This window comes from Bacillus rossius, chromosome 14, assembly GCF_032445375.1.
Source record: "Bacillus rossius redtenbacheri isolate Brsri chromosome 14, Brsri_v3, whole genome shotgun sequence".
Classification (NCBI taxonomy): Eukaryota; Metazoa; Arthropoda; class Insecta; order Phasmatodea; family Bacillidae; genus Bacillus; species Bacillus rossius.
In genome coordinates, this window is record NC_086341.1 from 8,803,158 (window position 1) to 8,875,246 (window position 72,089).

At 39.5% G+C, this 72,089-nt stretch overlaps 3 protein-coding genes across 5 annotated transcripts in view; 1 reads left to right on the plus strand and 2 right to left on the minus strand.

Annotated features, from left to right (window-relative positions):
* The first annotated feature begins 1,436 nt into the window (after positions 1 to 1,436).
* Positions 1,437 to 28,831, plus strand: LOC134538913 (methyl farnesoate epoxidase-like). Its single transcript, XM_063380525.1, has 8 exons — positions 1,437 to 1,541; positions 5,485 to 5,739; positions 8,545 to 8,948; positions 12,797 to 12,908; positions 14,992 to 15,331; positions 18,822 to 18,939; positions 24,937 to 25,078; positions 27,422 to 28,831. The coding sequence occupies exons 1-8, from the start codon at positions 1,451 to 1,453 to the stop codon at positions 27,619 to 27,621; spliced, it is 1,662 nt and encodes a 553-aa protein (XP_063236595.1). The 5' UTR covers positions 1,437 to 1,450; the 3' UTR covers positions 27,622 to 28,831.
* A 6,441-nt stretch (positions 28,832 to 35,272) lies between these two features.
* Positions 35,273 to 60,628, minus strand: LOC134538919 (methyl farnesoate epoxidase-like). Of its 2 annotated transcripts, XM_063380531.1 has the most exons (9): positions 60,445 to 60,628; positions 54,872 to 55,123; positions 46,006 to 46,146; positions 43,278 to 43,549; positions 42,094 to 42,208; positions 39,752 to 39,932; positions 38,581 to 38,698; positions 37,088 to 37,229; positions 35,273 to 35,763 (listed from the first exon to the last, which is right to left on the minus strand). In XM_063380531.1, the coding sequence occupies exons 1-9, from the start codon at positions 60,521 to 60,523 to the stop codon at positions 35,582 to 35,584; spliced, it is 1,482 nt and encodes a 493-aa protein (XP_063236601.1). In that variant the 5' UTR covers positions 60,524 to 60,628; the 3' UTR covers positions 35,273 to 35,581. The 2 variants fall into 2 exon arrangements, with proteins under 2 accessions (XP_063236601.1, XP_063236602.1); XM_063380532.1 differs by lacking the exon at positions 54,872 to 55,123 and having other exon boundaries at positions 35,482 to 35,763; positions 60,445 to 60,571.
* A 7,725-nt stretch (positions 60,629 to 68,353) lies between these two features.
* LOC134539107 (nuclear hormone receptor FTZ-F1) overlaps positions 68,354 to 72,089 on the minus strand; it is a 360,344-nt gene continuing 356,608 nt past the window's right edge. For both annotated transcript variants that reach the window (XM_063380840.1, XM_063380841.1), the window contains one exon: positions 68,354 to 70,268. The gene's annotated coding sequence lies outside the window, so the exon portion shown is untranslated. The remainder of the gene's footprint in view (positions 70,269 to 72,089) is intronic.

Genomic DNA, 72,089 nt, shown 5'->3' on the forward strand with positions numbered 1-72,089 from the left:
GAATAATTTTTATTGAATTATCACTATTTTGTATGGATACAAAGAAGGAGTGAAATGAAATATACAATTTAATTGATAAATTTACTTTTATTTGCACTCATTAATTCAAATATGGTTATTACTTTAACGAAGAGATTATTTTAACTATAACTTTTATACATGTTTGCTATTTAACTTCTTCCAATCTGTGTTATTCTGTTAAGGATAGGACGATGATAGGAAAAGTAGGAAACGAATGGGAGTGTTTCAAGTTTAATGTGCCTCAAAAAAGTCAAATCGATGGATGTTCCAGTTAGTGGAAGAGAGATAGATGCGGCGCAAGCGTACAATGAGCGTAACGGGACAATGTGCGTTACGGGACACTTTTTGTGCGTGCAGCCGACGTTCATCGATTTATTAGACGTTGTCACGTCAAAACTTAATATTGCCAAAATTTTAATACTGATCACATTTTATTATTTTGAACAGGCTTTTACAATTTCAATGCACGCAGCATAGCACTACTTCAATTAGCGCTTACATAATTTCTCTACAATCATTTATCACGAGTATTTTTTATTAAAAATAAATACGTAAAAAAATCACGCAACAAATTAATACTGAAAGCGTGTTTCATACTTATATAACACCTTACTATGATAAATTATATGACATTATAAATACTACAGTTAACTTTTTACGGCCAACAATAAGTACACAAAAATCTATGATATAAGTATCCTCAAAGTTTATGTACTCCTTCACAACACGCTAATACATCAGTTATTGTTTTACAAATTCAAACGTATGGACATTAAGGTAAAACAATAAAACAAATTAGTACAAATATTGCCTTCGGAGACAAAAAAAAAGGATATATGCTAATCATTTAGATACATATATACACACGTGGCGTGAGTTATTTTCAACTCAAATAAAAACATTAAAAAATAAAAAATAAAAACACTAGCTCGTTTGGCGTTTCGGAACGATAAGTTCAGGACATTCGAATTATTCCTGCGTGCAAGTTTAGACTTCCGAGACAAACCTACAGCGTTGCCATTCCCGCTCGTTGACGGGGTTAAACGAAAATACGTTAAGAAATTTTTTATTTTAAACGTACCATATTTTTGTGCATTTGTACCATAGTTTTGTGCTGGTGTACTATAGGTTTATACCGGCGTACCATAATGTCGGTCGGGTGTACCATAGTTATGTGTCCATGTGCCATAGTTTTGTGCTGGTGACCATAGGTTTATGCCGGCGTACCATAATGTCGTTCGGGTGTACCATAGTTTTGTGTCCGAGTGCCATAGTTTTGTGCCGATGTACCATATTTGTCCCGGTGTGCCATAGTTAAGGAGCGGTGTACCATAGCTTCGCGCCGGCGTGCCATAGTTTTCCCGCGGCTGCACCATTGTTGTGGAGACCCGGTGGCGCCGCTGTTACGCCCGACGACCGCCGCCCAGACATGGACGTGTTCTCGCTGGCGGCGTGCGGCGTCTGTGTGCTGGTCCTCTTGTACGTGTCCTGTCCGAGACGACCGACCAACTTCCCTCCAGGTGCGTGTCCCGTTCCAGGTCATTGTTTCATATTTACGTTCCACGTTCCACGTTCCGCGCTGTTTTAAACCTGCACACTTTCCTCAGGGCCTGAAACTTTCATTAAATGAAAAAAATATATATATATAGAGGCCGGATTTATGGGAGGGCAACCGGGGGCGAAAGCCCCGGGGCCTCCACAAACGGAGGGGCCCCCACAAATCCTTTGATATTCTTTTTCCGCTGTTTTACCTTTACCTACAGTACTTTGTACATACATGATTATATTATTGTTAAATATTAACAGAAATATTCATTAACACTGAAATTTAATCTCATATAATTCTTGTCTCCGATTATATTTACGTATTTTTTTTTTTTAAATACTAAGAGAATCTACTTGATTTCAAAATAAAATATTTATTGGAAAACTCGACTTAAAAAAAAGTGTTCATTTTGTTTGGAAAATAATTTGGGGCCAGGGGGCCTCCGCTCCTCTGTTGCCCCGAGGCCTCCAGACCTCTAAATCCGGCCCTGTATATAGCGCATACGTTTTGCATTATTAGAAGACAAAAAGTAGCCTCTTTTAAAGTTTTTGTGCAGTATGGATGCGGAAAATAAAAATGAAATATAAAACTGAAACGTTTTTGTGTTTAGAGCCAATTTTTACTGGCTGCTATATGAAAAAAAAAAACTTTTTTTAAATTTTATCTGCCCTTCTAAAACATCAGATTTTTATGATTTTAAAAAATTTAATTAAATTTTTCTGGAGGTTTTTTTAAAACCATACCACGCAGTAGCCTCCATCATTGCCTTAAAAAAAATTGGTTGTCTGTAAAGTCAATTTACGAATGATAGTTTAACGTGACAACGTCATAACAAATCATTGATGAAATGATTGCATACTTTTATGAATAAAATTGAATCATTATTATTTTAATAATAACAGATAAATACTTGAAATTATTCTAGTATTCAGATTTTTTAAATGCAAGAATAATTAACTTTTATTGCCGAAATTGTTGTTGTAATAAACAATGAAAACCACATGAACTTTTCACTTCACTTCATAAACAGTCTATGAAACAGTTCACGTGTAGATGACTTGTAATTAATTTTAAAAACTGGCGTTTAGCTATAAAGTTTAAATATAATTATGAACAAGTTTTCATATAAATAATCTGTTATCAAATATCTATCATCAATTATATGAATAACCATAATTTTTTAGTCAATTATAACATAACCTATTATTACTGCAATCGCCAACAGCGTAACGGAACAATGATCGTAACGGGACACAGAGTAACGCAACAATGAACGTAACGGGACACAGAGTAACGCAACAATGAACGTAACGGGACACATCGTAAAGGAACAATGAGCGTAACGGGACACAGCGTAATAGAACAATGTGCGTAATGGGACACTTTTTCGTGCGTGCAGCCGGCGTTCATCGATTTATAAGACGTCACGTCAAAAAAATTCAGTAATAAAAAAATAATAAAATTGGTTGTCCTTATCCGTAATGCACAAAAATGTTCAGAATTCAAATTTGCCAGCTAATTATGCAAAAATTATGCGCTATATACACATACATTTTTTTTGACGAGACAACGTCTAATAAATCTATGAACGCCGGCTGCACGCACGAAAAAGGATGACTCATTGTCCCGTTACTCTGTGTCCCGTTACGCTCATTGTACGCTTGCGCCGCATCTATCTCTCTTCCACTCGATTGGAAAACCATCGATTTGACTTTTTCGAGGCACATTAAACTTGAAACACTCCCATTCGTTTCCTACTTTTCCTATCATCGTCCTATCCTTAATAGAATAACACAGATTGGAAGAAGTTAAATAGCAAACATGTATAAAAGTTATAGTAAAAATAATCTGTTCGTTAAAGTCATAAAAATATTTGAATTAATGAGTGCAAATAAAAATAAATTTATCGATTAAATTGTAGATTTCATTTCACTCATTCTTTGTATCCATACAAAATAGTGATAATTCAATAAAAATGATTCAATTTTATTCATAAAAGTATGCAATAATTTCATCAATGTTTAGTTATGACGTTGTCACGTTAAACTATCGTCCTTAAACCGACTTTACAGACAACCAATTTTTTTTTTTCATTTTGTTGAAATTCAAACACTCAAAAAGTTTAAAAGTTCAACAGTGTTAAAGATAAATCTAAAATAATTACTTGGATCGGACAAATGCCACTTTTTATTTAATGCAGTTCTTTGGAAATATGTCATTGCAGTTTTGCACTGTTTGTCATTGAAAAATTTCAAGAATGCAAACTAAAAATATCATAGAAAGCTTACCGTCAGAACTGTTAATTTTTTTATGACTAATATCCTTCCAGTGCTGTCTGATATTTAAACTTTTTTTAGATGTGCTGATTTAGGATAGTTGTCGTGGGTTTAGGTTTTAATTTTTTTTCCTTTTCGTTACTCAGGAGATTTTTTTTCCTATGACAAACCGTGCAAAAATGCAATGGCGTATGTCCAAAGAATTGTGTTAAATCTAAATTCCCCCTTTGCAAGAATCATTTAAAGAATGTGTGGTACACACACTATGATAGTTGTAGTGACAAGCACTATCGCAGCAGCCAGTAGCGTAGCCAGGATTTGTGTATTTGCGAGGGGGGGGGGGGTGTTAAGAAGCATGGTCCCCCCCCCCCTTATTAAAGCTTTGGGCCCGGGAAAAAAATTTGGATTTTAAGGTGTAAAATAGTGCTATTTGAGCAGTTTTCGGTACTTAATTTTAAATATTGTAATGGTAAAAATGTTATTAATTTTTTAATAAAAAATTGTTTGAGTGATGAATTAAGAAATTAATTAAAGCTATTTTAATCAATCCAAGTGCCTTGTCCACGTCCCACTTAAAATCATAAAACATGCTCGAAGCTCGACAATACAAAAAAAAAGGAATAAAAATGGCCTATTCCTGCAAAAAATTAGCTTTAGCTTGAAGAGTTACCCAGTCACCACCTGCTTACAATTACCGCGCTGGTTAAATACAATAGGTGTAAGATATTTGAAAACGTGGGACCCGTCACGACAGGTGTAGGGGAAGGGAAAGAGAATCGGTAGGGCTTGCTTACTCTTCCCCTCCAGTGCAGTGGCCGGTGATAGCAGGCTATTAGCTAACCTGCTTTCAGATAAGAAGAAAATAATGGCTACGCCCCTGCGCAGCACATAACTAGCACAACAAAGTGACTACGACGAAAGTTAACCTTAACACAATGCTTATGTTTAATTCGGTTGTTCAAGTTTTAGCCTTAGAAATATTAATGTTGCAGCAGTTTTATTGTTTGGTTATAAGTATTAAAAGAATATAATCCATGATAAACAGGAATTGCAGAATCAAATGCAGATTTTTTTCCTTCTTTTTTCGGAAATTGGACCGTGATGTGTATAGCTCAACTCGAAAAAGAAATTTTTTTTTTCTGCACAATTAAATTAGCTTCTCAAAGGACGTTCAGAGCCTCTTGATTGGCCGGAAACATATCACGGTTTTTAGTAACAACATTTCAACTGTGAAAAAAAAAATCATGATGATTATGGCCGTGTGGTGTATTTGGTAGGTATGGGGGGACACCGGTGGGTGTTTGGGGGAGCCAGGGAACCACGGCGGCCATCTTGGATTACGTCACTTTCGGCGGCCATCTTGTATTTTACCTTGGCCTTTGACCCCGGCGGCCATCTTTTAACACTCGCCATTTTGTTTTCTAGAACATCCTGCCATTTTTTTTCTAGAACGCTCCACCATTTTGAATTATGACGTCACGTCCGCCATCTTGAAAATCTTTACTATCCCATTTTAATGGAAAAAAATTGTAAGTAAGAATAACTACAATTTTTTTGGGATCAAATGTACTGAAGATCTCCCCACATGGTCCCCCTGTCCGACGGGTACAGCGGAAGAGGTTATGTCCGCCCGGCCGGCAGGTCCCCGCTGGCTGCCCCTGGTCGGCAGCCTGCCCCAGCTGCGGCGACTCTCGCGGCGGCTGGGCCACATGCACCTGGCGCTGCTGAAGCTGTCCGAGCTCCACGACAGCCCCGTCGTGGGGCTGAAGCTGGGCGGGCGCGCCGTCGTGTGCGTGGGCTCCTGGGACCTCGTGAAGCGCGTGCTGACCGGGGACGAGTTCGCCGGCCGGCCCGACTCCTTCTTCAGCCGCCTGCGCTCCATGGGCACGCGCCGAGGTGACCCTGTCCCCCCCCCCCCCCACGTCCGAAACCTTACCACATAACCTCCAAAAACGTTACCTTTACCGTCTTTCAAGTATGCTTCCATTAAATGTTGTTAACGTACGTTCCAACGTATTTTCAAACAACCGAAGATATTTTAAATAAATATCAGAGCGAAAATTAATTGTCTGTCCGTACGTCCAAAACCTTACCACATAACCTCCAAAAACGTTACCTTCACCGTATTTCAAGTATGCTTCCATTAAATGTTATTAACGTACGTTCCAACGTCTTTTCTAACAACTGAAGATATTTTAAATGAATATCAGAGCGAAAATAAATTGTCCGTCCGTCCGTCCAAACCCTTACCACATAACCTCCAAAAAATTACCTTTACTGTCTTTCAAGTATGCTTCCATATAATGTTATTAACGTACGTTCCAACATATTTTCAAACAACGGAACATATTTTAAATAAATATCAGAGCGAAAATAAATTGACTGTCCATCCGTCCAAAACCTTACCACATAACCTCCAAAAACGTTACCTTTACTGTCTTTCAAGTATGCTTCCATTAAAAGTTATTAACGTACGTTTCAACGTATTTTTTTAACAACTGAAAATATTTTTAACAAATATTACAGCGAAAATAAATTGAATGGAATAATTTATTAAGTGCTTTAACTGTCATGATCGTCAATATAACGTAGCGCATTAAAGATTTACGGTCTGTTGGCAGCATTTAAAATGGAGGAAAAAAAAGTTTTTGACGGACGTGCGGATCATTGTTGAGTCCAACTTTATCTACACAACAAAAATGATGTTACGATTTATAATGTGAGGAAAACTGGGTTCGTAATGTTTTATTGCTTGCGGTTTTATTGATTACTAAATTTACATTAATATTAATAAAATTGTGCTTAAAAATGTCCGATCATAAATCACTCGCACTTAAAAAATGTTTATTCGCAAGTCACTCAATGTCTGTTCAAGTTCCGCAGTTCGCAATCTCCTCGCTGGAGCTAGGCTCGACAGTGGTTCGCCCCTGTCCACACACAGTCTCGCTCCACTCAGTCGCACTCTCACGGTCCAGTCCAACTCCGCGTCGTGCCACTCTCGAGGGGGTCTCTAGCACTCTTCGCCGATGTCGCACTTCCCTTCACTCGCGGAACTCTCTGGACTTTCGGAACTCACACGGAACTGCCGCAGCCACTACATTTTTTTTTTGTGAAAAAATAATCCTCCTAATATTTTGTTGGTAAACATAATTGTTTTGTCTCTACAAAACCATTCATTAGAGACATTAAAATTTTTTTTGCGAATATGCCATTCATTGGTAACTAAAATATCGTTTCTTGTTAAAAAAAAAAAAAAAAAAAGAATATTTTGTTGGGTCCCCAATTGACAAGAAAAAACAGCACCATTCCTGCCTTACCCGCACTGTAAGGTTCGTCTTACGACTCGGGCCTGAGGACTAAGTTGTTAATAGTTATGGAGCCCAAAATTTGTTTATTAATACTTAAAAACATATCGTAATACACTGTAAGTAATTATAATTATTAATTTTCAGAGATGAAATTTTAGAGAATATAATTTTAATGAGAATATGATACTGAATCCATTTGTGTTATATTTTCTTAGAACTAGTATTTATTTATTTATTTATATGTTACTGTATTCACTTATCAATGTTTTGCGTTAAAGACTGCTGGCATAACCGTGTCTACAATTTACATTTGATTTGTTTCCTTATTTATTTTCTATGTGTGTGTTGTTTGTATTTGAATTTGTTTTTATCTGTAAATTGGCAGTCTGTTTTTGACTATGACTATTGACCTGCGTTTAATAAATGTATAAATAAATACAATTATAATCTCAGAGGTCCCACTCCCTTGAGTATGCATGCATTAACAGGCTTGTTTATTATTGGGAGATGTTAAGTCACCTACTCTTTGACTAAGAATTTTTTGAAACCAGACAGCGACTGTGGAATAGTAATGAGCAAAGTAATAAATTAGTAGTCCCAACATACATACACCTATTTTCAGGCATTAATTATTTGAAACAATAGTGCAGTTAGTGGTTAATATTTAAAATGCAATTTAAATATGTATTTCAAGTAGTAACAATTTTAAATTTAGCAATTTTAGAAAAAGCGCACTGACAAGTGTCTGGCGATTTTCGATTCTGGTGCCGATTACGATATCGACCCGCAGATGAACTACACAGTTACCTATTATTAAATAATAGTAACATTCAAGCAGTATCAAGATGTGCCAGAACTTCAAACCTCTCCATTCTTGCCATAATTTTAGAAAGAAGGAATTTATGAACGGTACTCAATGTCCCCTTTGCTTGAATGCGACAGGCTTGTATCTACGGAGGCTGCAAGGAAAAAAAAAAGCGAATCCATTTTCCGCATCGGAAATGTTCCGATAAGAGGCAAATCACTATTAAAAGAATTTTTTTAATAAGATCTAAATTATTGAAATCGGTATGGTGATTTTTATCGCGGTCGGAAATGCGTTTGAGTGATCGGATTTGGTATCGGAATCGTAATTGGTATCGGAATCATAATTTGTATAGGAATAGTAATTGGTATCGGAATCGTAATTAAAATCGCAATTGAAAATGTTATCGGAATCGTAATTGGTATCGGAGTCTTAATTGGTATCGGAACTGTAATTTGTATCGGAATCGGAATTATGATCGGATTTGTATCGGAATCTTAATCGGTAGCGGAATCGTAATTGGTATCGGAATTGGTAAATGAATGGGATTTTGTATGAGTACACTGATAGACTGCACTATGCGGGCAGGGATCACGTTCACTGATGGCCCGCTGTGGCGGGAGCAGCGCCACTTCGTGTCGCGCCAGCTGCGGCAGCTGGGGCTGGGCAAGCGGCCCATGGAGCGAGCCGTGTTGGAGGAGCTGGCGCAGCTGACGGCCGCCCTGGGCGCCGAGCAGGGCCCCGTGAGCCTGGCGCCGCACCTCTCCACGGCCGTGCTGAACGTGCTGCTGACCCTGGTGGCGGGCGCGCGCTTCAGCCACGGCGACCCACGGCTGCTCGGCGTGCTGGCGCTGATGGAGCGGCGCGCACGCTGCCTGGACGCCGCGGGCGGGGTGCTGAGCCACGCCCCCTGGCTGCGGCACTTCCTGCCGGGCCTCACTGGCTACTCCCTGCTGCTGCAGCTCAACGCCGAGCTGTCTCGCGTGCTCACGGTAACCTTCGCCGCCACTCGTGCATCCACAACATTCCACCGAAATAAAACACCGAAATAAAAGATGGCAGACATAATTCAAAATGGCGGAATCAGTTTAATAACCCTCTTTTCGTTCCCAGCTGCCACAAGTCTCATTCACTCGTACATCCACAAAAATTACACCGAAATAAACACTGAATTTAATATGGCGGACATAATTCAAAATGGCAGACATAATTCAAAATGGCAGACATAATTAAAAATGGCAGACATAATTCAAAATGGCAGACATAATTAAAAATGGTGGAATCAGTTTTTCATAAAGGTTTTATTAAAGTTAAATTAAGTAAACTTTTTCTCGATTTTGTTGTTGTTAATAATTGAACAAGCATTTCAAGCCCCATATTTCATGCAAACATGTTGCTAGCAGTGGTGGTCCTTAAATTTGTGCAGGATGGTTAAGTGTGGCTTATGTTCAGAAACGTATTTGATGTCTGAACACCAAACTCTCGGTATATGGTGCTTGGTGAATGAAACGGAAGTCGCATGGAACTGAAATGTGTAACCACGGTACCTACTATCGTTTGTGGTGGATGGCACGAACAAAAAAAACACAAATTACAAATTTAATTAATTTAATAAATATGGGCAGTATTTTAACAAAATTCCTTGTCGAAACTGAGGTCCAAAGGTCCAGTTTAATATTTTTTAAAGTCTTTTTCGCTTTTATCGGAGCCGTTTCATTATATAGTTTAACTTCGCTCTGCAAATCAAACATTTCGATAGTCAACATAGCTGCTCAGGCAGCGAATTCTAGTGGCGGGTGCAGAAACTACGTGTGATTCACGCCACAAAATGTAGTTGAAAACACAATTTTAGTATATTTATCACGCTCTGCATTATTATAAAGAATTCCATGTTAAATTTCACGTCCGGTTTCGTATTATAAGTTTATTATGTGCCGGAAATTAGGTATTTCGGCATGTTTTTTTTTAATTTTTTTATAATTTTAAATTATTTTTGGAAATTTTATTTTCCATATAATTTGGTTACAAAAAGGTGATTTACACTTTGTTTGGCTGGTGTACTCTACTTAGTTAAAATTTGCTGCAGTGGCCCGCGGCACCATTTCTCAGGGGCCAATCTGATCTTTTGCAAGTCTAAAGACATCGTTAGCAGCCCGGATGACATTTCTCCCGCTTGCAGTCACGTCCGTGGTCTGTAATATTAATTCCCTACATGACTAAATTTGCATAGAGCAGCTTCTGGCTTGCAAGCTCTATTTCTTAGAGGCCCGCTGAGCCCAGCGAGTCGGCACGACCGAGTATCTCGTGGACCATTTTTCCCAGCCTCGTTGCGTTTTTTGTCCACCCTCACCCCCAGTCCCCCCCCCCCTCCTTTTGGTTCTCAGAATTTAGCCCAGAATCATTTCCATGACGTGAACTCGCCAGGCAGTGGCCTACTTCAAGGACGATTTGCCACAGAAAAAATATGTGCAAATATGGACCCCACACGACATCTAGTGGCAGAAATAGTAACTTCTGCACTTTTCGCCATCGAGTGGAGCTAACGCCCGCGACACCTGGTGGCGAAATTGCTAACCTCCCATTGATCTTGTCTATTTATATTAAGTGAAACCTTTAATAATCTAATTAGGGCCGGCTCGTATTTTTAACATATCTGAGAGCTTTTTTTAATAATGTAATTGAAATTATATTTTAACACATTTTAATACCTCTTATATATTTGTCTCTCATTCAACTGTTATAAGTTTCATCATTTAAATAAATATAGAGTAATTATATTCAGACGGAATCACACCTTGTTTCTGTTCATTCCTCAAGTCCTTGTGAAACTAAAAGGTCCACTGTTACAGCAGTGTGTAATGTCAATGGTAGTATTTATGTATTTAATTTTATTTACCTACACTGCCTCAAAGTAACTAAAATGGTAGCAGAGCATGGTTTAATTCGCATATATGCGACATTTATGTCTATGGGCATATCTTGGTGATTATGAAAAAAAACACCTAATTTTAATTTTTCGTTAGTTTTGGTCTATCGGTAACCTTATTGTATAAAGAACTGTAAGCTGTCTCTGATGCACATATTTTTCTTTGAAGAATAAAATTAAATTTTAGTCCGTATTAGAGGCGTAGCCGTAACTCAGCGCGTGGCCCTGAGTCCAGCGGGGCGCACCCCCTCCCTGCCATCACGGCTGATAGCGGAGCTTATCACGAAGTATGTGCCTGCGCGCTTGGGCAACCTCTCCCTCCCCCGTCCCCTTCGACTGTTCCACAAGGGCGGTCATTCACCGTCGAAGTCTCTTCGGCACACAAACAGTAGTACGTTTGAGAAGGCCAGCGTCGTCCCTTCGTGACTCTTGTTCCACCTCATGAGGAGGGCGACTATCTTATCTCCCATTATCTTTCACCTTGGTGTAGTCTGTCGGTTCGCGCCATGCAATTAGAAGTACGTCGAGCATACCCGGGTGCCAACAGGCGGCTGTTTATTCTTTTCACATAATAATAATACTAATTTTTATGTCACAAGACACACACTATTAATACACTATACTGCATTAAATTGAGCAGCAGAATTTTGTTTGAATTTAGTAAACTTAAAATATAATCTATTATACAACTTACATGTAGTATAAAATTAAATACTTTTTATTAAGCTCGTGATAAGCTACTTACATATTCTAAGCATATTAGATTCAAACTTAAATACATATATTTATAATACATAAGAAACAAATTTAAAAAGGGTCCATACACTACTTATTATAAATGGTACCTATACTTTAAAGTAAGATACACGAATACCCTAATTCATTCGTAAGGTTCACAAGTAACGTGAATATACTTAATTATATATTTTATATGTGTTACCACACACTACTAATATTGTCATCCATCCATGTGACTAGCTTTTGTTTAGACTTGTTTTTGTTTGCTCATTCCCAGGGTTAAATATTCACACATCACTGGCGAGTACTGAAAGACTCACTTTTTTTTTTAATTTCCTCTATCCCCTCCCTCAAGACATGTTATCCTATATGAGTCGTGATCAGAAAAGGTTAAGTTGTTTGGGGGGAGGTTCCCTCATAACCTCAAACACAGTGCATCCACCGCTGCGGCAGACTTTCAGCGACTTGCATCAGTCATTATCCATTAATCATCCATCAGTAGGCCTAGTCATCCTTTGGCCTTCCACTTTAGTGGAATTTCCAGTTCATCCTTCTCAAATTCAATTTGAACCTTCCATTCTGATTAAGAGACGCTAAGATGCCTGTACTAGTTTATAACCCGGTCTGTAGCCTCGAAAATTTCACTGAACTTTGTTTCTACAGACAGCGGCGATCTATGAGGAGCGACGGGAGCAATCACTCTCCTCTCTTTTCCATAACCCCCATCACTAAAAATAACTGGAGATATAAAAAAAATATATTTTTTTCAAGACGTCAGAAATATGTTAAATAACTTAAGGGGCTATTCCTTTTCAAAATTTCTGACTCCCCATTTAACCGGGAGGTTTTCTTACCTACCCCCCCCCCCCCCCCAAAAAAAAAACACTGGTCATTCGCTTCCCCACTTCTCCCCACCCCACCAATATTGGAAACTGGGTGCCCACCTGACTACAGGCGTTGTCATGCTGAAACGACTTGAACAAAATGGCTGCCCTACAGGAAACTCCTTTTTCAATTTGAACTCTTATGTGTGTATCACATCGCCACTTTATCTATACTTAATGACCAAGGACCTCATTTTTTTTATTTCTAACGAAAATAGTGCCAGACTTGTGCAGTTAGGTTGCGCCACGTTAAGATGCGTGTGTATGTATGTGTGTACCTTTGTTTTTCTAGGATATTATTGATGCCCATAAACTAACTTACAACCAAGACGAAACCAGAGATCTCATCGATGCTTTCATCGGCGAAATGAGGAAGAACGGAGACACGCCATCCACGTTCACAGGTAGATAATGCTTGCAAGCAGGCCTGGATCTCCCGGGGAAAAGAGTGGCCTAAGTCGACAAAGTCTGCATGTTCGCTTGCCTCCTCTAAGCTGCACACACAGTAGAATTTTCATGCGGTTTTTTTCACCATTATTTAGATCATTTCTTCCGGAAGTATCATGTGCATAAAACATTCATATTAGATTTTAAAAAAATAGTATAGAAATATTGATGTTACGTAATCAAGTAGTAAAACAAAAGATGCTTTTAGGGCGCTTACGTGGCTAACTCATGACTGATACGTCCAATTAATGTACTACGAAGATTGTTCTTACTGTAGACTTAACCAGTTATTGAATGTTTGGAGTCATGTTCAATGTAAGTGAGCTCAAGGGTCTGTAAATTTGCGAAGATGGCCGTGAATTACGAAAATCCCTGGATGATTTGTAATTAGCGTTCTTCGTAAATTTAAGGTGAAAAATTTCAACATTGTGTGGATTGCAACGTTTCTCCGCACGTCGATATATGCAAGTGAAAATTTCCAAGAGTGTACGAGGGAACAACTTTTAGCGTGGGCATACCTTGTTGCAGTCTTAAGCTGGAGTCTCAATGCCTCGACAGACACGACACGACACGACACGACACGACACGACACGACACGACACGACACTACACGTCACGACAAACCCGACACACTCAGCAGCCAATGAAATACAAGGTCACAGTGACGTCAGCACGACGAAATACGCGTAGATCCTATTTCTAATTCCACAGTGTTGTGCCTACTTGGAAAATCTTTATGTTAAAAAAAAAAATCCTTTTTATGTCTGGACACACTTTCACATTTGTAGTGCGCCTGCAACTGTTTATTACGTTTATTTTTCAATTTTTTAGCATAGCAAACAGTGGAATAATTTTCTGCCCCTCATCTTGCATCCAAAAATAAGTTCATCTCACTTAGTTCACGAGACGACAGTATGTTACATTGTTATGCACTTCAACTATCAACAGGAAAATTAAAAAAATCCTATAGGGCCTACACATGTTTTTTTTTAATGTAGCGCATTATTTGGGCTCATTTGGCATGGGATCTACTTGCTTACAGCCATAATTAGAGTTGGTAGTGGTAATGCCGTCGTGGTATTGTGACCCTGTGAGTCTGTCGTGTCGGAACATGCTACAGGTAATGCTAGAAGAAGAAGAAGTAAACTTAGGTTCACCCGGCGTTATCCAAGTTAGTTGGGTAAAGTTTGAATGATCACTCGAATAAATTTGAATTCGTCGTCCACCCAACGCTGGCTGGGTGATGTTAGGCGTCGCGTCGATTTTGAGCCAAAAATTATCAGTGAAACTTAAAGTCAGCGTTGTACACGGGCGAGTGTGTTCCGGTAACTGTTGGGACTTTGACCGGACAGACTCGGCTAATGATGGGCAGCTTGAACCGGTGGGACCAGGTTCACTTGTCCTTCTGGACAGACTCCAAGGGTTCTCCAGGCAGATGCGGGGTCGACGTTGTGAGCGACGACGCAGCTCCGGTTACTAGCCCGGACAGCTGGCAGAGGTTTGGACAGGACCTCCACAGGACCACGGGTTCACTGGGTGTTTTGAGGGGGAGGGGGGGCCCCGTGTGATGTGGGAGATCGGGGGTAGGCTCCAGCAATGCTGATAACGTCTAAGGGCTAAGGACGGAGCCAATTGTCTGGTCAGCTGAGTGAGGCGGGTGACGATGTTGGGATGGGTAGCCTCAGCCTCTGGACATAGCTGGATCTCTTAACACCTGTCATGTTTCGCGTATACGGCGTATACCGTATCCAGGCCTGGTTTTTTCTTTCTTTGTCGACCATATTCCTGTTATGGAATATTATGTGGTGTTTATATCCTGACGACAACAGCAATTTTTTTGCTTAATTTGTGTTTTTTTGTCTTTTGGGTATTTTTTTTTTGTTTTCTTCAACAGATAAAAGTGCTTAGCAATGGCGTATGTCCAAAAGATTACATCGAGTCAGGGCCTGACGGCTAAGAGGGCTGGGTTTGCCAGACCCAAAAGGGGGGGGGGGAAGCAATCCCTCAAGACAGTCACGTCCTCGCGTGACGCATGCGCAGAGGACCAGCTGCTGATGGTGTGCGTGGACCTGTTCATCGCCGGCTCGCAGACCACCAGCTCGCAGCTGGGCTTCGCGCTGCAGCAGATTCTGCTGCGGCCCGAGGTGCAGGCCCGCGTCCACGCCGAGCTGGACGGCGTCCTGGGGGCCGACGAGGCCCCGCGCCTCGAGCACCAGGACAGGTGCGCGCTTGTGCTTGTGCTTGTGCGTGTGCTTGTGCGTGTGTTTGTGCGTGTGCTTGTGCGTGTGCTGCTGCGGCCCGAGGTGCAGGCCCGCGTCCACGCCGAGCTGGACGGCGTCCTGGGGGCCGACGAGGCCCCGCGCCTCGAGCACCAGGACAGGTGCGTGCTTGTGCGTGTGCGTGTGCTTGTGCGTGTGCTTGTGTATGTGTTTGTGTATGTGCTTGTGTATGTGCTTGTGCTTGTGCGTGTGCTTGTGCGTGTTATTGTGCGTGAGTATGTGCACGTGCTTGTGTAAGTGCGCGTGCTTGTGCTTTTGCGCGTACATGTGCTTGTGTGTGCTTGTGCGTGTGCTTGTGCGTGTGCTTGTGCGTGTGCTTGTGCGTGTGCATGTGCTTGTGCATGTGCGTGTGTATGTGCGTGTGCTTGTGCGTGTGCTTGTGCGTATGCTTGTGCGTATGCTTGTGCGTGTGCTTGTGCGCGTGCTTGTGCGTGTACTTGTGCGTGTGCTTGTGCGTATGTATATGCTTGTGCGTGTGTTTGTGCGTGTGCATGTGCTTGTGTATGTGCTTGTGCGCGTTCGTGTACATGTGTGTGTTTGAGCGTGTGTTTATCCGTGTGTTTGTGCGTGTGCTTGTGTGTGTTTGTGCGTGTGCATGTGCTTGTGTATGTACTTGTGCGCGTTCGTGTGCTTGTGCGTGTATGCTTGTCGTGTGCGTGTGTGCGTTCGTGTGCTTGCGTGTGTGCGTTCGTGTGCTTGTGCGTGTGCGTGTATGCTTGTCGTGTGCGTGTGTGCTTGTGCGTATGAGAGTGTGCGCGCGCGCCGTCGGGAACTGCGGGTCCGGTCAGCGGATAATATTGATAAGCATGCATAATTAACCAATCACAATTGTAATTTTACAAATTTTGTAATCCCTCAGGGGTAAAAAAAAGGGGGTAATATGGCTTTAAAATTAAATAATTATATATACGAATATTATCAACCACAGCAAAAATATATATGGTACCAATAATAAACATTATAAATCTACCAACCACCATTTTATCATTTAGCAAAATGAAACTCCTAAGGGACAAACAACCTTCTTCGGAACAACATGCCAGGTTATAAGACGACGACAAGTCTCCATCGAGACAGCAGGTTTGTGTGTGTGTGTGTGTGTTTTTGCTTGTGCTTGTGCTTGTATGCGTGTGCGTGTGCGTGTGTACACACCGTCCGGTTAGCGGACTTTTCGACCGACAGTTTCGCTCGGGCAAAAGCGAACAGTTCTTCGTTTATCTCAAGACAACTGAAATCTCCGAAAGAAACTCCGCCGTACTCCGACTTTAAGTAGCAGGGTTGAGTTCTTGTATCGTCCATAAGTTTCCTGTCTTATGCTGGAAAAATGCATAGTTAAATATATACAAAACTATATAGTGGTTTTAATTTGGGTATTAGTATATTATAGAGTATATTTTGTATAGATTACTAGCTGATGACCGGCATGCGTTGCAATGCCTCATTAAATATTTTTGTAATTAGTTTTTTTAAGTAGGTACACGTACACAAAGCATCTTAATATCTCTCTATATATACCTCCCTATATCGCTCCGTATATCTCTCTCTCTCTCTCTCTATATATATATATATATATATAGAACAGTAATAACTTAAGTATTTTGAATGCACGTTTACAAATGTTAATTTTTTTCTATTTTATACATCCCCCTTTCCCCCTGCCAAAAAAAAAAAATCAATTTATCCGCCCCTAGATACATCGGTTTTTTGATGCATCGTTTGAATTATATTTATACCGATTATTTATAGACTTGAAAATATCGATATTTTATAATTTTTCTGTTTATCATAATACCAAAACTTTTATCCATGTTTTACTTATAAAAAATTATAATTTTAGTAGGTTTAAATTGAATTTTTGATATGCCTATGCCTTTATTATGAAATACCTTAAACTAGTTTGGTTTTTACTATCTAATAACTCGAGTAACTTTTTTTAGTTTGTCAATTTTTTTATTACTCTTTATGGATTATTACTTATAAAAGTCAATTTTATTCATTTTCAATATCATAACAGAAATATCTTTGTAAAAAAATATTGGTGATAATTAATAGATGACAAAATATTGTACCTAGTTTTTTTAACCTGAAATTCTATACTTATATTTTTTATATATCGATTTATTGTTGCCAACCCTAAGCGTGCGAAGGGTTCGTATCGCACGCTGATTATTCTGCTGTCTACAGGAAAGCAGATGCTCGAATTCAAATTTTTTTAATATTTGTGCTACTTTACTGTGTTTGATGTTTTTTGATGTGTTAACATCTCAACTCTCTCATTTGGTAGGAGTGAATTTGTTGAGTAGATTGAAAGTCGCGTCGAACGGAAATGTGTAACCTCGGCGCTGCCATCTGTGGCGGATTGGCGCAAACCAAAGTTCACGAAAGTTAATACTATAAACTGTTTATGAATTTAAGGGGGAAAATGGCAGTATTTCAATAACATTCCTTGTCGAAAAATCAGGTCCAGAGCAGTTTCATTACATAATAGTTTAAAATTTCGTGGTCTGCAAATGGAATGATTCGATAGTCGACGCAGCTGCTACCGACAACGAATTCTAGCGGCGGGCGCGGGAACTACGTGTGATTCGCGTCCAGAAATTTAGTTGAAAACACAATTTGGGTACGTATTTATCACGCTCGGCATTATTTTTAAATTTTAAAGAATTCTACGTTAAATTTCGTGTCCGAGTTTGGTATTGTGAGTGTATTTCCAACAAGAGAACACATTAGTTTGCTCGTCACAGTGTTTACAACATCTATGACGAGTGTTGGAAAACTAGCGGGAAGCCTAAGATGCACATAAAGTTCTGCCATTCCCGATTACATCCGAACAATTCACCTTCGGCCAACCTCGGGTTTATTTATATATATATTTATATTTCTCTGTTTATTTTAATGTAGCTAGCTATACTAACCTAACTAACCGTCCATAGCGTTTTAAAGTGTTTTAATGTAGCTAACCTAACCGACCACTTTTAATATTTGAATTCATTTTTACCTGCTCAGAAATAAATCAAATCCCGAAGTTGGCCGAAGGTGAATTGTTCGGGTGTAATCGGGAATGGCAGAACTTTATGTTCACCTTATACTGGACAAATAGCAAAGCGGACCACGAGTCCAAGTGCCCAACCCCCGCATGGTAGACTCTTTTCTACTCTGTCCAACACTTCATCCAGACCATCCTCTGTCTCCTGTAAATTCCTACACGTAATGCATGCCGATTTTCATCCCGCATGAATGTGCCCAGGGTTTTCCCTGTGTCTATGCAGGTTTCACCTGGGCCCAACCTATCTATAGTTAATAGTCTAGATTTAAGAGTGAGGGGAGTTAGTCATGGCGCCAATCGCTGCCATGGCTGGCCAATCCCCTCCTAGCACATGATGCATGCGACCCTCTCCCTGCATGGCTAATCCCAGCATGACTAGGCGTATAGGCTTCGGCCTGAGACGCACCTAGGTCCCTCCCTAACCCGGACCCCTCCAAAATACACTTAGTTTTAGTTAGGAAAAAAAAATTGTGCACCTTAGGTCTCCCGAAAACTCGCTCACGTGTTTTTTTTTTGCCCCCCTTTTCCATTTCCATTTGTTGCAGGCTGCCGTACACGTGTGCCGTGTTGCTGGAAGTCCAGAGGATGTATCCAGTGGTCCCAGTTTCAGGACCTCGGCGAGTGCTGAAAGACACGAAACTCCTCAATTACGACATACCCAAGGTTCCGTGCTTGCTACCTAAGAATCACTCCAATTTTCGGCATTTTATAAAATCATCAAACCAACACAGGATTACAATTTTGTTAGCGTGAAAATATTTTAATAGGGGACATGTGTGGTCCTTTGAACGATTCTCGCACTGTGGATGATTGAATTAATAAATCTCATGGACATAACAACATTGCTGGTTGATACTGTGTTCGTAATAAAACATCAAGAATTGACTACAAAGGTGAACTCATAAAAAAGTTGGTTGTCTGTAAAGTCGGTTTACGGACGATAGTTTAACGTGACAACGTAATAACAAAACATTGATGAAATGATTGCATACTTTTATTGATAAAATTGAATCATTTTTATTGAATTATCACTATTTTGTACGGATACAAAGGAGTGAAATGAAATCTACAATTTAATTGATAAATTTACTTTTATTTTCACTCATTAATTCAAACATGTTTATTTCTTTAACGAAGAGATTATTTTAACTATAACTTTTATACATGTTTGCTATTTAACTTCTTCCAATCTGTGTTATTCTGTTAAGGATAGGACGATGATAGGAAAAGTAGGAAACGAATGGGAGTGTTTCAAGGATGATGTGAAGGAAAATGGCTTACCCAACACCAAGATGCAGTCAAAAATAATATATTTGCGCCACGGACTCTGCAGCAATGCTAGGAGAAACGGGTTCGCCAAGAGCAATGAAAATGTTACATTGAAATTCATGAAAACAGAATTACGCCACGGACTCGGTCGCAATGCTAGGAGGTTCAGGTTAGCAAAGAGCAAATAAAATGAGCGTAACGGAACACAGCGAAACGGGACAATGTGCGTTACGGGATACTTTTTCGTGCGTGCAGCCGGCGTTCATCGTTTTATTAGACGTTTTCACGTCAAAAAACACACAGAGCAAGCCAGAATCGGCTGATATCTGCTGTTAAGTCTGACTTAATTCCCTCCACGGAGAAGTATCTGTGCTGTCTAGGCCGCGGTCATGTAAATAGGTCTAGCAACTTCTTGTATTTTGCCATGGCGTGTCTTGTTGGGTCAGTAAAGCTCGCGGTAGTCTGTGAGCTAACATTTCCTCTACAGCCTAATACGATACTATTCCTAATTCCGTCTCAGTTTTTTAAAAAATTTTCCCTCAGATTACTATTTTTAATCATTCGTTCGGATGCTTGGTAAATGACAAATATCTTACAATGCCGTGACATTTTGCTGCATTTGACGGTTAAGCGGAAGAGGTGAGAGAGAATGACTCGCTCTTACATTGTACCTGGTTAAGATGAAGGTTGCGGCTCAAAACAGTCAAGATTTATTTTGTCTACGTGCCTAAGAACGTGGTTAAAAGGGGAAAATGGCAAGCTACAATACCAGGGAAATTAAAGAGTTGATATCTTACTTGCATTGAAAATAATTACTGTATTTCAAAAATCACATTTGAAAGAATGACACTTGATTGAAAGTTAAAATGTACAGCAAACGCATTTTTCTCGATTCAAATGCGCAATCAACATTTAAATCATGCTTTCTTATTTATGGAGAAATCCCAGTTTGTTTGGGTTCCGCATTCTCAACACACATACTTTTAACTGACAATTACGGAAAAGTTGCAAGTTATTGCTACACATTTAACCCCTAAAAGGCTCTCAAATATATTAATAATACTCAACTGTAACATACATTTAATTTAAACAGATTTCAAAAAAAATATGCCTTCTTTTATACAAAACTCTCATTTTATACTATGTTAAGACTGGGCTGAACTACTACTAGCGCTGTTAGTTCACATGCTGCCCCTAGCTTCACTAAGCAGACTGAGTATGAAGGTAAGTTGCCAGACCTGTCTATATGACTGAGGTCTATGCATATTAATTTTAACATAAGCGGGGTTTGGCTTGTTCTACGTCTGTTTTATGAATTAATCTTTGCTGTAAATTTTTCTATATCGAGTATAAACCAGCGTATGTCCATTAAATTATTTAAATAATTCAACATGTAGTTATTTAAAATCTATGCATTTTATGTTTACAGTTTGGTGGCAAAGTAGTACTGTATTGCGTGAACTCAATGCTCATCTAGGATGAATTAAATTCTTATTATTTGAATGTAAATATTTATATATCAAGGGAAAGTTCGTGCACTGATTTGGGCGTATCTCGATCCGGTTTGGACACAATTACCTCATGAAAGACGTGGAGCTGGCTGAATAATTAAGCTCATTATGGAGGATTCAAAGAACAAAATAGAGGCAATTTAGTCATACGACAGACTTTAGCCAACAGGTGTTTGCCGTTATCAATTCAAGATAGCAGCTCACGAGTTATTTTCTTCTGTTGCAATTGTATTTAAATTATTCGCTTAAATACTTATCATATTTCAATTTCTGCCCGAAGTATTTAATCAAGGAAATGTGCTAAAAAAAAAGACTGGGACTAGTCACACACCAAACTCATTTTATTATAAACTATAATATTGAAAACAGTAGCGCCCTTGATCTTAGCTGGGGCCTGGGCTATTTACTTTTATGAAAATTTGAAAAATTTACTCTATCAGACAACATTATTAACCCAACCTGTAACTTAGATTTGGACGATGGTTTTGCTAGTTTATTTAAAGATATTTTGGTACACTTTCCTGATGAATTAACCTCAGGTCATTTTCATAAAAGCTTACGATAAAAATTCCGGTAGAATCGCTTCATTATACGAGGCAGTAAAATCTTTTGATTTTTTTTTAAATACGGAATCATGAATTGAAAATTAAGCTAGGTAATGTCCTGCACATTAAGTTACAAGATAGCAAAAAGTTGATTTTCCTTTTACTATTAGTGGCCATATTTTTTTTTAACACGACACTATACAAATAATGAAAAAAAAAAGTGTGTGTGTACTTATGTATGCGCATTAGAAGTTTTACCTACTTGGCGTTATTAAAAAAACTAACTTTAATTTTGTATGCAAATAGTTATTAGAAATGAAATAGTAAAAGGACTGGAGTAATATTATAAATACGAGTTGTAAATTGTAAATTCAATTAACTAAAAAATTTAAATAATACTCATTATTCAATATTAGTATAAACACATGCATAAAACTAACTGTTTAATTTATAAAGAAAATATGTAAAAAATTCTGAATGGTTATTATCATTTATTTGTTTTAATTATTTATTAAATCATATTTAACTATTTATATTGAAAATTAATTATACATACGGGAACATAATCACACTATATAAATAAACTTGAAATGTTTATAAACACAATTTTCATCACTAATATTTACAATAAATAAATGTTTTTAATTACATGTACAAGTGTTCAATTACAAGCACTTAAGTATATGATGTAAAATCACAAATATCATTTTTCCATCCTGCGAAAATTCCGTTGCATAGGGCACGCGCATCGTAAACATTTCACTCTCGTTGGCCTCGTACCATTAAAAAAATTCAGTTTAATGATTTGCAAGTGCTTAACTTTCATGATCCTTGATCTTATTCACCTACACCAAGAGACATTCCCACTACTATTTGTGCCTCCTTATTTTGCTGTCAGCACCGAGATGGGAAAGTATTTAAAGGGACTTGCGGATCATGGATAGAGAGAGAGAGTCCACCCTTTTAAGGCCCGTTTTTTTACAATAACAAGGAAAAACGGTGACGGGAGTATCTACATATATAGCACGCGGACGTATACGTACCCGGGCGGATTGGCTCTTGCCGTTTACGTGTCTCCGTGGGACCAATAAGAAGCCGAGATTTTTGGTCGCGGTGGTACTCACGTTTCTTAAAAAAAAAAAAAATGTTTTTCAGTGCAAGAACATCTAGTGTTCTATCACTAGTATTTGTTGTGTATGTAAATCCTGACCATGTTGTGTTCCCGGATCTCAAAACGACTTGACAACTTGAATATGCTTGTGTGTGTGTGTGAGTATGTGTATATATATAGCTATGGCACTACAGCAAATCCATTCCATCCCCTAAGCCAACTTAAAGCTGGAGTGTAATGTGTATGTAGAGACCGGAAAAATTCGCGAATTCAATGACCTGTAGGATATACCTACTCCAGAATCCTCTATGCACGCGGGAAAATTACGTCTGCTCATTGGCTACTGACTCGTGTCACCTGTTAATTGGGGCGCTAGTGATTCGATACTTCTTTTGTTGAAAGTTTATCATTGGCCGGGTGTCATTCAGATAAACTGTGGCCCAATAAAACTGATGCGGTAAAAAAAAAGGCAAACGTATTTTGATTCTAGCCTATACAGCGTAATGAATCCGCGAATTTTTCCCGGTCTCTGGCTGATATGTTAAGCGTGGGTCCGGGTTAGTGATACGTGCTGGTGTCAACCACGCAGGAAGGGTCCGCGTGCGATCGTGTGCTTTGTTTGGGGACTGGCTGGCCGTGGCAGCATTATTGTCGCCGTGATTCGAGTCGTCGGCGTGGCGGGAGGGTCTCGGAAGTATCCCCGCGACGAGAAACCTAACTAACTAAGTTGTCCACCAAGTTCTGTCCCTGCCCGAACACGCCCGAACATTCACCTTCGGCCAACCTCGGGGGTTTGTAAGTCGTCTGCAGACGATTCGAGTTCCTGCGCCAGATCTCATACCAATTTTTGACCACCGGAAACAAAGGGACGCTATGCCGAATGAATCCTCTGCTGGCTCACAAGGGCATATAGTGAGCGGCCGTAACACATACGGAACCGCCTAGTATAGTCATCATAAGCCTTCCGGCTCAGGAACTCTTAAGAGGCCACTCCAGTGTTTCAGGGGCACTACGCAACCCGCGTTAACCTCTTAAGATTCAATGCTATTTTCATTTTGCTTATAACTAATTAACTAATATAGATTTCGAAATGATGCTTGCTTGATATGTAAGACAACGATGCTCTTATCAAAGCCCCTTTCTCCAAAAACGTGCATAAATTATGGTTCAAACTTAGACAATAAACTTTTGCATATTAGTAAAGATTAGTATAAAACCATAATTTATGCACCTTTTTGAAGAAAGGGGCTTTGATAAGAGCATCGTTGTCTTACATATCAAGCAAGCATCATTTCGAAATCTATATTAGTTAATTAGTTATAAGCAAAATGAAAATAGCATTGAATCTTATGAGGTTAACGCGGGTTGCGTAGTGCCCCTGAAACACTGGAGTGGCCTCTTTTAATTATCGTTTTCTCTCAGAGGGGATACTGCCTTAGAGGCGTTCAGGCGTAATCCCACGGACGGTAGCTTCGCACCACCGGTCGTTCGACCGAGTGCGGTGCCAGTGGCCCGTACCTGCGGTTACTCTCGTACCGAGCAGGAATACTGGGGCAACGACCAGTTTCTCAGTAGGGTCTTTGAATATATATACTGTATAGAAGTCGCGAGTGGATAGGATTTACTCTACGTTTTTCAGAAGCGTATGATGAGCAGCTTGGGAACTTCACCGCCTGCAGGGCGCTGCCGTAACGCCCTGTATCGTCTTAGGTTGTTATTTACACGTTAGAGCGCGGCACTGTCGCCCACTGTCATTCACCCGCACAACCCCACCCATCATTCACGGCAGCTCAACGTCGTTCTAGGGGGGGGGGGAAGGGGTGTTTGAAGAGTTCGACACTTGTCCGCTAGGGACCACCACAAGTCGATGCCCTAGAGATGGTGGCGATTGCAGCGGTGAATTAACCAACTACCTCAAAACCGTATTAGAAATTTTAACCTGGGCTGGCGACTTCTATACAGTATATATATTCAAAGGTAGGGTAAAACTAACCTGTCTCGCGACGGTCCAAACCCAGCTCACGGTTAGGTTAGCTACATTAAAAAACACTTTAAAACACTACGGACGGTCAGTTAGGTCAGTAATAGCTACATTAAAATAAACAGAGAAATGTAAACGAACCCGAGGTCGGCCTGAAGGTGAATATTCGGGCGTGTTCGGGCAGGGGACAGGACTTGATGTACATCGTGACGGCAGGACGCGCGTGTGTGTGCTTGTCGGCAGGACACCACGGTGCTGTTGAACCTGTGGCCCGTGCACATGGACGAGGGGCACTGGGGAGACCCGCGCAGCTTCCGGCCGGAGCGGTTCCTGGACCGCTCCGGCGCCGTCGCCGCGGACAGCTGGCTGCTCACCTTCGGCCTCGGTGAGAGCCCGGCTGGTCGCAGCAACCACCACAGGCTCGGACAAACATTAGGGGATAACGCATGGGCGTCGCAAGGATATATTTTTTTTTGGGGGGGGGGGGGGGACTGCAATTGATTTAGTTGTTGAGGAATATCCATCACCTGGGGGGAAAAAAAGGGGGGGGGGGGTTCGGGGGTCCTCCCCCGGGGAAAATTTGGGGTTTGAAGGTGCAAAAAGGTGGTTTTTAGGCATTTTTATTTTCTAAATATTCTAATTATAGTTGGTTGCAATATATATTATTTTTATAAAAGATATTTTCAGAGAACAAATTTGTAAAAACACAGTGCTCACATTACCACAATTGGACTAAATGCACCATGCGCAACATATGGGTTATATCTCAGAAATAATATTTTTAATATAACTACGAAACTAAATATATTATTGGAGGGGACGAAATTGAAGACTTGTATTATTGGGGGGGGGGGTGTCCCTCCCCCCCCTCCCCCCCGGTTGCGACGCCCATGGGATAAGACAAAAAGTATTGTACCTAGGTTAACACAGAAATTATTAGGGGACCAGGTAAAAAATTATTAAGACGACACACGTAAATTAATATATATTATCTTTGAAAGATTTGTGCAATAGGAGTGCATGACTTGATGTAATCTTTTGGACATACGCCATTGCTAAGCACATGTATGTCTGTAGAAGAAAACTACAAAAAACCCAAAAGACAAAAACACAAACTAAGCAAAAAAAATTGCTGTTGTCAACAGGATATAAACACCACATAATATTCTATAAAAGGAATATGGTCAACAAACAAAGAAAAAATGGGCTAAGAGAACGAAAAAAAAAAAAACCACAAGTAATGACAGCACAAAAATATTGAACCCAAAAAAATTATTTTAGCACAACAGTTGAAACAATAAAAGCGAAAGAAAAAAAAGACTTGAAAAAATACTTCTTTCTGTGTTTGTTTCGTATTTTCGTTTTGTCGTGTTTTTGTCTCGTTTCAATGGTTCTTCTTTAGTTGATGGTTTCTCCCCCCCCCCCCCTCCCCCACGACACAAAGACTCCTTCGGATAAACCGCGGCACAGAGTGCGGAATCACCGGAAGAAAGGTAAACGTGTTTGCAGTCTAGTCCACATGTAAATGTATCCGCAGATTCCCGCGAAGCTATGCCTAGAATGCAGCATGCTGTACCATTTATCCGCCGTATAATGTTACGGTCAGTTGGGGGGAGGGGGGGCCCCTTATATTTTTGGTGAAGGGCCTTATAGGAGGGCCTGGGGCTATGGTACACACTCCAGTCAAAAAAATAGGTTAGTGGAAATGAGAAAAATCTTAAAAGTTTTAAGCCAAACTGGTACTTAAAATCAGACGAAAGTTTTGCTGATTAATGATTAGAAATATCGAAATTTACCTGTCAAAACTCAAGGCTAGTCTTTATGAATACTATCGATCTAATGGCGATGAAATCTCTCATTACACGAGGCAGTGAAATATTTGAAGATTTCTGAATAAAAAAAATCGTTAGTAAACAGTTCGTAAATTAAGAGATTCTCAAAGACCGTAAACTCGCTCATGTATCCATGATAGTTACATGTAAAAATAACCTCAAAACCGTATAATATTTGTCCTTGTTTCTGTGAAGCTAATTTTGTTTTGTGAATAATAAAGAAAATAGCGAAATTGATCTTTATGAGTAAATATTCAGTACACAACGCCAACGTCTTGCACGGAAAAATCAACCATGGCCTAAAAACGTAAAACATGGGAAAATTTAACATGGTGCTTATGAGTAAATTAATGGGACCGAAGCTATTAAACGTTTCAGCAGGGAGAAACGTATCACGAGGGAAAGTCATATTATATACTATAACGAGTACCTAAAAATACAGGCTAATATTTTTTTTCATTAATATACTTATTGTTATTATAAAACTAGGCAAACCAGAACAATTAAAATATAAAGGGCCGTAGCAGGCATCCCGGTCACAAGTCACCGCTTGTCAGTAGTAGTATACACACGTTCCTCCGGCGCCAGGGCTCAGAGCGCGGAGCCGGAGCCAACGGCCATTTTGAATTATGACGTGATCGTTGCACTTTTTTTCGTTACGGCCGCCAATATTTGATTGTAACCGTCGCGACGGCCATCTTGGGTGACCTTTGAACACGGCGGCCATCTTGGGCGACTTCACGCCCGCCATCTGGAAATCTAATGCCCTCACGGCTGCCATCTTGAAAATCCGTAATTTTCAAGCTATAAAACCGGGGAAAAATTTTTTTTAATTTTTTATGAACGTTATTATTAGAATATTGATTTTTAAAAAATGTAACTGGGTTTCTGTGCAGGGAAGAGGCGTTGCCTGGGCGAGGCGCTGGCCAGGAGCTGTCTGTTCACCTTCTTCGCGGGCATCCTGCAGCGCTACCAGCTGCTGCGGGCCCCAGGGCAGCAGCTGCCCCGGGACGAGCCCCGCCCAGGCCTCACCATGTCCCCGCAGCCCTACTCCGTGCTGCTGAGGCCGCGACAGCCGACCACTCATTGCCACTAGCGGTCCTCGTCCGCTGCCTAGCGGCCGGCCGGGGAAAACTGTACCGTCGGTTCAGTGGCGTAGCCAGGATTTGTGTATGGGGGGTGTTAAGAAGCATGCCCCCCCTCCCCCCCCCCTGTATTAACGCGGGGTGTCCGGGGGTCCTCCCCCGGGAAAATCTGGATTTTAAGGAGTAAAATAGTGCTATTTTAGCGGTTTTCGGTACTTACATTTAAATATTGTAATGGTAAAAATTGTATTAATTTTAATATGAAATTTGTTTTAGTGATGAATAAGAAATTAATTAAAGATTTGGTGCTAGGGAGGGGGGGGTTTCAACCCCTAACCCCCCCCCCCCCGGCTACGCCCCTGCGTCGGTTAAATGAACGTTGGGGGAATTCTGGGAAGCCTTCTTTTTCACAGACGAGAGAGCCAAACGCCCGATCGTGCATCTTCGTTTTTTTTTTTTTTTTTTGGTTCATTGTAAATAAGTATGGCCTCGTGGCCGTGCGGTCAGCATCGCTAACTTCCAAATTGTAAATACATATGGTGGTGTTGATAAAAGGATAAGTACTAATTGTCAATTTGTTTAGATTAGCTACATTATAAATACTTTAAAACATTGTGGACTGTTGATATCGGTTAGGATTGCTGCATTAAAAGATATGGAAAAAAAAAGCATGAACTTCGGGTTTTGGCTCTCTCTCGTCTGTGAAAAGAAGGCTTCCCTGGAATTCTGCCAAGTAATGAGTAGATCGCTGTCTTTAGAGAGCTGTTATAGAATACGTTCAGTATGTAGCGCTTGTCAACCTCCTGCAGATTCTCTCATTAACTTAAAGCACTACATCAGTTTGCACTTCTGAAGGTCATAGATTAATTTTAACAATTCACGCACGAGAAGAAACAAATATTTCCAATTAATGTGTTATAGGGTGCAGCACTGTGTTCTTATGCCCAAGAAGTGTAAAAACAAAAACAAAAAAAATACAATTGCAGAATTCACCCTTACGGTAGTTTTTCATGAGCGGGGCGGGTTATATATTCCCCCTCCCTCTCTTCAGGTCAGGGGTTAGGGGGCAGCTGCCTTCCCCTTAAGAAATTAAAAAATATATATAATAAAAATTAAAATGTATATATTAACAGCTTTTTATTGTTATTTCAACACTTTCAAAAGAAACTATTGTTAGAAAAAATTATTATTTTTTTAAATAAATAATTTTCTTCCTTTTTATATTGTTTGTTATTGTTTCTATGGCACTATGTGCCCTCCTCATTCCGAAAAAAAAAATTACTCCTTTCCTCCCATGCAGTCCATTTTCTAACTGTCTGTGTCTCGATCGACATGTTCCGTCCGTGCTATCCATCGTCAATGTGTCGTCCAGATAGATTATCTGTTGGGATTCATTGCTGGGTTCGTTTGTGCGTCGCAGTGCCGACACTGTTATCTTGTTGCAACTGTCTCGTTGTTGCCAGTCCACTGTGTTCGGAGAAGCCTAAGATGTACATCAAGTTCTGTCCCTGCCCGAATACGCCCGAATATTCACCTTCGGCCAACCTCGGGATTTATTTTATTTTTGCGCAGGAAAAATGAATTCAAATAAAAGTGGTCGGTTAGGTTAGCTACAATAAAAAACACTTGAAAACACTATGGACTGTTAGTTAGATTAGTATAGCTACATTAAAATAAACAGAGAAATATAAATATATATAAATAAACCCGAGGTTGGCCTAAGGTGAATATTCGGGCGTGTTCGGGCAGGGACAGAACTTGATGTACATCTTAGGCTTCCCCTGTGTTCGTATGTGCCGTCAAATTGTTTTATTCCCCCTTCCTGATTCTGTGTGTTGTCTAAACTGTAGTATTGGCTTGTTTCCCGCGTGTTTGTGTATTCATCATTGCTGCCAATATTACTAGAGGGTTTTTTTCTTCCTCCGTGACAACCAGCGTGATCCAGCAGTGGCTCACTTAACAGATTTAAATGTTAAAAATAAATATTCTCTGTTGAAATAATTCTTTCAAAGAACAGGTTACTCTAAACCCACAAGGGATCTCGCCCACAGCAGCTGTCAAACCTCTTCATGCCATCTCGCCTTGCAGCGAAGCAGCTGTTTCCAAAAGGCAACTTGTATCCTAAAGTACGTATATTATTTTCGAGCCGAACCGTTCGCAAAGCCGTTGAAATCCCAGCTCTCGCTATACGGCATTTGGTAGGAGTAATTTCGTGAATGGAACGGAAATGTGTAACCACGGTGCTGCCATCTGTGGCGGATGTCGCGAACCAAAGTTAACAAATACAAAAAGGAAACCTTATAGTATTAACCGATTAATGAATTTTGACATTATGGGCAGAATTTTAAGTAAAATTCATTGTCGAAGAACAGGTTCAAAGCTAGGTTTTTTTTTTTTTTTTTTTTTTTTTTTAAAGTCTTTTTCGCTTTTATCGGAGCCGGTTCATTATACATTTCAATCTTTCGCTTTGCAAATCTAATAATTCGATAGTCGACGTAGCTGCTCCGGCAGTGAATTCTAGCGGCGGGTGTGGAAACTACTTGTGATTCGCGTCCAGAAATGTAGTTGAAAAAAACAATTATCGTATATTTATCACGCTCGGCATTATTTTAAAGAATTCTATTCTACGTTAATATTTGTGTCCTAGTTTCGTATCATAAGTTTATTTGCAGCAATGGAACACGTAACCAAAGTTAAGATGTTGACACATCACTGGCGAGTACTTAAAGACTCGTTCACATTTATTTATTTTTATTAATTTTACAACGAACTTCCAGTGATCTACAGTAGAGGAACGTGCCACCAGCAGTCTTTTTTCAGCCAGCGTCTTTGCGTGAGGAAAATTACTACATGATATTTTATCAGTTGATACATTCAACTCAGCACCTTTTTTCCCCCTCCATGCATCTTCTTTTAATTAATTTTTTAAAAATGGTTATTATGATTTGGATCCAGGAGTAAAAAATTTGGTTTCATAAATATTAATATGTTCCAGAGAATTTTATTTTTACCACCACTTAAATAATTTAAAAAATTAAAAATGTGGGACAAAATCAATACGCACGTGAAGACAAATGGAGCCTGGAGTTTCACGAACGGGGAAAAAGTTGCAAACGACGTCGTTCCAATTTGAACTAAGAACGCCTTTGTGTTCGTCAGAAAAAAAAAACCTACAGGAGGCGGATTGTCACGATTAGTTCGCAAGCATATAGTTCGTCTCTAAATAATAATAATAATAATAAGCGAATCTGTCAGTACTCGCCAGAGATTTGATGTAAGCTTTTGGACATAACGCCATTGCTATGCACATGTATGTCTGTAAAAGAAAACTACAAAAAACACAATTGACAAAAACACAAATTAAGCAAAAAATTGCTGTTGTCAGGATATAAACACCACACAATACTCCACAACAGGAATATGGTCAACAAACAAAGAAAAATGGACTGACAAAACGAAAAAAAAAAAAAAACAACCACAAATGATGACAGCACAAAAATAACGAACCCAAAAAATTCAGCACAACAGTTGAAACGAGACAAAAACACAGCAAAACGAAAAGACGAAACAAACACAATAGTTTTCCAAAAACAGAAGAGAACGAAAAAAAACAACCACAAATGATGACAGCACAAAAATACTGAACTCAAAAAAATTCAGCACAACAGTCAAAACGAGACAAAAACACGACAAAACGAAAAGACGAAACAAACACTACAGTTTTCTAAAACAGAAACAAGCGACGTTTCGGGAACTGCTATCTGCTCCCGTCCTCAGGGTCAGGCAGAGACGCACATGGTACGAAAACACAGGTGCGAGAGATGTGTAAACATATAACCTTGGTAACGAACAAATACATGTGTTCTCATGTTGCACATAAACTAATAATATTGTGTGGTCTCCTCTGATTTAGAGGCCGATCACACAATCCGAACAACCCGCCAGAATTATCTAAAATATTTTCAATTAATTTTAGAAATATTTGCCAAAAAATCATTTAGGCAACAGCCACCATCGGAGGTCGGTTCAACAAACAGAGCAAAAAGCATCAACCAAAAATTATGCTGTTTAATTTGGCCAACTGTAAAACTGAAAACATCACAAAATAATTTTAATTTCTCGTTTTATTGTACTACCATGAATATACTATTTTTCCTGGCAAAAACTTGACAACTGTGACCTGGGTATTTCCTTGACAATTTTACCCTGTTTTAAAATATTTTCCCAATAATATAATAAAAATATTATAAAAACAAATGTTTACAATTTTGTGTGTAGCCTACTATCAATAAAAATTAAATTTAGAGTGCGAAACATCGTAAACGTTAATTTTTTTTTTAACTTTCAAAAACTGTTCTAACAGATTGCTGGTCAAATGACACGGGATTATTATTTGGTTGTTAACACTGCCAACAGATGTCTGATACATCGCTAAATGTCATTGGCTGAAATATATATATATAATATATATGCTATATTGTAGAAAGTTCGCAAAGTGGGTTTAAAAAATAAATAAAAAGTCGGATGGATATTGCCGTTGTAGCGTGTAATGCCTTAGGGCAGGCTGTTGTTGTCCTAAGCTGTATGTTCCGGGCGGCCGGACAGATCTAACTTCAGTTCAGTAAAAAAAAAAAAAAAAAAAAAAACAAAAAAAAAAAAAAAACGTGAAGAACAAGTCAATGGAAAAAAAATAACAAACATATTACACCAACTCTTATTTATATTTTCTGAAATTCATCCCAATAATCAAGCGATTTAAAAAGGGGTGAGTGCGGTGTATAAAGAGTATGATTTTTTTTTACGCGTTAACCTCTAAAATGAAAGGAGACGATACTGAACTCATACGATGTCATATTTAAGTCATGTATGTAAAACTCTGTTATTGTTGTTATCATCCTGAATCACACCTCAAACCCCCAACAACTACGTTCGGCACCAAGCAGTAAAAATGTTGCAGCCAAACGCCGTGATTACATGCTGAGAACCTGAGTCGACTTACGTTTCAACTGCGGCGGAGAACGCGAGGCGTTGACAAAGGATCCGAGGCGGACGTTCTTGTCACTCGGCCCGTCACCTGTCGGAGCCTCGCAGCTGTGCTCCACGTCGCGTCTGTCACACGCACTCACGCACTCACGCACTCACGCACGGGAAGTCTACAATGTACATTCTGTATTGCACTGACCCGAACAAACCCGAATGTATCTACCTTCGGCCAACGTCGGCATTAAAATGATTTGACAGTATTTTTAATGTAGCTATAGGTACTAACCTAGCACAACAAACCATCCACGATTTTGTAAAGTAATAAACAAAACAAAAAAACTGACGAAGTTGGCCGAAGGTAAATATTCGGGCTTGTTCGGGTCTGTGCAAATACAGAATGTACATCATACAGGCTCTTTCCACACCAACGAGCATGTTCCACACGCACGCACTCCTCACGCAGGGCGGCCAACGGAAAAAAAAGTCCGCACACAACACTCGTAAGGCAGGGTTAACAAATTTGAAAAAAAAAATAAATAAGCGGGTGCACAGCAGGCCATGCGCACGACCTGTGCGAAATCGGTTAACAATTGAAAAATCTTACTGTTGATTTCAGCCAATGAAATCTCGCGATGTATCCGACATCTGTTGGCAGTGTTAACTACCAAATGATGATACCACGTCATCTGACCAGCAATTTTTGGGGAAGCCTTCTTTTCACAGACGAGAGAGCCAAACTTCCGATCGTGCATCTTCGGTTTTTTTTTTTTGTTCATTGTAAAAGGTTAGGTTAGCTACAATATAAATACTTTAAAACATTGTGGACGGTTGATTTGGTTAGGATAGCTACATTAAAGATACTGTGAAATCATGTAAACGGTTTCCTAGCCCTGGATAGCTACACATTAAAAAGTTATTTGCTAAGCAACCATATCCTAATCGACCGCTAAATTTAATCCACATCGGTTTATACAATGAGATAGAACGGAGAAAAAAAAGCGAGCATGAACTTCGGGGAACTTCGGGTGTGGATCTCTCGTCTGTGAAATGAAGGCTTCCCCAATTTATGAGCACAGTTTTCCAACGTAAAAAAAAAATTATAAACCATTCTAACCACGACGCGTTTTCTTATTTGCAATTTTTTTGCTTGTGACTTATAAGTAATAGGAATTTTTAAAGTAATGTGATCCCTCAAAAATTGCTCTGGTCCCGGCCAAAATGGCTTCCTGCTCTACTCTCGATTGTTGTTGCGCCATGCGTCCGTCAGAAATAAGGTATATTCATTTATTTACTACGCGCACGAACTCTCTCACACTCTCTCTCTCACACACACTCTCTCTCTCTCTCTCTCTCTCCGTCCTGTGCGCTGGTGTGTGAATCAGAAGGTTGGTAAACATGGCGGTCAAGTCGTGTGCGCACGGACCTGCTGTTGCTGTTAATTTTCCAGTTTTGCACCTAGTGTAGCGCCGGTTGGTCGGCGCAAGACACTCTTTCACGTCCGTGGGCAGACGCAACTGAATACGCAGAATATGGCCAACAACAAAAAAAAAACCCTTGTGAGGTTGAGAAATGCCAACATCAAAAAATTAAAATGAAAATATAAGGAAAACATAGAAATTTACTGAAACATAAAAAACTTAAATAAAAAAAAACATAATTTTACAAACATTCTTAGCTCAGAATTTATGGAATGGTGTATCAACCGGATTGGCGTAGTATTGAGTATGATTGCAAAAAAGTATTACACTTGGGCTATGAATTTTTTAATTTCCGAGACAAAAAAAGGAAGCATTTTAACATAGTGTTTTGGTTGTTCCGTATTTAAAAATAAATAATTTTAAACATTTTATAAAATGTTCCCAGCAACGAACGACCACATAAAAAAAAAAAGAAATCAAGGTTGCCAACATATAAATTTTGAAATGTTCGCCACGGACACGGCTACAACCCAGAAGCCAAACTACTTCAGATAATGGCCCGTGAAAGCCTGAGAACATTATGTCTTTGTCTTGTTTAAATTCGTTTTAACAGTTAATAGAGTTTCCCCTTGTCTTCGTGAACTTTGGTTCGCGCCATCCGCCACAGATGGCAGCACCGTGTCTGCACGGAGTGACTCCCGCCGAGTGCCGTGATACCGAGGGTTGAAATGTCACACATCAGAAAGCGAGTCGAACGGGAAGCCTTCTTTTCACAGACGAGAGAGCCAAAACCCGAAGTTCCCCGAAGTTCGTGCTCGCTTTTTTTCTCTCCGTATCTTTAATGTAGCTATCCTAACCAAATCAACCGTCCACAATGTATTAAAGTATTTATAATGTAGCTACCCTAACCTAATTGACCATTAGTATCCTTTTATCAACACATTTGCAATGAACAAAAAAAAAATTGGTTGTCTGTAAAGTCGGTTTACGGACGATAGTTTTAACGTGACAACGTCATAACAAAACATTGATGAAATTATTGCATACTTTAATGAATAAAATTGAATCATTTTTATTGAATTATCACTATTTTGTACGGATACAAACAAGGAGTGAAATGAAATCTACTATTTAATTGATAAATTTACTTTTATTTGCACTCATTAATTCAAATATGTATATTACTTAAACGAAGAGATTATTTTAACTATAACTTTTAAACATGTTTGTTATTTAACTTCTTCCAATCTGTGTTATTCTGTTAAGGATAGGACGATGATGGGAAAAGTAGGAAACGAAATGGGAGTGTTTCAAGTTTAATGTGCCTCGGAAAAAGTCAAATCGATGGTTGTTCCAATCGAGTGGAAGAGAGATATATGCGGCGCAAGCGTACAATGAGCGTAACGGGACAATGTGCGTAACGGGACACTTTTTCGTGCGTGCAGCCGGCGTTCATCGTTTTATTAGACGTTGTCACGTCAAAAAAAAAAAAAACCGAAGATGCACGATTGCACGTTTGGCTCTCTTCCGTCTGTGAAAAGAAGGTTTTCACGAGTCGAACGCGTTGAGGTTAGTTCCTGGGCGTGAGCAGGGCCGCGAACGGGCGCGGGGATATCGTGACGCCGTCGTAGCCTTGGGTGGAGGGGGGAGGCAGTCCCGGGGGCTGAGACAGCGTGAAGTTGTGAAGAAGGGTCGTGAAGAACACGAAGAGACTGGTCCGGGCGAGGGCTTCCCCGAGGCATCGCCTCTTGCCTGCGAAAGTAACAGAAAACAAACAGCCCATGTTGTACTTAGAAAACAGTGGGGGAGCCATCTTTTCACAGACGAGAGAGCCAAACGGCCGATAGTGCATCTTCGGTATTTTTTTTTTTGTTCATTGTAAATAAATATGGCGGTGTTGATAAAAGGATACTATTGGTCAATTAGATTAGGTTAAGATACATTATAAATACTTTTAAAACATTGTGGACGGTTGATTTGGTTAAGATAGCTCCATTAAAGATACGGGGGGAAAAAAAGCATGAACTTCGGGGAACTTCGGGTTTTGGCTCTCTAGTCTGTGAAAAGAAGGCTTCCCAAAACGGTGACTCTTTTGTGTTCAGAGTGTGCATCAATCGGATCTACACAACCCCGAAACTCGGTGGGAAACGTCCTCAAGCAATATCTTTATCTACACTCCAGACTATAATAAGCACACGTAAAAAAAAAATGATAATGATTCCTTTCGTTGATTTGAGAACATTTTTATGAAGAATCATTCTATAAATCTGATGGATCAATGTTTATAAAGTTCAAACTTGATATCATCTCGGACATATTAAAAAAATATATGTATGTATATAATTTTTTAAAGCAAAACTAACTCAAAACAAAATATTTCAGTTTATTTAAAATTGAAGTTGCAGTCTTCAAAGTGTTTTGTTACTGAAAGTTAATTTACTATTTTCAAACAATTTGAAAAAAAAATACTATTTAAGGACACAAAATTACTATTTAACACGTAGGTGTGCTGACCTCCAGAAAAATCACACAATTTGAAAACTGCTTCAGATATTCGCCTCTGAACTGGCGCGCAGTCTTATCGTCGTGCATAGCCCAATTGTGATATTTGAGCGGTAACCATAACATGAAAAGGGGGGGGGGGGGGGAATGAAAATAAAGGTGAAATGCAAGTTCCTTAAGTGCTTTCAAGAATCTTTACTGGTTGTTTTACACCTAAAAATTACTCTGAAAACATGCGTTTTAGCCATTTTAACTATTCTAAAAATACAGTTTAAAAACTTAATCCGAAATCAAAATTATTTTTCGGCCCTCAGCGAACTCTTGAATGTTTTTCGTAAGCAGACCCCACTCGGATATCTTGAGTGGTTTTGAAATCGCGTTGTTTTTCCTGAAGCTCTGCGCGCCGTGTGTGTGGCCGGGTAGGCTGGGGCCTTAAATGCTTTCCGTGAACAGGCGCCACTCTGGTGGCAGGAGAAGTTTTCAAATCACGTGGTTTCTTCTGGAGCTCTGCACACCCTGTGTGTGTGTGTGTGTGCCCGGGCCGGAGAGGAGGGGTGGGGGGTCAAGGACGTACCAAGTCCAAACGGCATGAACCAGTCGTCTTGCACCAGCTCGTTGTCGGCGGAGATGAACCTCTCGGGCCTGAAGATCTCCGGGTCGCCCCAGTGGTCGCGGTCCATGTGGATGCTGTGCAGGCTCACCAGCAGGGTCGTCCCCTGCAGCAAGATTCATCTCTCGGTCAGCCTCCCCCTGGAGCCGGGGGTTCGCAATCCACGCAACACCATTTCAGGCCGACGTGGCGTTCCAAGGGTTCAGGTGTTTCGGACATGCCGCACCTGCACCCTTACCGTATTACTAGCACATTCCACGACCAGTCCTTTATGTCCAAGTAACGAGTTTTGGGTTTCTTGTCCGTCGTCCATCTGTCGCCCAAATTCCACTCATACGCAGAGCTTTCAGTTCATTTCATCCAGACGGTGGACCCGCATCTGGCACCATTATAGTCCCTTTTGTGATCATCGGGGGGGGGGGGGGGGGACGTACCAAACGAGTTGGTGTGCCAAATGAGACTTAATGACAGCGAAACTAAGGCTAAGACAGAGGAGATGGGATGGAGGCCATCTTGGATTGTGACATCATCGCTAATCCATTAATCCATTCACCACCTTGTATTGATCCATTAATCCATCCGCCATCTTGGATATTACCTTGACCTTTGAGCGACGATCGCAAGAAAAGGGCTTCGCTAGACCTCAAGAAGGAAATTCATCTTGATTGGAAGGGTTTCTCAGCTGTTTTAAAGCGTATTATTCGACTGCGTAATAGAGTTTGTTTATTTTTGTCTGAATTCCACCTGATACAAAAATATTATAAGTGCTGATTTTGTAACATGGAATTCACCAACTAAACGAAACTCTAAAATTAATTGTATAATTGTACGTCTTTTTACAAAACAAACAACAAAAAAACATGAGAGATTGATTTCTCAGAAATAATCTGGACAACACGGAGAAACCCAACAAAATATTCCATGAATAATCAGGAGCGCACGAATAAAACCAACAGGAGTCTTGCAAAAATCAAACTCAGTGAATTCATTTAGATATATGCTTGCATATTTGATAAAATAATAAACATAGCATAGCTATATACATTTTATGCATATTTTTAACAGATATATGCTAAGCATATAATTATGCAAGGCATACTTTATACATTAATTGTCTAAATATGTGCAATATCAGTTAAACGAAGGGTCCAGAAACACATGCGAGGAAAAGGGCTGTTAAACACTGATCAGTCTTCCGTATTAAACATCACCCATTTCTCGACCTTCAAACGTATATTCGCTCGTTACAGTGATGGTAGGATGAACTTCCTTGTGTGACAGAATACTGCCAGATGGGAATCGCTAGTAACCGGTAGGCTAACGATGTCTGGGCCCACAGCGGGTGGATCAGGACTGCGCGTGTCTGCCGCGCTGATCTCGGAACTGCTCGGTACAGATCGGGAGAGCTCGGGACAGATCGGCAGAGCTTGGGACAGCTCGGTACACGGTCGGCGCACCTCGGGGATGGTGTGGCCCATGAGCTCGGTGGTCTTCAAGGCTCTGTGCGCCACAGCCACGGGCACCACGCCGCTGTGGCGCTGCACCTCCATCAGCACGGCCTCCACGTAGCACAGCCTGCGACACGAGACGGCCACACGTCCACATGCGAAACTTCCTGCTTGTTAGGTACAGACACAGATAAATTATCAGTATAGTTTACTGAACAAGAGATAACAATCGGGAATAGCTAGGATGCGGGTATGAGCTCAAATTAAAAAAAAAAAGACCCATTTTCCGCACCCTGTACTCTCGCATCCGTTCACTGGAACTTTTTTGGCGACTCTTTAGGCGGTTTATTTCCAGGTTGCCTTTGATCATACCTCTGATCACAAATAACATTTAAGTGGCCCACCTGGTAAAGGGTGTACCTGTGTTAGTCAAGCAGGATGATAAGTGAGATTCTCGCTGGGGTCTCTAGCTCAGTATCGCCTCTAAGTGCAAGGCTATGAACTGGCGTGCAGTCTTCTCGTCGTTCTTAAGACAACTATGATATTTCAGTGGCAACTATGACATCGAAGAGAAAGATGTAATGCGAGTACCCTGAGTGCTTTCAAGAATCTGTACCGGATACTTTCGTATCCAAATATTATTCTTAAAACATGCATTTTAATAGTTTACACTCTTCTAAAAAATACAGTTTAAAAATTGAATCTGGACATGCAACAACCTATCTGCCATAAACTTTTGCTTAAATGCTTTTCGTAAACACGAAATCGGAGCTCTGTGTAGTTTCTATGAAGAACCACTTTTTCCGAGATTACGAAGAACTCTTTGTGTTTTCTTCGTTTGAAAAAAAAAGCAGTTAAATCCACTGTTTGAACTTCTATGTCGAGCCAGGTTCAGTTTTCTTAATTTATTGTTTGCTAACAGAAATGTCTCATTACGAAAAGAAAAGAAAAACCACGAGAGAGAACATGGAGAAATCCAACAAAATATTAACACGAATAATCAGAAGAGCACGGATAAAACCAACAGGAGTTTTGCAAAATCCAGCTCTGGCTCTCCTTGTTCCTTCGAATCACAGCGCGTGGAACAATATGATTCGAGAGATTGCAGAGCTGGACTTTGGAAAGTGTGGCGAAGCTGGCGGAAGATAAGGAGTCCGAAGGGTCGGCGGTGCGGCCACACCTGGGGCGATGGTGCAGCGCTGGCTGGTCGCCGCGGCCGACCACCGCGTCCAGCTCGGCCTGAGCCCTGGCCTGCACGCCGGGGTGCAGCACCATGTACAGGGCGGCGAAGCCCAGCGTGTTGCTGGTCGTCTCCGAGCCAGCCATGAACAGGTCCAGGCACAGCGACAGCAGCTGCTCCTCTGCGGGCACACGCGCGCGACCATCACCATGCTCACAAGCAGGGCCGGCGCGTCCATACAGGCGAACTAGGCAACCGCCTAGGGCGCCAAGTAGCTGGGGGCGGCGCAGCACGACACATAACAGCTGATATAATATGTTTAACGATTATTGAAACTAGATGAAAATGGATTTTTTGTAACAGTGGAATGTTTATATTGATATAAGTAATTATTTAAAGTCCACGGTGACCTGTTTATGATTTGTAATAAGTAAAAAGTAAAAAAAAACACAAGCCTGCTTACATTTGATTGTTGACAAAATCTTAGGCTTACGTGATGTATTTTGAGGCAAGGAAAAAATTTTTTTGTGGTGTCCGGTTGGGGGATGGGGGCCATTAAGGTTTTTCGCCTAGGGTGCCAATTTACCTTGCACCTGCCCTGCTCACAAGCCCTGGCACACTGGCAAAATTCCTCACCTGGTCGCTCAAAGCTTTACGAGCAAGCTCTAGGAGTCCCTACTAACCACCACGCTCACAAGCCCTGGCGCGCTGGCGAAATTCCTCACATGGTGTCTTGGAGCTTTACGAGCAATCTCTAGGAGTCCCTACTAACCACCATGCTCACAAGCCTTGGCATGCTGGCGAAATTCCTCACCTGGTCGCTAAGAGCTATATGAGCAAGCTGTAGGAGTCCCTACTAACCACCATGCACACAAAACCTTGAGCGCCGGCGAAATTCCTCACCTGGTCGCTCGGAGCTTTACGAGCAAGCTCTAGGAGTCCCTACTAACCACCATGCTCAAAAGCCCTGGCGCGCTGGCGAAATTCCTCATTTGGTAGCTCGGAGCTTCGCGAGTAAGCTCTAGGAGTCCCTAAATCGGAATGGGTGGACAGGTGAGAAGAGTTACACTGCTCTGGTACTAGCCTACACAGCTACACAGAGGTTGGAAGTTGGATAGGTCCTCGGCCAGAGGATGGGTTCACTGGGTGTTCTGAGGAGTCTGGGCCAGGTCATTGGGTATGGACTCGCATTGGCAGCTGGTCGCTCAATACTTAAAGGCAAGCCCTAGGAGTCCCCACTCCAAAACGGGCGGACAGTTGAGCAGCGTATCTGCTCCGGTACTAGCTCTGGATCAGAGCAGATGCTGTATAGGTCCTCGGCTAGATCACGGGTTCTCTGGGTGTTCTGAGGAGTCCCAGAGATGTGAGATAGGTACCTTTTGTGCATATTGTGAGGGAGGGAGCTATTGGTTGCTGAATTGGCTAGGGGTTGGGTGGTGTCGATGCTGGCATGGGTGGCCTCAGCCTTTCAACATAGCTCTTCTCCGAAGCCTCCAGACCACGATGAAATGGTGTATCTGTTTCCCTCATCATGCCATTTCCCATCGGACTCTACCTTTTCGAGGGATTATATGCTGGCCCAAAAAGGTTTAGGGAGCGCGTGTATTATATCAGCAAAGCCCAGGCTTTGATCCAGATGGAAAATTCTCATTATACTCGTAGGATGGGGAATCTTCCGAGAAGAACCACGGGTTAGCTGAATGGTTAAGGGTGTTGGGTGACAATGATGCTGGGATGCATAGCCTCGGCCTCTCATTGTACCTGTTCCAAAATCATCTCCTAGTTGCGATGAAATGGTGTATCTATTTCTCTATGGCTAATGTTGGTTGGATTCAGTCCAAGTGGGAGTACATGTCAGAAAGTCCAGAAATTTAAACAACTCCAGCATCTGCTGATGACTACTGTCAAATTCACATCTTGGGAGTGGGCCTGACTCCTGCTGGAGAAGGTTCCTGCTGCTTGAGGGATCAGAGCTGATGGTGTCTCCTGAATCCGAGTCAGAATCCAACAGGGTCATGGAAAGGGTGCAAATATGTGAACACATAGCCTCACTACACCAAGGCAACTCACTACCTCCTCGTGGTACCAAGAGACACTTAAAAAAGTTTTAAAAAAACCCAAGAAAAACACTAAATTTTCAAACACATACTGGCTTTCAGCCAGGAGCAGAAAATACACTGATCACACATAGGACTCAAACAAAAATACTCATTAAACAATATTTACAATATTGTTGGTAAATTTTAAATTTAATTCTTTTAAAAATGGCGTGCAACCTTCAAAAATATCTTGTCATATTTTACTTTAAAAAAAACTACCTGCAGTTGAAACCAAAAACGTACCAGTGAATGTGCAGTTGGGCTGCGACTTTGTGCGCTCCATTTCTTGCAAGAATGAGTCGATCAGATCTCTAGAATAGTCGAGGCTCAAGCTTGATCGATGCTCGGAAACAGTTTCCTGGAATTAAAGCACAAACAACTCGGTGAATCACAAACATGTGAGGGGCCATGTTGCTCCACCCCTCTCCAAGGGTGTAGTTAGACAGAGGCAGGGTGGGGCTACAGTTCTCCTCTGAAGCCAGATTTTTTCAATAATAATGCTACTCATTAACCAACCAAAATGACTCATGTGTGGTTCAATTTTTGTCCACTGAATATGCAAAATGAAAGTAGCCATGCCTTTAAACATAAAATCGTAAGCATGGCATGAAATGTAAGGATAAACCCTTCATACACGAAAATCTTTATACAAAAATTTCAGATTTCGAAGAAGCATTGAAGGGACATTAGATATCCTAGAAATAAGTTTTAAAGTATCATCTTTTAGTTTTCTCTGGTGGGTATTCCATAACCCAAAGCTTCCCCCCCCCCCCAAGAAACAGGACTACCCCAAAAAATATTCTTATAACTGATTATACCTATCCCCTCTCAATCTTTTTCGCTTGTATCGGAGCTGTTGCTAATAATTTTAAAAATTTTGTTTGATTCGTGCTGCCATTTGCACTTTATTGTGGAAAGCAACGTTTATGATTCAGGGCGAATTCTATGGTGGGCACTAAGGAAGTGTGTGTTTGGAAATCTCGAAACTTTGGTGTGTACTCGAAAAGCAAATATTTTATTTATCAGTAAATTTATCAAGTTCGGCATTATTTAAAAAAAAACTCTACTTTAAAATTTGTGCTGAGTTTCGTATTATAAGTTTTTTTGCAACATGAACAACATGCGAACATATGAATTTGCTCATTACCGAGGTTAGATGTTTACACCACTGGCGAGTACTAAAATTACCACTCACATTTATATTTTTATATGTTTTAACATACGTAATCTTTGTAAATAGCAGACTGTGAAAATTTTAAGCACATGAAGAGTTATCGCAGCTCGTATTACAAGTTTATTTGCAATGTGAGAACACAAGAATTTGGTAGTTACCGAGGTTAAATGTTTCCACATCACTAGCGAGTACTGAAATACTAAACACGTTCTTTTTTTTATAGCGAAATGGGTTTGTGAGTGAAATCTCTCACCCCGAGGAAGTCCCACATGCGACACAGGACTCGCACGAGGTGCGAGTAGCCGCTGCGCTCCGGAGCCAGCCAGCGGAGGAAGGGCATCTGGTTGAGCAGGCCGCCGGACATGTCCAGCACACGGAAGCTGGCGTGCACGGAGTCGAGCAGTCCGCGCAGGCGCTCGTCGTCCAGGTTGAATCGCCTCCCGGCCAGCAGCGCCCACAGAGCGTTCAGAACGCTCGCGTCGAAAGCATCGTGCATGAGCACCGGCTCGCCGGTGTCGCTGCACGCTGGCAACATGCGAATGCCCCATCATGGCATGAGGCACATCGAAATTGTACACGTTGGAAGTAAATAGCTATAATTAACATTCTGTGTTAAGGAAATAAGAGAGAACAAATAGTTTTTAGTTTTTTTTTTTTTTCGTAGAATATTCTTTAAATTTTTATTGCAATGTGGAATTTTTTTTTTTTTTTTTCACATACCCCATTGCAGCTTTGCATTGTTTGTAATGGAAAAAAAATTCGTTAATTCCCAATAAGAAATAAAAGAAAAAAAAAATTCTACAGAAAACAAGTCTAAATCAGCTGATGTCGAACAGATGGACACACCGATGAAACTAAGCAGTTATTACGGACAACACAACAACGACAGCACAGACGAACACATTCAAACTTTTAATATCCTTTGTGTGTCCCAGAACCATCATGCTTCCCCTACTATGTATGTTTGCTACATTGTCCACGTTTGTTGTCTGTCTGCATGTACTGTTCTTGTTAAAACTTTCTCTCGTTGTTAGCCAACTGTGGGCTCGTCTGTGCTGTTAATACTTCACGACTTAATTCCTTCCCTGGAATGCTTGACCGGGCTGATATTAAAAGTTTGAATGTGTTGGTCTGTGGCTGTCGTCGTCGTGTTGTACATAATACCAGCTTAGTTTCATCGTTGTGTCCATCTGTTCGACATCAGCTGATTTAGACTTGTTATCTGTGGGTATATGTTTTCATTTTTATTTATTTTGAATTCTTGAATTTTTTCAATGACAAAAATGCAAAACTGCAATGGCATATGTCAACAAAAATTAAATTAAATCAAAATTCCCCATTGCATTAAACATTTAAAGAATGTTTTCTTCCAAAAAAAAATTAAGAAATATTTGTTCTCTCTAATTTCCTAAACACAATTGAATAGAATGTTAATAAACATGTAATTTGTCCATAATGGTGTAGGATGTCCAAAAATTTGTATAAAATTTTTCAAATAATTTTATAATCAAAACTTAATTTTCACACTCATCTTACACTCCAAAACTCGAAATGTGAATCACATTCTTTTGAGGGTTATCACAATTTACAACACGTCTTCAGTCATGGCACGATGGCAAAAAAAAAAATGCCAACTCTACGAAGTGATGCTCTACGAGGTGACACAATTATGAGACACTGTCATCACAATTCCAGAGGACGTGGGTAGGAACCCTGGTCCAACCATCCTGATTTCATTGTTCCGTTGGTTTCCTGGAATATCTCCAGGCGAATTCAGGGATTACTCCCTACCACAGACCATGGCTGAATCCTTCCTCAATATCCTTCGATTGTCTCGTTGAGTATTAGTGTCTCTAATGACAAGATTTATAAGCCCAACTTGTATAATATGTAATAAATATGCTTCATATCTCATAAAGCTCAGTATTATTTATGACTTATATTAATTCCCAAAAAATGTAACATTACTTGTAGTAAAGAATATAGTTGTTAAAAATCAAGTTATGAATATATGTTTTTGAGTCTAAAGCTTTTATCACGCGATGGAAGGTTGATACAGGCTCTTCGCTAGACGCTTTCCAGCAAAACTGCTAGCCAAGCCTTAATGGCGAAAGGAATGGATGTTGCTGTGGAAGAAACTATCACATGCAGAATTGTGATTTTCATTGTATAAACATGGATGTTTCTCACAATTGTAGCATAACCGTAACTGCTTCAAAACAGACCACATGTTTACCAAATTTCTAATAAAATCAAGATAACTTCAATCCCTCAAAAGATAAATTACCATTTTTAGAACTAGGTGCTCACTACCACTTCATTCTGATTGGGTAAAATATCCACCACCTTGCATGAAACCATAAAGAGAAATTCGAACACAACCGGTTACAAACTGCCAGAACTCTGCTAATTCTTCAACAGAACCGTCCGTACCAGCTTCCGCGGAAGACCTCGAAATATCATCAAATTGCCATACGTGGATTAACGCCCATGCCCTGCCCGGGACCCCTCGCCAGGGCCGGTGCAAGGTAAATTGGCGCCCTAGGCGAAAAACCTTAATTCCCCGCTACCCCTCCCCCCCCCCCCCCCGGCCGGACACACCAAAAAAAAAATTTCCTTGCCTCAAAATACATCACGTAAGCCCAAGATTATGTCAACAATCAAATGTAAGCAGGCTTGTGTTTTTTTTTTACTTTTTTACTTATTACAAATCATAAACAGGTCACTGTGGACTTTAAATAATTACTTATATCAATATAAACGTTCCAAACTGTTACAAAAATCCATTTTCATCTAGTTTCAATGATCGTTAATAATCGTATTATATGAGCTGTTATGTGTCGTGCTGCGCCGCCCCCAGCTACTTGGCGCCCTAGGCGGTTGCCTGGTTCGCCTGCGTGGACGCGCTGGCCCTGTGCCGGTGTGCAGCCGACCACGCTACGGAGGTCGCAGGGGGCAGGGCAGGGCAGACCAGGCCGCACCTCTTAGCCGCGCCACCATCTCGCGCGCCTCCCGCCGCAGCTGTTCCTCCATGGCGGTCCTGCCCAGCCCCAGGTCGCGCAGCTGCCTCAGCGAGAACCTGCGCTGCTCGCGCCACAGCGGCCCGTCCGTGAACACCACCCCTGCCGGACACGGACACATCTACACCACCCCTGCCGGACACGCGCGAGAAGCCTAACATGGACGTAGTTATGCAAATAGGCAGGGCCGCAACTAGGGGGGGGGGGGGGGGCAAGCGGGGCACACGCCCCGGGCGCAAAGCTGTGGGGGCGCCGAAATCGCTTGCATTGTAATTCCTACTAGTGGGTTCATACATGGAAGTTACAGTAGCACAGAAACTGTTACATGTAGGTACCGAAAATGCTTAAATAGCACCATTTTTCCGTGGGAGGGCCCTCAGACCCCCCGCTTTATTGGTGTGGTATGTGCAAAAAAAGAGGGGGGGGGGGGGTCCGCATGAATCAATTCATGCCCCGGGTGCCAGAGACTCTAGTTGCTGCCTTGCAAATAGGAACCAACCCACAATTTTGTTATATTTTATTTGAAAATAAATTAAAAATAGTACTAGGTTGATCGTACCGTTGTTGCTATTATTATATCAGTATTTATACTAGACCATTAAAATTATACCCACATTATGTCATCAATACGAGAATTGCAATTTATAATTAACTTTAACTTCAAAATACTCAGAATAGGTTTCATGTGGGTTGGTTCCTTTTTGCATAACTACGTCCACATGTCCATCAAGTTCTGTCCCTGCCCGAACACGCCCGAATATTCACCTTCAGGCCAACCTCGGGATTTGTTTTATTTTTGCGCAGGAAAAATGAATTAAAAAATTAAAAGTGGTCGGTTAGGTTAGCCACCTATATTAAAATACTTTAAAACACCATGGACGGTTAGTTAGGTTAGTATAGCCACATTAAAATAAAACAGAGAAATATAAATATATATAAATAAACCCGAGGTTGGCCGAAGGTGAATATTCGGGCGTGTTCGAGCAGGGACAGAAATTGATGTACATCTTAGGCTTCCCCGACACACGCACACACGGCAAACAACGAGCGCACAAGTCAAAAGAGATTTCACTCGCGTGTTAAACAGGATTACTTTCTCTCTCTTTCTCTCTCTCTCTCTCTCTCTCTCTCTGAAATGGTCTCTAACGGCGATTCTGACACTACCAACCGCACGGCATAAAAACCAAAGAAAATTTAGTTCTGTACCGAACGATGTCAGGATCTAGGTATCGATTTCAGATTTGCTCCGGTTCAGAATCTTGGTTTATTTCATACATTTATGCGTTTTAATGAAATAATAGTCTTGTTTGTATATATCCGTGTTTTGATATTCATTATCAAAAAAAATCAAAGGATTTTCAATAAGATTTCATAAGAGACTAAAGGTTGTGTTTGTTGATGATCTTAAATAATTCTAGGTTAACCTAACCTAACATAACATGACCTAACCATCTTTGGCCCCCTATAATCGCTATATTATTTTACATAAATTCCCATCCAATGCAATAGGCACAGATTATTTAAAAATGGTAGCTGTAAATACCGCAAATACGCAAATAGGAATGGTCCTTAATATTTTTTTTAATACATCAGACAGGCACGTGCAAAATCACAATATTTTGACGAGCGCGATTAAAAAAAAAAAAAAAAAACAAGGTCTCCAACGGACGGTGTGTTTGTTGATTCGAGCCTTTATTTAAAAACATTTGTATAATGGTTTCCTGTCAACACTAAAATGCTGTATTATTCGAAATATTCATTAAAAAAAACTAAAATTTCAGTATGCTCATAAATCACATTGTTAAAAAATTGGTTGTCTGTAAAGTCGGTTTGCAATAGTTTAACGTGACAACGTCATAACAAAACATTGATGAAATGATTGCATACTTTTATGAATAAAAATGAATCATTTTCATTGAATTATCACTATTTTGTATGGATATAAAGAAGGAATGAAATGATATCTACAATTTAATTGATAAATTTACTTTTATTTGCACTCATTAATTCAAATATGTTTATTACTTTAACGAACAGATTATTTTAACTATAACTTTTATACATGTTTGCTATTTAACTTCTTCCAATCTGTGTAATTCTGTTAAGGATAGGACGATGATAGGAAACGAATGGGAGTGTTTCAAGTTTAATGTGCCTCGAAAAAGTCAAATCGATGTTTGTTCCAAACGAGTGGAAGAGAGATAGATGGGGCGCAAGCGTACAATGAGCGTAACGGGACACTGTGCGTAACGGGACACTTTTTTCGTGCGTGCAGCCGGCGTTCATTTATTTATTAGACGTTGTCACGTCAAAACATTTGTATAATGGTTTCCTGTCAACACTGAAATGCTGTAAAAACTAAAAATTCAGTTTGCTCACAAATCACATTGTCAAAAAAAAATATTTATAATTTAGCTCTGAATGTGAATGACGTTATGATGTTGGCAGAGACGAATCGTTGGTGAACAATAAGCGCATTGCAGGCCCTACCTAGTGACAGCCCCACGCACAGGGCATCGCTTCAAAACGTCAGAGCGACGTGCGGACAAGGTACAAGATGGCTGGCCTGGAGTTTAACGAACTCACGAAACGATTGTGAAGGGTTTGTGTGTGTCAGTGAGGCGGGATGCGCTATCTCCTGTACAGTTGAGTCACAAGGCCACGACAGACACGACACGACGTCGTACATCGTTCCAGCTCGACAGAGTCAATAGCGTGAGGTCACAGTACCACGACAACCTGTGATATGGCTGTCGGCAAATCATTCCAAGCCAAATGCTTCCATAAAATGCAAAAAAAAAAAAAACAGTTGATGGCTGAAGTGCATAACGATATAACATTTGGTCGTCTAAGGTCTAACGCATAAAGTAGTGCGGTTAAGATACAAGGAAGCAAGCTACATACATGTAGATAAGGGACAGGCTGTTTGGTTATTTTAAAAATTAAAAAAAAAAAATGTAATGAACAGTTGGAAGTTATGCTACAAATGTGAAAGTGTACCTAAACGTAAAAATGAATTTTGATTTTCAACACAAAAATATACCTAGCAGGGAAGTATTTTTGATGTTTAGTTTTGTAAGGTTACCGTTTCCGTCGGGGCCCATATTATATGATGGGCAGCCTTCTTTTCACAGACGAGAGAACCGAAACCCGAAGTTCCCCGAAGTTTATGTTTTTTTCCGTATCTTTAATGTAGCCATCCTAACCAAATCAACCGTCCACAATGTTTTAAAGTATTTAAAATGTAGCTAACCTAACCTGATTGACCATTAGTATCATTTTATCGACACCGTCATATTTATTTTCAATGAACAAAAAAAAAACCCGAAGATGCACGATCGGGCGTTTGTTGTTATTTTATGTCATAATTCGTTTATAGGTGCTGTAAGGCACAAAAAACTGAATTTCAATTTGATCTGACAGTTTTAATGAAGCAGGATAATATGGTACGCATAGTAATATATTTTTATTTTCTAATATAAAAAATACTTAAATTTCAGCAGAGTTTATTTTTGAAAGACTGCAAGCCTGTGCAAAGCCCACCAACATTCCATGTACGAGCCTGTGTCAAGAAACTACAATACATAAAAATATTTCCCTCGCATTTCAGCATCTTAAAAACACATTTTGTAGACTTTAAATAATTTGTTATAGACATTAAAAACCTTAACATCGAAGTTTTTTTGTGTTCAGTCACCCTAATAATGAAAACATTACACCTATCCCTCACTTAGCACGACTAATTCGTTCCTAAAAATGCTCGTGTTATTCGAAATCGCGTATTCTGAAGCACTAGTTTCCATAAATAACAATGCTAATTTATTTGATGTATTCCAAAATTGTGTAGGAAAATATACTTTACGTAATATAAATTATTACATTTTAATTTTTCAAAAATTAAAGAGCTTATTCGCGTATCACCACCTGGTTCACACCAATCCTGTCAGGCCAATGTTTTTTTTTTTTTTTTTTTTTCATTGTAACATTCATTTAACAACCTTTTCCACGTGAATCGTCTGTTCATTTCTGTTCCGGTATCTAATGTCAAATGTATTCCCGCTAGTACAACCAACAGCATCAGACTTATATAAACTTTTGGTAAGAGTCCTTAGTTCGTACGATTGTGCGCACAGTTGACTTGCTTAAAACTAAAAACTAAAGTGCGACCAACATAAGCGTGGCCTTCATTACAATCTGCGCGCCGTGTAATACTTCTAGTTTTGTCTCAAATACCTGAACACGATGCAGTATGAGTGATCAAGCACGTACAGATACAGTCAGCTGAATGGACAGACGTTGCTTCTGTTTGAGTGAATTCCCTGCCACTGGCTAGACTGAGTTCACGGTCCGGTTTGCGGCCAGGCGAGAATGGTACGGCACGGTACGCGCGGACGTAAAAACATTTCGTCCTTTACACTCCATAGTCGCAATTTAATCTGTCATAGCTGATGGTTGTACAACAGCCGATATATATATATATATATATATATATATATATATATATATATATATAAAGCGTGTGTTAAAGACGATATTCCTGATTGAAAACTATCTGGTTTTACATAAATAATATTTTTAGGAATAAAATTCATGTGCCTATAAATATTTTTTCGTTAAAAACTGCTAAAATACTAAAAATAAAAGGTTTCTGACTAGTTTTTAACCGACAATAATACTTCAAGAAAATATATACCGATAAATGGTTGAACACACAACCACTCACTGACTGATGCACACTTAATAAAAATATTTTTGTACAAAAGCAAATTTTTTTTCAATGTTTGTTTGAGCTTTATTTATAACATGTTGGAATGATAATGCTACAGTAACTAAAAACTAAAACCCTACAAAACTAAAAAAAATATTTTTGCAAAACTCCGTTCCCCCGGAGAAACCCCCGGAATGGCCACCGCATGGGGAGCCCAAGAAAAGAAACGGGCTCCCCATTTGGAAGCCACCTGGAAGGTTTTTTTCTGTTCCACCCACCGTTTCTTTGGTAGCCTGACTTGTTACAAGGGATTGTATTCCTACCAGAGAAAATGCCACCATTTTGTCTGGGCAATCCGCCTTGGAGGAGCCGGGGCGCGAACCCGGGTCCTACAAGTCACAAGGCAGGCGCTCTACCCCAGAACCAGAGTGGTAGAGCAGATACTTGAAGTCTTTTTAACACTGACATGATGTGTCCTCGGTAACGAACAAATTTATGTGTTCTTATGTTGTTCGTTCAGCATGAATTATGTAATTTCATAACAGTGAAATATAATTTGTACAAGTAGTCTGGCATTTTTTTAGTTGTTTTCCTGCAAACAAACTTACAGTCCCGCTTTACAATAATTATATAGAAGTATAGACTAGTAAAAAAAATATGTAAGAGTGTATAATATATAGTGTAATATATGAATGTGTGAAAAATATATAGTGCAATATTTTCTAGGTCTAGACTCGAACAAAAACATTGAGCCAAAAGAGGCTTCAAAAAACGTTGCTAAAGGTTTTTTTTAAAATTTCCTTTAATTTAAATATTGTTTTACTATAACCATATCAGAAATGTATGTATATATATATATATCAATTAAATTATGTAAAAGAGCACTGAGTGCTGGAATGCCATGTTGCAATAACAAGATCTGTAAAGAGTAAAATAGTATGTCAATAAAAACCTATTGGATTGAATTGAATTGATTGACTTTCCAAACCAAAGGTTGTCGGTTCGAATCTTGGCAGCTACGAATTTTTTTTTTACTTGTAAAAATAAATACAGCGCACGCAACATTTCAAAAGTAATAAATATATTTGAATTAATGAATGCAAATAAAAGTAAATTTATTAATTAAATTGTACATTTCATTTCACTCCTTTGTATCCATACAAAATAGTGATAATTCAATAAACATGATTCAATTTTATTCATAAAAGTATGCAGAGATAGATTTTATCATACAAAAGAAAGATTTAAAAAAAATTTCTTCCTCAAAGAATATAATATTTTTAATGCCTAAATGGTTTGGTTGCAAAAACCTATTACGGCTCAGTTTCAGGCCGAATATATTTCCTTTTCTTCTGGATCAATCATTTCATCAATGTTTTGTTATGACGTTGTCACGTTAAACTATCGTCTCTAAACCGACTTTACAGACAACGAATTTTTTGTAAAATCATTAATGCTTAAGTTTATTTTATTGTATTGTGAAACATTACACAAAATAAACTCAACTGAATTGCCACCTCAGTAGTATAGATGACTATACACCTGATGGTGATAATCTGTCGTGGCATTTTTAACATATGATATAAATAATGCAATATTTTACCTACTTAACCACCGGTTGTGAGGAAATTGTGATTTTCGGTCACTAGATTGCATTTCATTTCAACTATTGGCCTGGAGTTAAAACATTAATTAGAATCACAAGACTTTGTATGCTGCTTATTTATACAAATTCTTTCTAAGATAATATACATAATTTACTCATTTCGTTCACGTATTAGGACTTATGGTAGTTTTCCGTCGCCCCCAGGCGGAATTATCTCATTATGGTAATTTTTCAGTATGGTAGTCTTCCGTCGCCCCCCGTCAAAACAGGGCATAATTGAAAACTACCATATTTTTATTTTTACAGATCGCAGTTATTAGTATACAGTGCTGCTTCCTATAACCCATTTTTGGAAACATTTGCTTCTATTAGTGCGCGATCTGTTGAGTTGATTTATGACTGGAACTACAGAAAGTAACCGTCAGAAGCGCGATCTGTAGCCTTTTAAGTTAACCTAAGAAACAGCTAAGGGTTTAACAGTGCTACCTAGCGACGTATTCTATACACTACTTCGAGAGCGAAGCAGCTGTACTTATTCAATGAAGTGTATAAGGAAATATGGTAGAATTACGCCTCGTCCTTTGAACTTACGGCAGATTTCAGTTACGGTACTTTTTCCGCCTTTTTTCGAAGAGGAGTCATTCCGTGTGAAATCACCAAGGCGTGGTTGCTTGACCATTTTAGAAAATTTTAATATTTTTACCCAATAAAGTCTTATCAGTAAATAGCTCAAAACTATTTTTATTTAATTTTTATCTGCTCCAAGCTCCCAAATTGCTTAGTAGAATTTTTCTATCTGCCCAACTCTTCTTCCATGACCATCCTTCTTTTCCTGTACTCAACCTGCCTGCTAATAATGCATGATATTTTTTGCATCCCGCATGAAAGTGCCCAGGGTTTTCCCTCTGTCTATGGAGGTTTTACCTGGTCCCAACTTATCTAGTAATTAGTCTAGAATTAAGATAGGGGAGTTAGTCATGGCGCCAATTGCGGCCATGGCTGGCCAATCCCCGAGCAAAGCACACGATGCATGCTTCCCTTTCTGCATGGCTTAAACCCAGCATGATTAGGCGTAAGGGCTTCGGCCTGGGACGCACCTAGAGTCTTCCCTAACCCAGACCCCTCCCAAACAAAATACACTTAGTTTTAGTTAGGTTAGGAAAAAAAAAATTTATCTGCTACCATTTTGAATCAGGGCTCGATTATCTTCGCTACTGCGTGCAAAAATAAGGCCTCGTAGAGGTTTTTTTAAAAGTTTATTGTTGGCCTTTACTAAAATATAGAAGTTTCTTGTCTTTACTGATAAAAAGAGAACATTATAGGCTTAGATAAAATGTATAAAAATATATTAAATACATTATTTGGAAAACATAAGAAAAATGACCTTGAAATATGCCAAAATAGTGAACATTTTAGCAATTTTCATGACCTTTTAAGGTGACTTGGGGTTGGAACCAAAATACCAAATTTTCTGTGTAATAACTACGGCTATAGTACTTTCCAACTGTGTTGAGTTAAAGTAATGGTTTTAAGCCCTTCCTGCTTTGTTTTAGCATCAAAATTTCAAAATTTTCAAATTTTGCTAATTTAAAGGTCAAGGCCAACAATAAACATTTAACAAAACCTCTACGAGGCCTTATTTTTGCACGCAGTAGCGAAGATAATCGAGCCCTGATTCAAAATGGTGGCGGATAAAAAATAAATAAAAATAGTTTTGATCTATTTACTGATAAGACTTTCTCTGGTAAACATTATTTTTTTTTAAATGGTCGAGTAACTATTAATTTTAAAATTTGATGATTTCACACGGAATGACTCAGAGGCCAGGCGGAATACCGCCATTATGCGAGTCTTCCGCGCCCCCTCATAAACCGTTGAGGCCAAGTCTCACGGAGCAATCGTAAACGGAGGAGCTGGTCCGTGCAGGCTATCGTGGAACGCAGGAATGGATCCAGACAGCACACGACAAGAGAGATGATTATGCCGTGCAAGGGGGTTCCCTCCCGTCCCTTTTCTTTTCCGACCCAGCGCTATTAGCCTAATGGCCCTTCCTTCCTGGGGCCCCCATGGGCGTGGATGCGGATCACGCCGCATTCGCAACCAGGAAGGGCGATAGAGCTTTGGGATATACACAGGGGCCGAGGCCAGTGGCGTAGCCAGGATTTGTGTATGAGGGGTGTTAAGAAGCATGGCCCCCCGTATTAAAGCGGGGGGTTCGGGGGGGTCCTCCCCCAGGAAAAATTTGGATTTTAAGGTGTAAAATAGTGCTATTTTAGCAGTTTTAGGTACTTAAATTTAAATATTGTAATGGTAAAAATTTTATTAATTTTAATATGAAATTTGTTTGAGTGATGAATAAGAAATTAATTAAAGATTTGTTGATAAGGGGGGGGGTTAACCCCTAAAACCACCCCCTGGCTACGCCCCTGGCTGAGGCTACCCATCCCAGCATGTGTACCACCGTCGGCCCCCCTACCCATACAACGGAGAGAGGCAGAGGGGCAGAGACGCACCGAGTCTCCGGCCGAAGGTGCGCAGCCGGAAGAAGAAGCCGTCGGGGCGGCCGTCGAACTCCTCGCGGGAGAGCACCTGGAGCACGGCGCGGCGGCCCGACGCCAGCACCACGCGGTCCCGCCCCAGCCTCAGGCCCACCAGGGGCCCGTGGCGCGCGGCCAGGTGCGCCCACACCAGGTGGTGGTAGCCGCGGTGCGCCAGCTCCCGCCGCAGCTGCAGGCAGTTGCCCACCACGGGCAGCCAGCGAGGGCCTGCGGGGGACACGGTCCCGTCAGCCGCCCGTCCGCCCTACGTCCTTCCCCGTCACTCCTGCGTCGGCCCCCGTCACTCCTCCGTCCGCACCCGTCACTCCTCCGTCCGGTCCCGTCACTCCTTCGTCCGCTCCCGTCACTCTTACGTCGGCTCCCGTCACTCTTACGTCCGCTCCCGTCACTCCTCCGTCCGCTCCCGTCACTCTTACGTCGGCTCCCGTCACTCTTACGTCGGCTCCCATCACTTTTCCGTCCGTCGACGCCACGCCATTTAAAACTCCACTCCATCGCTCCGTCACAATAGTGTTTCCAACAACCCATGGGATATTCTCTCTCTCTCTCTCTCTCACTCTCTCTCTCTCTCTCTCTCTCTCTGAGATTTATATGGTGTTGTACGTAGCATTTCACTGTCGTCGTTCAATTGTTTGGACATGGGATTTAAGAACAGCAGTGATACGCACGTCATTCACAGCGATTTTTACCACTTGGATTCCATCGACAACTACTGAGGCTTATATTTTCATGGGAAATTCCTCTTGCATAAGGTTTACCAGTTTGACGATCATGTACGCTAAGAACTTACAAATGATTACAGAACCGAAGGAACCTTTTTTAAATAAAGATAATGCTTTTCAGACATTTCGGAGGTTACAATTTCATTCGTCCGTCCGTAGAAAGTTGAAGGCTGGCAGGGTTTTTGACGGACGGGCTGATGGAATTTTTCGGGCCATCCGATTGGCTGCGGGTCACGTGACCGACGGATTGAGGCGGCGGGTGAAGGGTGAAGGGAGGGAAGGTTTCAGTCCAGATTCATGACCTACGCAACGATTGCAACGTCGCTGCAACGCCACACGCAATCAACGCAAGAAAATAGTGGTTTAAATAGAACGCAAGTCGCAAAACGTCCTTAATCTGTAATTAAAAATAGTGAAACAGATGAAAACAAATTAAAAATTCATATCAAACATGAAAAAATATATATATCGTCAATAATTTAAATTTGAAGTGTTATTCAATTTACACTGTGTGTTAAGTTTAATAAAAGAAAATGTTACGTGTGTATTAAACACATCATCGTAGGCTTCTATATACGAAATGTCTGCGTTTTTGGAACAATTCTCTTCCAATACGGCCGTCGGACACGCAAGACAAAATGCAAGAAAGGTGCAGGTCGAAAAATACTTGCGTTGCCATTCTGCGCATTGCGTTGTTTATAAAATGGTACTCTGAAAAGTGGTTGCTGAACATGTTGCGTCTTGCAATCAGGCCTTTGGTAACATCTAATACCTATCGGATAAGGGAGAATCCAAATTTTAGAAGAAATAATAGCCCCTTAAGATATTCTAACACATTTCTGACGTCACTTCAACAGGAACTAAATCAACGTAGCGCTAAAAAAATATTAAAACAATACACGTTTACGGTGAACCGACTTCAAAGTTAATGTGTTGCTTTGATTTGTTTATTGTTTTTATCCCAGTTTAATGTTTTGTTCCTAATGGTTATCGGGGGGGAAAGGAGGGGGGAATCTCCCCCATTTCTCCTCCCCTAGAGCTTCCCACCCTCGCAAGAATGTCCTGGTTAAAGTTCCGTACCACGTATCCCATTTCATCCCTTGATCACGATGGCATTCTCCCATATACTTGATTCTGTGGAACATGATGCTTGCTGTTTTAATCTAGTAAGTAAAAAAAATTGGTTGTCTGTAAAGTCGGTTTACGGACGATAGTTTAACGTGACAACGTCATAACAAAACATTGATGAAATGATTGCATACTTTTGTGAATAAGATTGAATCATTTTTATTGAATTATCACTATTTTGTATGGATACAAAGGAGTGAAATTAAATCCACAATTTAATTGATAAATTTACTTTTATTTGCACTCATTAATTCAAATATGTTTATTACTTTAATGAAGAGATTATTTTAACTATAACTTTTATACGTGTTTGCTATTTAACTTCTTCCATAGGAAAAGAAGGAAACGTGTTTCAAGTTTAATGTGCCTCGAAAGAGTCAAATCGAATGTTGTTTCAATTTAGTGGAAGAGAGATAGATGCGGCGCAAGCGTTCAATGAGCGTAACGGGACACAGAGTAATGGGACAATGTTCGTAACGGGACACTTTTTCGTGCGTGCAGCCGGCGTTCAACGATTTGACGTTGTCACGTCAAAAGTTCCTGGACATAACAAAAGCTTGTAACACAACTTTCTGAAGTTCAAGCTAATGTTGAAATATATTTAATGAATAATGAACACATGAATACACAAGATCTTAAAATTCTCTTCACAGTTTTTTCTCAAATTACGTTCTTTAGGGCGTGGAAATGGGGTATGTTTTATACAACAATATTCTTATCAAGAGTCTTCTACGTGTGAAAGTAAGGAATTGAGCATGAATTGCATGCACAGTGTGTTACATGGTGAATCTCCATTTTTTTTTTTCGAAACTCAGACGCAGAGATTGTTAAATGGGAGTAAATTTTGGCTTCTAAAAAAAGGTAATAATTATAAAGATAAGTAGTTACAGTGGCACATTCGTCTATAGTTAATGCAACCATTTTGATTTTTGTTTGTTACTTTGTTACTATCTTAGTTTACCTTAAATTTGATGTATGATTGGTTGTAAAACGTATAAATTAAACTGTTATAATATACCATTTAAACTGGGTAATACTGAATATAATACATGGTTAGTGCTTTACTTTTTCTTACACGATGCTTAATTGTTTTAAAACAAAACTTTTTTGACGTGACAACGTCTAATAAATCGATGAACGCCGGCTGCACGCACGGAAAGTGTCCCGTAACGTACATTGTCCCACTAAGGATGTGTCCCGTTACGCTCATTGTACGCATGCGCCGTATCTCTCTTCCACTCGATTGGAACAACAATCGATTTGACTTTTCAATCTTGTTTTCGTCGTTTGAATTATTAATATTATATAATTTAACGATCGTCCACCGATTTTCAGCACAATCGGTACGGTTATTTAAAAGTAATGTTGAATTTTCAAATACGTTTTAAACGAACAATGGTGTTTTACAGTTACACATAATAATTCAAATTACACCCGGGATCTTTTGCACAATGTTTTAAAAAATATTGTAACACATTATAAATAAGTTTGGTGTATTTGGGATGCGTATTTGTTATAAAATCGTATTATAAAAACGACATAATATAATTCCCCTACGGTGCTGCTATCTACGGTGACGGACGCGAACCGAACGAATCGTGCTCTCTATCAGCTGCCGTGGGAACCAGGCACTCGTTAATACATATTTTCCTTTGTTTATCGCGATGGGCGTTATTATTAATGAATTATAAATAAAATTTCGTGCCCGGGGCCACAATTGCATATCATTTTGAGCACTGGAAGACATAAAAATGTAAAATATTCTCGACGAATTTTAATCTGTAGTTTTGATTGCTTATTACAACAACAATTTCGGGAATAAATATTAATTATTCTTGCATTTTAAAAATCTGATTACTAGTATAATTTCAAGTACCTATTTATTCTTTTATTATTAAAATAAAAATGATTCAATTTTATTCATAAAAGTATGCAATCATTTCCTCAATGTTTTGTTATGACGTCACGTTAAACTATCGTCCGTAAACCGACTTTACAGACAACCAATTTTTTTATATTAATTTTTTTTGACGCCTATTTAGAAAAAAAAATACATCCTTGTAGCATTATTTACCATTTTTCCTAAGATTTTCAGTTTGTTTGTAAAAAATATATAAGCTAACAGCGAAGACATTTGTGAGCTCACTAATATATACAGTTTATATCTTTTACAGACTATAGATCAAAACACAGATTCAAATATTATATAACTCATATTTATGAAAAACTTTTAAAATTTTGTTCTGGGAAGATGAACGTACTAAATAAAACTTTATCTTATTACAGAAATTGAAAGTCCCACAGAGCTGTAGCCTGCGAATTGTCCCGTTACGCTCATTGTACGCTTGCGCCGCATCTATCTTCCACTTGATTGGCCTATGAATCTACTATTGTATTAAATAGGATAAGGCGGGCTTTTCAAAAGTAGCTTTTAAATTTAGTACTTTAACTATACTATTTTTTTATTAATTATTTTTTTGTTATTTTTCCATTTTTTTCAAAAATAAAGAGAAATAAACAAAAAGAAACATAAAAGATAATTTAAAAAAATGGTTGTCTGTAAAGTCGGTTTATGGACGATAGTTTAACGTGACAACGTCATAACAAAACATTGATGAAATGATTGATCCAGAAGAAAAGGAAATATCATATTCGGCCTGAAACTGAGCTGTAATAGGTTTTTGCAACCAAACCATTTAGGCATTAAAAATATTATATTCTTTGAGGAATAATTTTTTTTTAAATTTTTCTATCTTTTGTATGATAAAATCTACCTCTGCATAATTTTATGAATAAAATTGAATCATTTTTATTGAATTATCACTATTTTGTATGGATACAAAGGAGTGAAATGAAATGTAAAATTTAATTAATAAATTTACTTTTATTTGCATTCATTATTCAAATATATTTATTAATTTTGAAATGTTACGTGAGTCGTATTTATTTTTACAAGTACAAAAAAAAATTTGCATCTGCCGGGATTCGAACCGACAATATTAAAATTAGATTATAGCGCCGCTAATCGTTCACCCACGAGGCCATATTCGATTATTGATAGTTTCAGATGTTATATATACATTTATAAAAATTTTTTTCACGGTAGGGGAATAATATTATTTCGTTTTTATAACTCGTTTTTATAACTTATACGCATCCCAAATACACCAAACTTATTTATAATGTGTTACAATATTTTTTAAAACGTTGTGCAAATGATTCCGGCTGTAATTTGCATTATTATGTGTAAATGTAAAACACCATTGTTGGTTCAAAACGTATTTGAATATTCAACATTAATTTTAAATAACTGTACCGATTGTGCTGAAAATCGGTGGACATACGTTAAATTACATAATATTAATAATTCAAACGACGAAAATATGATTGAAAAGTCAAATCGATGGTCGTTCCAATCGAGTGGAAGAGAGATGCCACGCATGCGTACAATGAGCAAATAGGACACATCCGTAGTGGGACATCCGTAGTGGGACACTTTTTCGTGCGTGCAGCCGGCGTTCATCGATTTATTAGACGTTGTCACGTCAAAAAATATTTAGAAATTTTATTATCAAGTTGAACCGCCTAACCGACGCCGACGTGCAAGGGAATATACTATTTTATGGAGCCAATTGAACATTCCAATTCAACAATCACTTTCACTAGGGACACACTTACCTGGAGGATAGCCAGGCGGCTTCCTGGTGTCGAGATAAACGAAGGCGACCAGGACACAGAGCACAAGGACAACCCACATGGTTACGTCGATGTCCTGCGACGTCCGTCCAGCGACCGTGGCGGTGGAAGAAGTGTCGACTTGAGCGCAGACACCAGCCTCTTCATCCACGTCCACCTACCTATTCGCCGTCGCAGGTCGAACCCTGGCCCCCCCTGCCCCTACCACCCCCCCCCCCCTCCCACAACCCTCCCACGCACACGCGCGCGCGATTTGAAATGCGTAGCAGCCGCGGTAACCCCCTCTAGACACGGGGTCGTCTCTTCAAGAACCAGCTCCGGTGGAGAGAAGACAACAAACAGCCTATTGTGGACCGGACCTATCTCAAAACCGCATCTTCTGCCCTCGACCGAACAGACAATTGAGAAAGAGCAGTTCCGAAGTGTCAAGACCCCTTTGCTCGCTTTTTTCGGGAGCAGGATGACAAAGTGGGAGGGGGGAAACTTAAAATAAACGCTGTTGTTCTTGTGGTACCCGGTAAAATCGCCGAAATGAAAATCATCATCATCACCACGTAAAACTTATATTTTGGATTGCAAAACCGCAAATTAACCTTTCCGCGTAATATTTTTTAGTCCCTTTTTGTTTTATCCTCGTCCACTGTGTTCGTGTATTCTTCTGGAATTTGTAACCACGAGAATAAATTGTCTCGCAAATTATACCAGTGCATGAAATGTGGCTACCACTACTGAGATCTTTTTTTTTAACGGAATCATATGATAAGGATTTAGTCAAAGATTGGAAGAAAAAAAAAGGGTTGTCTGTAAAGTCGGTTTAAAGACGATAATTTTACGTGATAACGTCATAAGAAAACATTGATGAAAAATTGCATTATTTTTAACTTTCAAATATTATTTACAGTTTTTACAAATTTAATTTAAATAATTTGTTTAAATATAATCACGAACAATTAGTTATGGAAATAAAACTGAAATCAAGTCAATGTCAATAAATTGTTTATTTGAAATGACGAAATTGGACAAATAAATAATTTTTTTTTAAATTGCTGCTTTTAAAAAGCCCGCCTTAACCCGTTTGATATTATAGAAGATTTTCACGCACGGTGGTTGGCCGGTTATTGCACGCTCGGCTCAGGAGGAACGTGACAATGAGTCATGCTTTTTCGTGCGTGCAGCCGGCGTTCATCGCTTTATAAGACGTTATCACGTCAAAAAAAAATGTTTCTAAGATTTCTACTGGTTACGTTCACACTCTGCTGAGGTAACGCACTACCCTGGTTTGGTCCTTAATAAGTATTCAGTTTAAGGGAAATTTGATTTTTATTTGGAAACAAAGTAAAAATGTGCTAGATGATACTCTGAAGATACGATTATAATAAAACTATATTAATAAATTTTACAATTATTTTTGACGTGACGTCTAATAAATCGATGAACGCCGGCTGCACGTACGAAAGTGTCCCGTTACGCTAATTGTACGCTTGCGCCGCATCTATCTCTCTTCCACTCGATTGGAACAACCATCGATTTCACTTTTTCGAGGCGCATTAAACTTGAAACATTCCCATTCGTTTCCTACTTTTCCTATCATCGTCCTATCCTTAACAGAATAACACAGATTGGAAGAAGTTAAATAGCAAACATGTATAAAAGTTATAGTTAAAATAATCTCTTCGTTAAAGTAATAAACATATTTGAATTAATGAGTGCAAATAAAAGTAAATTTATCAATTAAATTGTAGATTTCATTTCACTCCTTCTTTGTATCCTTACAAAATAGTGATAATTCAATAAAAATGATTCAATTTTATTCATAAAAGAATGCAATGATTTCATTAATGTTTTGTTACGACGTTGTCACGTTAAACTATCGTCCGTAAACCGACTTTACAGACAAACAATCTTTATTTATGTTCTTAAACCCTACTAAAAAAAAACCTTTGCATTAAAGTTATGAAATGAGCAAATGGCTCGCAAAGGCAAGAAATATGTATGCGTATTATGCCAAAAATAAATGTGGTATTTTTATTTTGAAAAAGACTATTACGTAAAAAAATTTTACTAACGTGAAATTTCTAAAATTTTAAAACAAATATCTAAAGATACATCAAACCAGGTGATTACAAGAGAGAAAAAAATATATAAGTATATATATGCTGACAACTTTTGCTTGCAAAGTTGAATTTAAAAATATACATTATTTTTTAAAGTGTGTTGTTTGTCCTAGATAGCTAATAAATGAAATAATAAAACAAAACTGTTTTTAGTTCAAAGAAAATGTAAAAATAAAACACGCATTTCTGGTTTAAAATATTTTAAAAAATTGGTCTTGTCAAATATACCTCTCTCCCGAGTTAAATAAAATTCCCAACAATACAAGTGGAGTGGGTATGAGTGTGTGTCTGTGGGTATACATACACTCGCGAGATATGATCAAAAAAAAATACGGCGAACAGCGAAATAAGCTTACATCTACTTCGAACTAGTCTACTTCAAAATAACACTCTCGGCTAGTGATCTGCACTTACCCCAACGTTGATTCCCTGATTGGACGCATTTCTGGAAGGCTTCTTTCAGGAGGGCTTTCAACTGCTCCGCCGTGGTCTTCTAGACTACGTCGGGAATGGCGTCGAAACGTTTGCCTTTTGCCTCTTGCCTTTCGGCGCAGTTAATCAAATGGTGCTAAATCCGGTTAGTGGGGCAGATGCGCAGGGCCGGATTTACCGCCTGTGGGCTCCTAGGCTGTCTCTGTGGTGCGGGCCCTCTCTAATGGGTAAGGGGGGGGGGGTATATTGAGTATCCCCTTCCAGTGAAACAGTGGGTGCATCTTGCCTGGGTCTGGGTGGCTAGTTTATTTTAATTGACCTACAAAACTCATAAGTTTTGATCAATTGTCTATTTTGAAAAAAAAAAAAAAGTTTATTATTAAACTAGACAATTTAACCAAACAGTATTTAGAGGTTAAGGAATTAAGTGACACCAAAACCAATGAAAATAATGGGAATTTTCTAAATGCTGACACAACTCATATATCAGCTTTCCACAGAAGAGTTTAGTTCGGCGCAATTAATCCACACAAAACAACTGGACACTATGTCGACGCGTATTTTAAGAATATAAGAAGATCCAAATCGCAGCATAATTTATTTTTTTTTTCGTGTCGTGTGGTGCGGGCTCTCATTTGTGGTGCGGGCCCATAGGCTTCAGCCTAGATAGCCTGCGCGTAAATACGGCCCTGCAGATGCGGACAGACTAGGGACCTTTTGTTGTGCCAAATACTCGCGGATCAGAAGCGAGGTTTTTTCATGGCGTGTTTTTCGCGTATGGAGGAGCCAATGGCCCATTTTTCCCCCCCGGTCTCTTTCCCTATGCATTGTTTCGTAAACGTCACAACACGCTCTTGCGATATTCAGAGTTTACAGTTCCCCATTGGAACGAACTCTGATGGCACTATGGCCTCAGTATAAAAGAAAACAGTCAGAATTACCTTGGCGTTTTTTTTTTTTTAAATTATTTACTGACGTGCTCTCTTACGCCTAGTAGTTCAATTGGGAACTCTCAATTTTCGTCTCACAATCACTGTCCAACAAACCCAACTTTCATCTCCAGTTATAATTTTTGGCCATGGGGTCCGGATCTGATGCGACCAGAAATATTCCTTCAAATTACGTGCAAACTTACACACAATTAAAACTTTCTGTTCGACAGTGAAAAGTTTGAGAATAAATTTCGCTTCACACTCGTCTCATTTGCAAATTGTTGGTTAAAATTCTTTACAACGGACCCATGCGAAATAATCAGTTCATCGATAAGCTGTTTGAACGATTTTATGGCCCCCCCCCCCCCCATTTTTTGCACATTTTTGTCTATTTTTTACGTTGAATGACATACTGCTTCAAATAGATGTAGCGTCAGCAGTTGATATAAAAATGCATCCACATTATTATTTTTTATCACATATCTGATAAGTGCTGTTTTGGATAACTTAACTCGGCCGCCAGCGAAACAGGTTTTAATTTAATGCAGTTTTTTTGGACATACGCCGTTGCATTTCTGCACTGTTTGTCATGGAATAATTCCAAAAATAAAAAATAAAAATTTTGACACAGCTTCAGCACTGAGCAAGGTGTCACAATGATAGAATGGCAAACACACACGAGGGACATGGAATTCGCACTCGGAAGAACCCAGGTTCGAATCCCAGAATACATCCATCCTGGTTTTTGTGGAAGCTAAATCAAGTGCCTGGTTCTTTGATTCTTCTCAACTCATCGCTTCAACAGTTCCACTGGGGAAACCCAATTGGTAAACTATTCATGTTGTGATTGGCTTGAAACCTTCGCCTCAGTACATTCACAATCCAATCTAATATTTTGTATAATCAACCATTTAAAATTTATTTTTCTGAGAATTTACAGCTTTCATCTTTGCTCTTTTCATCAAACATCCGCTTCTTTCTTCGCGCTTCTTTAAAATGAGGATCTAGGTTAAGCTTTCCCGCTAGTTCTTTCTCTTTACTGATTGCGTTAATGGAACTGTTTGATCTTTTAAAATTAGTTTTTAGTTTCTCCATTGAAACGTAAGCTTTAGCATCTTCTCGCAAAGCGAATTCGCCGAAAATCCAACAGAATGCCTTGCTACAGTTTTTTTTTTTCCAACATCAGCTATCGTTCATTCATTTCCAGCATGATGCATAAAGTTATCAAGCTCTCCTGAAAAATTGTGCATTTTGGTCACACAGGTGGTGGTGTTTCTTCAGTGACGTGTTGTTATTGGGCTGGTCCTGAGATATTATATTGTTGTTTTTCCCAGATGCTTGTATGTTTCAATATTGCAGCTACAGCTTTGCCCTTTTGTCGACAATCTGGTACTGGTTTTCAGTCTTGAGAGATAGGGTGGAACATGTTTGGCTATAACCTCTATTTTATATTTGTGTTCAACACGGTTAGACTTGCACACATTTTTGAGTGGCCAAACTTATTTTTTTCTTTTAAATATCTGTGTAATACATACTTTTTTGCATAATTAGCCGGCAAAGTTCAGTTTTGGACATTTTTGTCGTTAACGTCTGTACTTTTCAGGTATTAAAATATTTAAAAAAAAAAAGTAAGAGACTACACAGCAGACCATGCGAACAACTTGTGCGAAATCGGCTCACAATTATTGAAATCGTACTTTTGACTTCAGCCCATGAAATTTCCCTTGGTAGCGTTAGTAAATAACTATATTGACTACCAAATGAATATCCCACTACATCTGACCATCAATTTGAGAACACCAGTTTTTCAACATAAAAATTAATTTGGGTTATGTAAAAAATTTTTTGGTCTACCATTTTCCCAATGAAACATTTTAATTTTTTTTTGCGTTAATTACATACACCTGAGCATTGCAATATCTAGACAGTTCCTTCCCACAATATATTATTGATTATAAACAGTTCTCTAGTCACGCCAAAATTGCATCCTACTCTGTTCTCATTCGCTGCTGTGCCCTGTGTCCATAACAGAAATAAAATATATTCATTTCCCTCCCGTGGGCATGACCGTCCTTTGCGCTATTGTGGATCAGTAGGTTCGCAAAAATGTTGGTCAAGTCTTGTTTACATGACCTGTCACTGTTATTTTTTTTTTTTCAATTGTGTACCCCAGTTTATTCACAGAACACCTTTGTGTGTTGACATTGTGTTGTATGATCACTAAATATCTAGTTTTTCTCACTGCACAGTAAGGAAAATAGACCTGTTTGTTTACAGGCCATTAAGTCTACTCGTGGTGCTGTGGACATCTCGTCAGTTAAAAACACCAACCGACTCGAGCTGTGTCGAGCAACGATTTTGGGACAAGTTACAGTGAAGTTTTATTTTGTGTATTTGAGTTACTCAGTGAATTTGCCTGCATTTGTAGGTCATTATTTTACTCAAAAGCATGTAAACCTATCAACTAAAATAGCATTCCATGAATATGTACTTAATGTCCAAGTTTTCTGCACGAGTCGTGCAAATTTGACTTCCGTGAAACCTAATTCTTAAAATTAACAATCTTATTTCCATTTTTGTGTGTACGGGTCTAAATGGTTTAAATCTTTTGTCCCGTGTTGTCTTAGAAATAAAATTATCATTTACTTTAGTAGTATGAAAATGCATTCGTTTTTTTCAGCCTGTAGTTAAGTGAACAGTTATTCCTCGTCTTTACGAACGGTTAACGTTTTTTTTTGACACATTGCATATATACTTGAGTTTTTACTTAAATCCAAATAAGACTAAATTTTTAAACATTTACACTTATTAAAGAAGTATTATTTGCATAAGGTTTAACAAACTGGACTAAGTAAAAGAATGTTTATAATTCTTCTGCAACCAACTCCAAGTTTACACTAAAGCATCCACTGAAAATTTACCTACCTACAATTTTACGTAGCTTGCATGTTATGTAACTAGGTTGGTTGCTGTACTTTACAGTTAAGTAATTCTATTATAACCATTTTTCTATTAGACTAGAGATTATTAAATTTTTTTGCCCTAGTATAATAAAACTTACTGTTTACTTACTGAGACAATAAATTCACTAATGAATAATGATGGCTACAAAAATTCATATCCACGAAGCCCCTAGGAACCCAACACTTTCAACTCATTTATTTTTCATTATAAATTATAAGAACATCACATAGACACAACAGGATATTTAAATCAAAAGACTTCAATTTAATTTTTTAAATTATTTTATGTTGATAATTTTATATTTTAAGTTGGTAACAATTTGTGGTACTTGTAAAACTTCATATATATATAGCCTCAGAAATAAAAATTAGGAATGGTAGCATTATAAAAATGTACACTGGGGGAAAAAAATATTTTTTTTATGGATGGAACTTATTCCTAATCTAAAAACATGAGACTGTGTAGCAATACTGTAATGACATGACACACTTAAATTCTATGGCAGGATGTAGAAGACAAATGTTTATAAAAACTACATTTTGTTTGAGAATGTGTTTCATTCGTACTGCTCAACTTTTCAGCCAGGTTATGGTATAAATGGTATGATCAAATGTCCGGATGCAAGGTGACACAAAAGAGTGCGAATGGCGTATTCCAAAATACACTTCGGCTACTACCATCACAATAAACAATCAAGTCATAACACAATATCATAATATCAAAGTCGCTTCATAAAATTTACAGAATCAACACAAACAATTATAATACTAAAAAAAAAAAAGGAGCTAACTGCTAGTAGTACTTTTGAAATAAGCCATCAGCTCTTCAAAAACAATATCCTACAAATTTAATTCGTTTTGTTTTTTTTTCTTTCTTTCATAATCCATAAAACATTTCTTATTTCTTTGTACAAACAACTGCAATATTACATAGTGGTCCATGTTTTATATGTACATACATCAGACAAAGGTGACTTGATTAGAGTGGGCATGAGGTAACAAAAAAAAAAAACACATCAATGATCAACATTACAACTGTTCCTGAAACGGCTAACACACACAGAAGAAATCTCGGCAGATAAGCACGGGTGTCTCTTGGGGTGACGTCACGGTGCACACAGAAAAAAATTTAAAAAAAGCGGATCGGGATCGATACCACAGTAAAGCACTTGTTACACGAGTCGTGGGCCACCTGTTTGCCCGCTTCAACATTTAAAAAACTTCAACTGGTAACAATCTATACAACAATAATATTCTATATGATCTCTCGCTTTCCCCCACTTAAAAAACACAATTTACAACGTATCATAAAATAAGTTTCTCTGCAAAAATTCACAACACAAGCACACCAGATGGCATCACATTCATCAGACACGGAAATGGAGTTGGGGGGTGGGTGGGTGGGTGGGCGGAAAAAATATACGCATCTTAAAATAACTGCTCTTGTACCAACAATTGTGATTTTTTTTTATTATTTTTTTTTCATCAACAGCAAAAATGGAAACAAAAAAAAAAGACGATGGGTGATCACTGCTCGGGATGCCGTTGGGTGACGCGTGATCGTGGCAGTGAAGAGGACGAGAGGGTCCGACGGAATGTGGCGGACAGATCGCCGGAAGCGAGAACGGAGACGGGCGGAGGGGAAGAAGGAAAACGGGGGCGAAGGAGACGACGTGTGAAAGGTGGGTGGGACGTGGTGGGCGCATTTGGAGTTTCGACAGGTGGCATCCCTCGCGTGAAATGAGTTCGCGGTTTAACAATCGCTCGACAACTATCAACATACACAAATGTTTTTTTAACAAGACTACAATTACGGTATGTGTCGACCACAGCAGCCTTGCTCTGAAGTTTTTTTTAAAAAATGTTACCGCTAAAAAAAAAGATACTTTTTTTTTCTGTTAGTCCACCACCATACCCAGCTTTCAAGAAGATAGTGTTAATTTAATAACAAAAAAAAAGTATGTAGGACGCTAAAATTTTTAAGAATAATTTATTGGTTACGACACAAAAACATACGCCTCACCACACTCAATGTTTTGCCTAGCAGACGTTGTTTCAATCTGTGTAAGCCGAAAGTAAGAGAAAATAGGAGAGAAAAAAAATACAAGTTATTTAAGCAATGGAATGTTCAAGACCATGTATAGCCAAAGCACTAGAGTTGTTGCAATTGATGAAGACTGCCCAATAACTTAAATCTAAGAGGTAGCGCGATCTTCGCCTCGCAGCTACCTTCAGTGGGATGCCAATTTTACAATGTACACAATGTACACTAAAAACAAACAAACTTTGATGCCCTTATATCCCTTCCAGAACAAAAGCAAAATATCTGCTTTTTTATTTATCATTTCTTCTGGAATGTGTACGCACAAAACAAAAATAAGACGTCACAAAAAAATATATATATTAAAAAAAAAACAACGGGCGAGCAAGGATATTGTGGTCTCATTTCGTCAGACGATGATTACAATTTGCATCTCTGCAGTTAGTTCATAAAGAAATATTATTTCTTCTACATATAAAAAAATGCATTAACGTGTTGCATGAAGCAGCTCCTGTGATCTCGAGGGGACCCCGCGGCGGGGCGGGGCCCCCGCCCCAACAAACGACCAACCACACGCTGCTGATCCCGAGAATGGAGCTCGTAAAAGCGTGCCTCTGACTTTTTTATTTTGTACTTTTTGAAGGCATATTATATATTCAGAGTCAACATGCATATCAAAATATTCGTACTATAACTCTCTTCAACCACTACAGCAACAATTCAACTTGTCAACACGTAAATTTTTTTTTTAACCACTCTATTAATTTTTTTTCCCCGCAAGTACAAAATGAGAAGTCGAAGCCTTGTTCTTTTTTTTTGCCAAAGAAACTTTTTTTTTTTTTTTTAAATATATCTAAATTCATATTTTGACAGTTATTGCACATGTCTGTTACTGTCCCGGTAACTAGCACTGGTAATGCCCATCTTGAGTTGGCAATGCCGCAGGACATTGTAATGAAGACAGGTAACTTGCTCGCATCTTCGGATGTCCGTCAGGCAAAGCGACGATGACACTCCGTCCGCTCACGTGGCAAGGCAAATCCCCACAGCACGAGGGGTTCGTTCCCCCTTTCCTTCCCCCCCCCGGCTACGATCAGGCGCGAAGGGTCCGTGTCGCTTCCTCCCCGGCACTGCCAACCTAACCTCGATTCGCGCTGCAAAAAGTCAAGTCCGCGACACATTCTTCCACGAACGTAACGGAGAGAGAGATGGATTCTGTCGGCGCGCACGGCTTTACGAAGACTGCGCAGCACGGCCATTCTCCTCACTCGTTTGCTAGCTGCAGTCGCCTTCAGGAGACAACATGATCTTCCGATTCACGTAACTGTAAGCACACACAGAAAAAAAACATTGCATTATGATTTTGTTTGGCCATAAAAGTATTCTACATTAGTAACCACACCCTAGCTCTCGTCACACATCAACTACATTTCCAGTAAGTACTTGAGTTGTAACAAATCCAGGAAACAATTTCATTAAATTTTTACACTGGTGAAGAAAGAATGAGCCAGCGTTTGAAAATGTCTAACCAAATCAGCGTAGCTCATTGAAAAGAGAAGAAAAAAAGTATAAATAGGGTTAAACAATGATAAAACATTTTTATTTTATTATAATTAAGACTGTTAAGAAGGATAAGTCTTACTAATCATGTCAACACGTAAGGCACTTTACGAGTATGTACATTTTCTACTAACTAGTGTGAAAATGTAGACTTGGAACTACATCCCTTATTTTACTACTGAAACGTTTGTAATGAAATTCGTACTGAAGTTATTTATATAAAACAAATTTGTGATAATTTGCTTTGTCATACCATTAAAATTCTATAACCATGGTTTCACATAGGTACCCTAAGTTCACTTGCTTCTGAGTTTTTTTTTCCTTTTTCATATTAATTAAAGTAAGTTACTTTTAATACTGCATTGTTATTACAAGTGACTAGCTTAGAAAAAGGCAAGATGGAGTCCATCTACGGAATTGAAAACCAATTTAATTCTTGCAATTTTTTTACAGTAAAAACATCTTCCCCACATGAAACTATTCTTCATTTATACTTCTAAAATTATAGTTTGTTTTATCAGACTTCTTCCCGCAATAGAGAAATCTTCACTATGACATGATACGTCAAGACCCAAACTCAACTCCACTGCAAATACAGGGTGTCGAGTAATATTGCCGGGATCGTAAGCTGTTATAAAAGAAGTAGTCAATGCAGACGCATGTGTGGCATTTTAAAATGTCGAGAAAGGATAAAAGATTATGACTCAGCTCGTTACACTCCAATATTGCCGTCATTTTAGCTCTGGCAATGTCACGTCTTCTGAATCGTGCCCAGAGTTATGGTTGCAAATACTGCATCGATCCAGGCACACATACGGTGTGCTTCAGAAGAAACACCGCGCGATTTGAAAATGGCTCAACATGTCAGAGTAAGATATGTTTCGTAAAAGCACTGAAGAATACGCTGAGGGCAGATAGACACCTTTTTCTTAGTTTCTACCCCATCTAATGTTATGGTCACCGCTCAAATTTCGTAGTTGTTCTACGCACGATGGAAAGACTGCGCGCCAGGCAACAGCCTTGCTCGGAGATGATACCACGCTAGAAGCACCAGCGAGTGTCATGAATGTCACCCCGCCTCACTGATTCACATTCACCCCTGACGAGGCAGGGGCCCCTTAAGTGCTGAATGTTCATTATCTCCTCAGTGTGCACAATGACTTTTAGCGAATCCATAGGGGCAGGCATTTATTGCGAATAAATCTGAACGCCTATTAGACTGCAACAAGGTACACCCGCACCAGCGGTTTCTTCCTTGTGATTGGCGGCCGCCTGCGAGAGAAGTCGTTGCCTTGTTTGACCGAGCCACTCAGGACGCGTTTGCTTCCGCACTGAATTACTGTGATTGGTGTTGAAACAATCGACTTGTACCTGAAAGAAACTCGTCCAATCACGAAACACAGACGATGCTACAGTGTTTTAACTTTCAGCTAGTCTCGGAATCTTTTCGCGAAATATGCATGCCCCTACGCATCCATAATCAAAAGAGTGAAGTTTTTGTGCGAACTTGTGCAACAGTGAGGCTTAAAACACCGTGTGCGCGGGGGAGCCATGGCGGGGCTGTGACACTATACCCCCTTCACTT

Excerpts from the sequence above, each read along its gene's own strand:
- LOC134538913 (XM_063380525.1), top strand. The coding sequence starts at position 1,451 with ATGGACGTGTTCTCGCTGGCGGCGTGCGGCGTCTGTGTGCTGGTCCTC. Across the intron at positions 12,909-14,991 it reads CACGCCATCCACGTTCACAG|AGGACCAGCTGCTGATGGTG; the intron begins GTAGATAATGCT and ends ACGCATGCGCAG. Across the intron at positions 18,940-24,936 it reads TCAATTACGACATACCCAAG|GACACCACGGTGCTGTTGAA; the intron begins GTTCCGTGCTTG and ends GCTTGTCGGCAG.
- LOC134538919 (XM_063380531.1), bottom strand. The coding sequence starts at position 60,523 with ATGTGGGTTGTCCTTGTGCTCTGTGTCCTGGTCGCCTTCGTTTATCTC. Across the intron at positions 43,550-46,005 it reads GATGGTGGCGCGGCTAAGAG|CGTGCAGCGACACCGGCGAG; the intron begins GTGCGGCCTGGT and ends GCATGTTGCCAG. Across the intron at positions 42,209-43,277 it reads GCATGTGGGACTTCCTCGGG|GAAACTGTTTCCGAGCATCG; the intron begins GTGAGAGATTTC and ends CTTTAATTCCAG.